Below are 72089 nucleotides of genomic sequence, written 5' to 3'. Positions count from 1 at the left end.
TAGATGATAAGATACCCAAGGTTCCTAATCATCAGGGAAATGAAATCAAAACCACAATGAAGCATCATTTAACACTTGTTAGAATGACCATTATCAAAACAAAACAAAAAGATAAAATAACAAGTGTTGGTGAGCATGCAAAGAAAAGAAACCATTGTACACTGTTGGTGAAAATGTAAAATGGTGCAGAAGCCATACAGAACAGTAGGAGTTCTTCAAAGAATTACAAACAAAACTATCATATGATCCAGCAACCCCACTTCTGAGTATTTATCCAAAAGAATTAAAATCAGGATCTTGAAGAGATGTTAGCACTCCCATATCCATTGCAGCACTATTTACAATAGCTAAGAAATGGAAAAAAATTAAATGTCCATCGACAGATGAATGGATAGAGAAAATGTGATACACATATGCATGGAATATTATTCAATCTTAAAAAAGCAAATCCTGCAATATGCAACAATAAGAATGAACCTAGAGGTCATTATGCTACATGAAATAAGCCAGTCACAGAAGGACAAGTACTAAATGATTTCCTTATATGAGGTGTCTCAAATAGTCAGACTCACAGAAGCAGAGAATGGAGTAGTGGTTGCCAGGGATGGTAAAAGGGAGAAATGGGGAATTGCTAATCAAGGGATATAAAGTTTCAATTCTGGGGCCAGCCTGTGGTGCAGCAGTTAAGTTTGCATGTTCCACTTAGGCGGCCCGGGGTTGCCTGTTCGGATCCCGGATGCAGACATGGCACCACTTGGCAAGCCATGATGTGGCAGGCGTCCCACATATAAAGTGGAGGAAGATGGGCACAGATGTTAGCTCAAGGAAAGTCTTCCTCAGCAAAAAAGAGGAGAATTGGCAGCAGATGTTAGCTCAGTGTTAGTTTTCCTCAAAAAAATAAAAATTTTAAAAAAAGCTTCAATTCTGCAAGATGAATATATTTTTGAAATCTTCTGAACAATATTATCTGTACAATTAACAATACTACATTGCACACTTAAACATCTCTTAAGAGAGTAGATCTCATGTTAAGTGTTCTTGCCAAAATAAAATAAAAAGAAAGAAAGAAAATCTAGTGGGAATATCTTCACGATATTCTCTACAAATTTTGTTATTTAGCACTATTATCCTCAATCAACTTTAATAATTTGCTATTTTTTCAGAAAAATATTTGCATAACCAAGAAGAAATTTATCTTAATCCAGCAAATCTTTATTATTTCTAACACAGAGATCAAGACAGGAAGTTAACATAATCATCCAATGTAATCATCTTTAATAGATGAAACTAGGGGACATTTTTCTTTGGTATTCTTCTTCCCCATTTCACTCTTAGTTTTCTTCTGTTCATATCTAATGCTGACATAGCTGTTCTAATACTGTTTTTTTTCCAGAGAATGTAAAAGTATGATGGCAGTGTTGGATTTTTTTTTGTATAAACATAAATGTAACCAAAAGAATAGTTCTCTGAACAAGATTGTTCTTTTGTGCCTTCATGTATTGATAAAAATCTGTGGTGCTTGAATGCAATACATCGTCTCATTCTCCTCTCAGACTCTTGTTCCTACATTGACTCACAAAAAATGAGGCAGTAGAATAAAAGAAAAATATCTCTTTCTGTGAATGTTCCTTGACCCACATTTTTATCCCCCTATGCAGCTATTCTTCTTTGACTTTTTAAATTATTTTCCTATAGTATTTATTTCATTGTATTCCATGATATTTCAAAGTGAATACCATTTATTTCACTTACAAACATCCTCTTCCCTGTTCCAGTTCCCTGGGGACAGGAGCCATTTTTTATTTCCTCTTTGTAACTGAGAGCCTCTGCACAGGTGAGGTGCACAGGAATCATTTGTTGAATGGCCAGGGGAGTAATGGATGCACACATTTGTTCAGGACTTTTAATTTTACAAACCATATTCACATATTTGTCATATGAAAGAAGTCTCCCATGAAAGGCCCTTGCTTTATAGAAATACAAAATTCAAACTTTACTTGCATAACCAGGCAAACTAAAGAAAATCACTTCTGCAGAAAGTAACAGCAAATGCAGGGAGACGAACACTGGAATCCTGATGTAGGCACTGTTCTAGGGGCTTGTGAATTCCAGGTGGAAAATTTACCTGTGGATTTTCAAATTTTACTTGGTGGATGAGAAGAATATTGGTGGAGGCAGAATATTGCCTCCATATCTTTTTTGACCACCATGCCTCTGCCTACTGTCCTTGAAGTGAGGTGGAAAAACCTCTGGGGACTGTTGGAAGTTTCTTACCATCACACCTCTGCCCCAATCAATCAAAAACTACAAGAATTCATCCTCAACTCTTCTCTGGTAAGGGTTATTGGCTGGGCAGGTGGGGAGGGAGTATGTTCTGTGGCCAAAAGATCTTCCTAAAATCTGGGTTAGTCATTTTTCTCTTTTATAAACTGTGGACATTTGTAGCTCTTTCGTATTTATGTCTACTGTATGATCCACTAATAACTATTATGGTCTTGTTACTCTTTAGGAGGGTGCTGTAGAATGCAGATTTCCCAAATATATTTGACTAGAATTTAATTTATTTGCTAGTAATTTCTGAATTTTATTTGTGTGTGTGTATGTGTGTAATATCATTTGAGAAAGACTGTTGTATACAAAGAAAAATGTTATTTTGGTTCCCTTCAGAAGAATGCAAGCTATTTCTTACTATCATGCCTCTATCCTCTGACTTCAAAAATTTTTAATTTGCACATCTGCAAAATGAGAGACAGACTGTATGAGCTTTAAGATATTTTCTAGATTTAAAACCTAACGATTCTATAAAACTAAAGCAAGTATTTTATCCTGTGGATAAATCCTGAATAAATCAAATAGCTTTAATTAATAATTCAAATATTTTTCTGATTATTATTTTTTTTTTTTAAGTTCTGAGGTATTATACTATCTTTATTTTTTATTTTATTTTTTTTTTTATTAATGTTATGATAGATTACAACCTTGTGAGATTTCAGTTGTACATTTTTGTTAGTCATGTTGTGGGTACACCACTTCCCCCTCCGTACCCTCCCCCCACCCCCCCTTTTCCCTGGTAACCACCAATCAGATCTCCTTCTCAATATACTAATTTCCACCTATGAGTGGAGTCATATAGAGTTCGTCTTTCTCTGACTGACTTATTTCGCTTAACATAATACCCTCGAGGTCCATCCACATTGTTGTGAATGGGCCAATTTCGTCTTTTTTTATGGCTGAGTAGTATTCCATTGTGTATATATACCACATCTTCTTTATCCAATCATTAGTTTCTGGGCATGTAGGCTGGTTCCACGTCTTGGCTATTGTAAATAATGCTGCAATGAACATAGGGGTGCAACGGACTCTTGAGATATCTGATATCAGGTTCTTAGGATAGATACCCAGTAATGGGATGGCTGGGTCATAGGGTATTTCTATTTTTAACTTTTTGAGAAATCTCCATACTGTTTTCCATAGTGGCTGTACCAGTTTGCATTCCCACCAACAGTGTATGAGGGTTCCTCTTTCTCCACAACCTCTCCAACATTTGTCGTTCTTGGTTTTGGATGTTTTTGCCAATCTAACGGGGGTAAGGTGATATCTTAGTGTAGTTTTGATTTGCATTTCCCTGATGATTAGCGATGATGAACATCTTTTCATGTGTCTATTGGCCATATTCATATCTTCTTTTGAGAAATGTCTGTTCATGTCCTCTGCCCATTTTTTGATCGGGTTGTTTGTTTTTTTGTTGTTAAGCAGTGTGAGTTCTTTGTATATTATGGAGATTAACCCTTTGTCGGATAAGTGGCTTGTAAATATTTTTTCCCAATTAGTGAGCTGTTTTTTTGTTTCAATCCTGTTTTCCCTTGCCTTGAAGAAGCTCTTTAGTCTGATGAAGTCCCATTTGTTTATTCTTTCTATTGTTTCCCTCAACTGAGGAGTTACAGTGTCCGAAAAGATTCTTTTGAAACTGATGTCAAAGAGTGTACTGCCTATATTCTCTTCCAAAAGACTTATTGTCTCAGGCCTAATCTTTAGGTCTTTGATCCATTTTGAGTTTATTTTGGTGTGTGGTGAAAAAGAATGGTCAATTTTCAATCTTTTGCATGTGGCTGTCCAGTTTTCCCAGCACCATTTGTTGAAGAGACTTTCTTTTCTCCATTGTAGGCCCTCTGCTCCTTTGTCGAAGATTAGCTGTCCATAGATGTGTGGTTTTATCTCTGGGCTTTCAATTCTGTTCCATTGATCTGTGGACCTGTTTTTGTACCAGTACCATGCTGTTTTGATCACTGTAGCTTTGTAGTATGTTTTGAAATCGGGGATTGTGATTCCGCCGGCTTTGTTTTTCTTGCTCAGGATTGCTTTAGCAATTCGCGGTCTTTTGTTGCCCCATATGAATTTTAGGATTGTTTGTTCAATTTCTGTGAAGAATGTTCTTGGGATTCTGATTGGGATAGCATTGAATCTGTATATTGCTTTAGGTAGTATGGACATTTTAACTATGTTTATTCTTCCAATCCATGTGCAAGGGATGTCTTTCCATCTCTTTATGTCATCGCCTATTTCTTTCAAGAGAGTCTTGTAGTTTTCATTGTATAGATCCTTCACTTCCTTGGTTAAGTTTATCCCAAGGTATTTTATTCTTTTCGTTGCGATTGTGAATGGGATAGAGTGCTTGAGTTCTTTTTCTGTTAGTTTATTGTTAGTGTATAGAAATGCTACTGATTTATGCACGTTAATTTTATACCCTGCTACTTTGCTGTAGTTGTTGATTATTTCTAATAGTTTTTCTGTGGATTCTTTGGGGTTTTCTATGTATAAGATCATGTCGTCTGCAAACAACGAGAGTTTTACTTCTTCGTTACCTATTTGGATTCCTTTTATTTCTTTTTCCTGCCGAATTGCTCTGGCCAGCACCTCCAGAACTATGTTGAATAGGAGTGGTGAAAGTGGGCACCCTTGTCTTGTTCCTGTCCTCAGAGGGATGGCTTTCAGCTTTTGTCCATTGAGTATGATGTTGGCTGTGGGTCTATCATATATGGCCTTTATTATGTTGAGGTACTTTCCATCTATACCCATTTTACTGAGGGTTTTTATCATAAATGGGTGTTGGATCTTGTCGAATGCTTTCTCTGCATCTATTGAGATGATCATGTGGTTTTTGGTTTTCATTTTGTTAATGTAGTGTATCACGTTGATTGACTTGCGGATGTTGAACCATCCCTGTGTCCCTGGTATAAATCCCACTTGATCATGGTGTATAATCTTTTTGATGTATTGCTGTAATCGGTTTGCCAAAATTTTGTTGAGGATTTTTGCATCTATGTTCATCAGTGATATCGGCCTGTAGTTCTCCTTCTTTGTGTTGTCCTTGTCAGGTTTGGGGATCAGAGTGATGTTGGCTTCATAGAATGTGTTAGGGAGTTCTCCATCTTTCTCAATTTTCTGGAACAGTTTGAGGAGAATAGGTATTAAGTCTTCTTTGAATGTTTGGTAGAATTCTCCAGAGAAGCCGTCTGGTCCTGGACTCTTGTTTTTGGGGAGGTTTTTGATTACCGTTTCTATTTCCTTACTTGTGATTGGTCTATTCAGATTCTCCATTTCTTCCTGATTCAGTTTGGGGAGATTGTAGGAGTCTAGGAATTTGTCCATTTCTTCCAGGTTGTTCAATTTGTTGGCATATAGTTTTTCATAGTATTCTCTTATGATCTCTTGTATTTCATTGGTATCTGTTGTGATTTCTCCTCTGTCATTCCTGATTTTATTAATTTGCGATTTCTCTCTTCTTTTCTTGGTGAGTCTGGCTAGGGGTTTGTCAATTTTGTTAATTCTTTCGAAGAACCAACTCTTTGTTTCATTGATCCTTTCTATTGTCTTTTTTGTTTCAATATCGTTTATTTCTGCTCTTATTTTTATTATTTCCCTCCTTCTACTGACTCTGGGCCTTGTTTGTTCTTCTTTTTCTAGTTCTGTTAGGTGTCGTTTGAGGTTGCTTACGTGAGCTTTTTCTTGTTTAGTGAGGTGAGCCTGTATTGCGATGAATTTCCCTCTTAGGACTGCTTTTGCTGCATCCCAAATGATTTGGTATGTCGTGTTCTCATTTTCATTTGTCTCCAGATAATATTTGATTTCTTCTTTAATTTCTTCAATGATCCATTGTTTGTTGAGAAGCGTGTTGTTTAGTCTCCACATTTTTGCACCTTTCTCTGCTTTTTTCTTGTAGTTGATTTCTAGTTTAATAGCGTTATGATCAGAAAAGATGCTTGATATTATTTCAACTCTCTTGTATTTATTGATGTTTGCTTTGGTTCCCAAAATATGGTCAATCCTTGAGAATGTTCCATGTGCACTTGAGAAGAATGTGTAACCTGCTGTTTTTGGATGAAGTGTTCTATATATATCTATTAAGTCCATCTGGTCTAATTTTTCATTTAATTCTATTATTTCCTTGTTGATTTTCTGTCTGGATGTTCTGTCCATTGGTGTTAATGGTGTGTTGAGGTCCCCTACTATTATTGTATTGTTGTTGATGTCTTCTTTTAGTTCTATTAAGAGTTGCTTTACAAATTTTGGTGCTCCTGTGTTGGGTGCGTATATATTTATAAGTGTTATGTCTTCTTGGTGGAGAGTCCCTTTTATCATTATATACTGTCCCTCTTTGTCTTTCTTTACCTGTTTTGCTTTGAAATCTACCTTGTCTGATATTAGTATAGCGACACCTGCTTTCTTTTGTTCATTATTAGCTTGGAGTATTGTTCTCCATCCCTTCACTCTGAGTCTGTGTTTGTCTTTGGGGCTGAGGTGTGTTTCCTGGAGGCAGCATATTGTTGGATCTTGTTCTTTGATCCATCCTGCCACTCTGTGTCTTTTGATTGGGGAGTTCAATCCGTTTACATTTAGAGTGATTATTGAGACGTGGGGGCCTACCACTACCATTTTGTGTCTTGTTTTCCGGTTTTCTTCAGTTTCCTTTGTTTCTCGTCCCATGGTTTAATCTGTTCTGATGTAGAGCTGCTACTCTCTGTTGTTGTCCTTCTACTTATCTCCTCTGCTCTTGGTTTTGTAGCCCCTTTCCTTTTTTGGATTTTTCAGGAATGAGGGTTTTCCTGAGGATTTCCTGAAGAGGAGGTTTTGTGGCAATGAACTCCCTTAATTTTTGTTTATCTGGGAAAGTTTTTATTTCTCCATCGTATTTGAAGGATATTTTCGCTGGGTAGAGAATTCTCGGCTGTAGGTTTTTGTCCTTCAGATTTTTGAATATATCATTCCACTCTCTTCTAGCCTGTAAAGTTTCTGCTGAGAAATCTGCTGATAGCCTGATGGGGGTTCCTTTGTAGGTTAGTTTCTTTTGCCTGGCTGTCCTTAATATTTTCTCCTTGTCGTTGACTTTTGCTAGCTTCACTACTATATGCCGTGGAGTTGGTCTTCTTGCATTGATAAAGTTTGGAGATCTATTGGCTTCTGTCACCTGAAGATCCATCTCCCTCACCAGATTTGGGAAGTTCTCAGCCATTATTTCTTTGAATAGGTTTTCTGCCCCTTTCTCCTTCTCTTCTCCCTCTGGTATACCTATAATCCTTACGTTGCATCTCCTAATTGTGTCTGATAATTCTCGGAGAGTTTCTTCATTTCTTTTAAGTCTTGCTTCTCTCTCCTCCTCTGCCTGCAACAATTCTATATTGCCATCTTCCAAATTGCTAATTCTTTCCTCCATATTATCGGCCCTACTGTTCAGAGCATCTAGATTTTTCTTAATCTCCTCTATTGTGTTCTTCATTTCCAGTATTTCTGTTTGGTTCTTCTTTATCGTATCAAACTCTTTTGTGACATAGCTCCTGAACTCGTTGAGTTGTCGGTCAGAATTCTCTCTTAACTCAGTGAGTATTTTAATGATGGCTGTTTTGAAGTCATCATCATTTAGGTTATATATCTCATTTTCTTTGGGATTGTTTTCTGTGTATTTGTTACTTTCTTTCTGTTCTGGAGATTTAATGTATTTTTTCATATTGCTTGATGATGTTGATTTGTGCCTCCGCATGGAGATAGAGTTTAGTTGCTCCTTTCACTTGTTTCAGCTGCTGCGGTGGGGGGAGCAGCTGTTTATACTTCACCAACCAGGAACCCTGTCCGTAGTTGCTAACTGGGCCTGGGCCCCTCTTCGTAGCCACAGTGGCCCTTTGGATTCCCTCCTCTGCCGTGGGGGCCGTCACGGGGGGCTTCAGGCTGCAGGTGCCTACTGTTGTTGCCCACCTAGATGCGCTCTCTCCTTGGGGTCTGCAACGGTGTTATGGGCTTTTCCAGCGGCCAGGGGTGGGATCACTTTTATTTGTCGCTCGGTTGCTGTCGGCACCCACCAAATCTCACTTGTCCTCTATGGGTCGCAGGAGAGCTATTGGCATCTTCTACAGTCTGTGGTTAGTACACCTAGCTATGCTGCTTTTGCCCTGGGGTCTTCCAGCCTTGTGGCTGGCGGCTGGGTGCCTTCTACTGGTGCTGTGCAGAGGCTTTCCCTAAGGCTTCTGTGAGCCTGTAGGGTTTCCCCCTAGGCTACTAAGCTGGGTCTCTGGAACTCTCTCCAGCCCCAGTCCTCTCCGAGATCTCCGGCAATCCCTAGCCTCACCGGGTGGGCAACGGCAGCTGGGGGTCGCCCCGCCCTCTGGGCTTCTCTCCGGGCCTCTGCCGGGAGCTCTGAATGCTCAGCGTGGCCCCTCTGCTACCGGCAGACAGAGAGTTTTGTCTGCTGCCTGGCGGAGCTCCGGCGCTTCCCCTCCAGGTCGCCGGACCCGCCTTTGAAAGTTCCCCCGCCCTGGTCCTCTCCGAGATCTCCGGCAATCCCTAGTCCCACGGGGCGGGCAACGGCAGCTGGGGGACGCCCCGCCCTCTGGGCTTCTGTCCGAGCCTCTGCCGGGAGCCCTGAATGCTGGGCGTGGCCCCTCTGCTAATGGCAGACAGAGAGTTTTGTCTGCTGCCCGGGCGGAGCTCCGGCGCTTCTCCACCGGGTCGCCGGACCCGCCTTTGAAAGTTCCCCCGCCCCGGTCCTCTCCGAGATCTCCGGCAATCCCTAGTCCCACGGGGCGGGCAACGGCAGCTGGGGGTCGCCCCGCCCTCTGGGCTTCTCTCCGGGCCTCTGCCGGGAGCCCTGAGTGCTCAGCGTGGCCCCTCTGCTACCGGCAGACAGAGAGTTTTGTCTGCTGCCTGGGGGAGCTCCGGCACTTCCCCTCCGGGTCGCCGATCCGGCCTTTGAAAGTTCCCCCGCCCCGGTCCTCTCCGAGATCTCCGGCAATCCCTAGTCCCACAGGGCGGGCAACGGCAGCTGGGGGTCGCCCCGCCCTCTGGGCTTCTGTCCGGGCCTCTGCCGGGAGCCCTGAGTGCTCAGCGTGGCCCCTCTGCTACCGGCAGACAGAGAGTTTTGTCTGCTGCCTGGCGGAGCTCCGGCGCTTCCCCTCCGGGTCGCCGATCCGGCCTTTGAAAGTTCCCCCGCCCCGGTCCTCTCCGAGATCTCCGGCAATCCCTAGACCCACGGGGCGGGCAATGGCAGCTGGGAGACCTCCGTGCCCTCCGTGTCTCTCTCTGGGACCCTCCGGGCGCCCCGAGCACCAGGCCGGGTCTCCCCGCCAATGGCGGGGAGAGACTCTCCCCGCGGGCTCAGGTGTGCAACTCCAAAGTTTCCCTCTGCGTTTAGGAGTAATTGCGGGGGGTTTAAGTAGGGTTCTGGTCACCTGTTTCCACCGTCGCTCCTCTGTTGTGTTCTCGCTCCTGCCCTAGATGTGTGTGGATCCTCTGGGGGCGTCCGTTGGAAGAAAGGCGCTTGCGGGTACTAGGCTGCCCGTCGGGGTCGGAGAGTTTTCACCTATTTCCACATCCTCCCGGAGGAAAGTCCGTCCGCCTTCCGATGTATAGTCGCGTGGGTGTCTCAGACGTCCTGAGATGCTGTCTGGATATCCTTTGTCAAGCGATAAGTGTCCAAATAATTGTAGACTCGAAGGGCGAGAGACAAAGAGGACTACTCACGGCGCCATCTTGGAATTCCTCCCCTTTCTGATTATTTTTAAACGTAAACATGCACTGACCTTAGAAGAAACGGAGACTATTTATTGCTAAGATTTATATACATATTTCAAAATATTTAATTGGATTTATGCCAATTTGAATTGCAATTTGATGGAATGATTTTACTACATGAACTTGTAGTTTTTAGATTTAGCTCTCATGACTGAAACTTCTTTCAGTTGTCATATGTACATAATCTCCTGAATCAAATAAAATGCTCAAATGTTCCTGCTGTAGCGTATGGCACACGTTTCTTTACTTGGACATGGATGAAGTATGTTTTTTTTGTGCGCATTTGTATTGTTATGTTCTACTGTATAGAGATTCTATTTTATCACTGGCTTCACATTCTGAATTTTTAGAAGTGTTTTAATTGGCAGGGTCTATATATTTTGAAGTTCTTAATTTTCTATATGAGATATATCATATATGATAGTAAAAAATGTCATAATATAAAAATAAATATTTAATTTTAAATTTAACTTTAAGTATGGCCAAACCAACACAAGATGAATAAATTCTATCACATTAATAACAAAAACTATTTTTAAAAGTTTTATTCTATGTAGGACAGCTATAATTTTATCAACATGTTAAATGTGCTTAAAAAACATTTATATTAAGATTTAAGTGCACATTAAAATTTACAGCTTAATGGGGGCTGGCCTGGTGGCATAGTCGTTATGTTTGTGTGCTCTGCTTTGGCAGCCTGGGGTTCACACGTTCAGATCCTGGGCATGGACCTACACATTGCTCATCAAGCCATGCTGTGGCAGTGTCTCACATGCAAAATAGAGGAAGATTGGCACAGACGTTAGCTCAGCAAAAGTCTTCCTTGAGCAAAAGGAGGGAGATTGCAACAGATGTTAGCTCAGAGCCAATCTTTCTCACCAAAAAAAGGAAAAATTTACAGCTTAATGCAATATCATAAGCTGAACCCCTGTCAAAGACAATAAGTAAAATATTACCAAAACCCTAGACTATTTCTAGCATTCCTGAAGCCCCTCTCACACCCTAAGGGAATCACTACTTTTCCCTCTTCTCAAAGGCACTACTATCTTGTTTTTTAAAGTTTGATTTTGATATTTATATTTATATAAACAGAGCCATATAGGTTGCATTCTTTTCCATCTAGTTTCTTTAATTCAAAATATGCGCTAGTACTATATATTCTTGAGTGTTGCTATTTGTTCATTTCAATTGTTGTATATAATTCCAAGTTCATTATTTATCTATTTAACAATGATGGACATTTAGGCTGTTTTCATTATGGGGTTATACAAATAAGGCAGCTGTGACCATTGTGATGTGCGTTTTCCATTGCATAGGTGCATGTATTTCTCTTGGGTAAATATCCAGGAATGAAAGTGTTGGTTCAAAGACATGCATATGTTCAATTGGAGCAGACAGTTCCAAAATTGTGACTGAATCAATACAATGTGAGCTGTGGGATCAGACTTATTTTTGTTTCTCTAAATGAAAATCCAAATTACCCAGCAATATTTATTGAAAAGACTGTTTCCAGTATCACATTCATCACAAATTAAGTGCCCATATATGTCTGTGTATCTGTTTCTGTATTTTATTCTGTTACAGGTTTTTAAAATAACAATGCATTTAAAAGACAAATGGATTTTATTGAATTGCAAACAATTGAGGGGCCAGCCCAGTGTTATAGTAGTTAGGTTTGTGTGCTCCACTTCAGCAGCCTGGGGTTCAGGGGTTCAGATGTAGGGTGCCGACCTACACACAGCTCATCAAACCATGCTGTGGAGGTGTCCCACATGCAAAATAGGGGAAGATTGGCATGGATGTTAACTCAGGGGCAATTCTCCTCACCAAAAAGAAAAAGAAAGACTAATTTGCACTATGATTTCCATATAGATTAACAAAAAACAATTGATATAATCCCAATTATTTTGAAAAGACATTCAGCAACAAATAAAGCAAAAATCATCCTTCATAGAGAGATTTGTGCAGATTTCCAGGAGGTCTTCAAGAAACTGTATGGCATTAACTGACACCCACTGATATACAGGAATCCACAAAGACCTAACGTTCTTGGAATGTAAGCCATCAATTGTGACTTCAGATCACAAATTCTGCCAGAAAGATTACTGAACCAGTAACCAGTTCTGGATTATATATAAAAGATGTATGAAAACAGGAATATTTGAGGACAAACTGTTCAAACTGCAGCTAAAAGTTCTCTGTATCTCTTACAAAGTAGAGCTGGCCCTTTTCAATGAGCTCACCACCTTCAGCAACTAGGAACACAGCCCTGTGTGTGTGTATGTATGTGTGTGTGTCTAAGCATGTGCAGATGTCTGCTTACCTCTGTGGTGAGAATGTTTTAAATTGAAGTTCTAAGGCCACTGGTGATTTGTCTTAAGTGTCTGTCCCTACTGCATTTCATAACAAAATGTGTCAGTTAGTACACGACATACAACATTAGATTTGAGATTGTTATCAAGAATCACAACAGTTAGATCATTTTTGTCTATCAGATTTAAAGCAGGTACTTGAAAAATTGAGGTATATATTATAACTGACAAATGTGAGACAATTTTAAACCCTTCCTGAGTTGACAGCTGTTACACCAGTTGAGATTTTGATGATCCAGAGTAGATATGGAATAAATAGTTCAAATGCTTCAGGTATTATTCATTTGAGGGTTCAAATATTAAAGTAATACATTTAAGTGACTTTTTACAAATATGGAAATGTTTTCACATTTTAAAACTAATTCTAACTCAATGAAGGATTCTTTTAACATCATCTTAGTTTTAAATTGTTTTTTAAACTAATTTTTAATATACTTGATCAATTATCATTGTCCAATTTACACTAGCTCAGTTTATTTGCAAACATGGTTATCTCCATAAGTGGATCTTAATATATTTCTCCCGAAAGTGTGTAAAAATGCCAAATTTTCAATAATATGCATATGTACAACCTAATTACATATCATATCTCAAATAGAAATCAAATAAACAATATATTATTTCTATTTGGTTAATTTGGAATGAAATTTTTCCATGACTTTAATTTTCCTTTGTCAATTGTAAGCTAAGTTATGTTATGGGGCCACTAGAAGTTGCATTCAACTTTGAAAAACCAAACAGGGAACAAGATTAATTCCTGACTGTGAAATTAATTACACTGTTTCTTACACATGTATTTGTAATCAATCTATTTGCCAGCTAACAGTAAAATGTGCCTTAAAGGCATATACAAATTAACATTTGTTAATTTGAATTCTGTTACATTTCATTTTTCGAATTAAACATATTTGAATTGTTTTAAAGTTCTGTTTCTCAAATGTTTTCAGAAAATTAACATTATATAAATGTACAAAATTTAGATATTATAATACTGGAAACTTTTATTATTATGTTTTATATAAATAGACTTTTGAGATTTGCGATGTGGAACACCAAATAAATTGAGTCCTTAGAAAATATAAATATACATTAAATCAAATCTTAATGACTCAAATACTTTTTAAATTTTAATGAGAACTCACTTCAAAGGAGCCCTATAGCAAATTATTTTGATCACAATAAAATGATTTAGTTAAGCCAGTCTTAGTACTAGTATTTTGTTTTTGAAGTCAGGTTTTATATAATTTTCTTTAGCCTGTTTTATGGCTTGAATTGTGTCTCCCTAAAAAATACATTCTAATCCTAACCGCCACCACTTGTGAATGTGACCTAGTTCGGAAATCAGGTCTTTGCAGATGTAATCATGTTAAGATGAGGTCCTATGTGATTAGGGTGGGCCCTAAATTAACAACTAACATCTTATAATAAGAGGGAGATTTGGATACAGACATGCACCGAGGGAAGAATGTGAAGATGCAGAAAGGAGAAGGCTATGTAATGACGGAGATAGAGATGGGAGTGATGTGGCTGTAAGACGAGGAACACAGGATTGCTGACAAGCACTGGAAGCTAGAAAGAGCCAAGGAGGGGTCCTTCCCTAGAATCTTCAGAGAGAGCGTGGCCCTGCTGACCCCTTGATTTGGGACTTCTAGACTAAACAACTGTGAGAGATTACGTTTCCGTCATTTTAAGCCACGGAGTTTGTTGTACTTTGTTATGGCAGCCCTAGATAGCCAATACAACATGCTAGGAACTTGTTCAAGAATTTACACATTATGAGAAGTATTTTCTGCTACATTCCAGGGCCTATGCTAAATGCCTGTTTATTTGAATCTTTTACATTCTGACTATAACTAATACAGTGAGGAGAACATTAGTATCCTCAATTTATAGCTAAAGAAACCAAATCATGGAGAAGTCATATACCAGGCATAGCAAACATGAGGTTCTATGTAGCTCCAAATCTACCTCAGCTAAGGATCCGCCATACCTAGAGGGATTCAAGTTGTTAATTTCTTTCATTTTTCATCTTCAATTGTGAAAAGATAGTAGTGATGTATCTTTTGTTGTATATGTTGATATTTTGATGTGAATTCCCAGAATCCATAAGGATTCTATCTTACAGACAATCTTTCTGCCAGTTATGCAGATTATTATCGTATGTGAATTTTCAGCATTTATCTCTTCTCCTCAATCCTGTATCAGTGTTTTTAACAGCTTTATTGAGATATAAATTACATACCATAAAATTTTCCCATTTAGTACAATGATTTTTAGTAAATTTAGAGTTGGGCACTCATCATTACAATCTAAGTTTATAACATTTTCATCACCTTGAGATGATTCCTTGTGCCCATTTTCAGTCAATACCCTTTCCCATTCATGGCCCAGGAAACTCTAACCTACTTTGTGTTTCAACAGATTTGCCTTTTCTGGACATTTCACATAAATGAAATCATATGGTATGCGGTTCTTTTCCATCGGGCCTCTTTCACTTAATGTTTTTGAGGTTCATCCATCCGTGTTGTAGCATATAAGTATTTTGCTCTTTTATTGCTGAATAGTCATCCATTGTATGTATATACTACATTATGTTTATCCATTCTCCAGTTGATGGGTATTTAGGTTATTTCCACTTTTTGATTATCATGGCTAAAGCTGCTATGAACATTCACATGTACATGCTTGTGTGGACATATGTTTTTGTTTCTTTTGTTGGATGTGTGGAAGTGGAATTGCTGAGTCACAGGGTAAATGCATGTTTAACATTCTTAGAAACTGCCAAGCTATGTTCCAAAACAGCTGACCCATTTTGTATTCCACTTAGCAATGCATGAAGGTTCCTTATCAATACATTATCTTTATTTGTGCTTTTTATTAAGCCATTCTAGTAAGTGTGAGATGTTATTTCATTATGGTTTTAAAGTACATTTCTCTAATGACAAATGAATTTGAACATCTTTTTATGTGCTTATTGACCATTTCTATATCTTTGGTGAATTGTCTGTTCTAGTCTTTCGCCCACGTTTTAATTGGATTGTTTGTCTTCTTGAGTAGTAATGCTTGGCTCTACATTCGGGATGGAAGCTCGAGCTCATTATCAGATATGATTTACAAATATTTTTTCCCATTCTGTGGCTTGCCTTTTCAGATTCTTTTTTTGGCAAAGAAGATTGAGCTGAGCTAACATATGTGCTAATCTTCCTCTATTTCGTATGTGGGATGCCACCACAGCATGGCCTTATGAGTGATGTGTAGGTCTACTCCCGGAATCCAACCCCTTGAGTAATGGGCCACTGAAGCAGATTACATGATCTTAACCATTATGCCACCAGGCTGGCTCTTCATATTCTTTTTTTTTTTTTATTGAGTTAATGATAGGTTACAATCTTGTGACATTTCAGTTGTACATTAATGTTTGTCATTCGTGTTGTAGGTGCACCGTTTCACCCTTTGTACCCACCCTCCACCCCACCTTTCCCCTGGTAGCCACTAATCTGTTCTCTTTGTCCACATTTTTAAATTCCTCATATGAGTGGAGGCATACAGAGATTATCCTTCTGTAACTGGCTTATTTCACTTAACATAATTCCCTCAAGGTCCATCCATGTTGTTGCAAATGGGATGATTTTGTTCTGTTTTGCAGCTGAGTAGCATTCCATTGTATATATGTACCACAACTTCTTTATCCATTCATCTGTTGATGGGCACTTAGGTTGCTTTCATGTCTTGGCTATTGTAAATAATGCTGCAATAAACATTGGGGTGCACAGGACTTTTGGAATTGCTGACTTCAAGCTCTTTGGATAAATACCCAGTAGTGGAATGGCTGGATCGTATGGTAGTTCTATTTTTAATTTTTTGAGGAATCTCCATACTGTTTTCCATATTGGCTGCACTAGTTTGCATTGCCACCAGCAGTGTATGAGGGTTCCATTCTCTCCACAACCTCTCCAACATTTGTTACTATTAGATTTAGATATTTTTTTCATTCTAACGTGTGTACGGTGATATCTTAGTGTAGTTTTGATTTGCATTCCCTGATGATCAGTGATGATGAGCATCTTTTCATGTGCCTATTGGCCATCCGTATATCTTCTTTGGAGAAATGTCTGTTCACGTCTCCAGCCCATTTTTTGATCGGGTTGTTTGATGTTTTGTTGTTGAGTTGTGAGCGTTCTTTATATATTATGGATATTAAGCCTTTGTCAGATATATGACTTGCAAATAGTTTTTCCCAGTTAGTGGGTAGGTTTTTGTTTCAATCCTGTTTTCATTTGCCTTGAAGAAACTCTTTAGTCTGATGAAGTCCCATTTGTTTATTCTTTCTATTGTTTCCCTTCTCTGAGAAGACATGGTGTCCAAAAAGGTCCTTTTAATACTGATGTCAAAGAGTGTGTTGCCTACATTTCCTTCTAGAAGCCTTACGGTTTCAGATCTCACCTTTAGGTCTTTGATCCATTTTAAGTTTATTTTGGTGAATGGTGAAAAAGAATGGTCAATTTTCATTCTTTTACATATGGCTTTCCAGTTTTCCCAGCACCATTTGTTGAAAAGACTTTCTTTTCTCCATTGTAGGCTCTCAGCTCCTTTGTCGAAGATAAGCTGTCCATAGATGTGTGGTTTTATTTCTGGGCTTTCAATTCTGTTCCATTGATCTGTGCACCTGTTTTTGTACCAGTACCATGCTGTTTTGATTACTGTAGCTTTGCAGTAAGTTTTGAAGTCAGGGATGGTGATGCCTCTCGTTTTGTTCTTTTGTCTCAGGATTGCTTTAGCAATTCGGGGTCTTTTGTTGCCCCATAAAAATTTTAGGATTCTTTGTTCTAATTCTGTAAAGAATGTCAATGGGATTCTGATTGGACTAGTGTTGAATCTGTAGATTGCTTTAGGTAGAACGGACATTTTAACTATGTTTATTCTTCCAATCCATGTACATGGAATGTCTTTCCATCTCCTTATCTCATCATCCAATTCTCTCAGAAAGGCCTTGTAATTTTCATTGTATAGGTCCTTCACTTCCTTAGTTAAATTTACCCCGAGGTATTTTATTCTTTTTGTTGCGATTGTGAATGGTATTGTGTTCTTGAGTTTTTTTCTTTTAGTTCGTTATTAGAGTATAGAAATGCTACTGATTTATGCAAATTGCTTTTATACCATGCAACTTTGCTGTAGTTGTTGATTACTTCTAACAGTTTTCCAATGGATTCTTTGGGGTTTTCTATATATAAGATCATGTCGTCTGCAAACAGTGAGAGTTTCACTTCTTCCCTCCCTATTTGGATTCCTTTTATTCCTTTTTCTGGCCTGATTGCTCTGGCCAGGACCTCCAGTACTATGTTAAATAAGAGTGGTGATAGAGGGCATCCTTGTCTCGTTCCTGTTTTCAGGGGGATGACACTCAGTTTTTGCCCACTGAGTATGATGTTGCTGTGGGCTTGTCATATATGGCCTTTATTATGTTGAGGTAGTTCCCTTCTATCCCCATTTTGTTCAGAGTTTTTATCATAAATGGCTGTTGGATCTTGTCAAATGCTTTCTCTGCATCTATTGAGATGATCATGTGGTTTTTATTCCTCAGTTTGTTGATGTGGTGTATCACGTTGATTGATTTGCGGATGTTGAACCCTCCCTGTGTCCCTGGTATGAATCGCACCTGATCATGATGTATGATCCTTTTGCTGAATTGCTGAATTCTGGTGGCCAAAATTTTGTTTAGAATTTTTGCATCTATGTTCATCAGTGATATTAGCCTGTAGTTCTCTTTTTTCATTGTGTCCTTGTTCAGGCTCTGGTATCAGCATGATGTTGGCCTCATAGAATGTGTCAGGAAGTGTTCCATCCTCCCTAATTTTTTGGAATAGCTTGTAAAGGATAGGTATTAAATCCTCTCTGAAAGTTTGGTAGAATTCCCCAGGAAAGCCGTCTGGTCCGGGGGGTTTATTCTTTGGGATATTTTTGATTGCTGTTTCAATGTCTTTCCTTGTCATTGGTCTGTTCAAACTGTCTGCCTCTTCTTGAGTGAGGTTTGGGAGATTGTAGGAGTCCAAGAATTTATCCATTTCCTCTAGGTTATCCATTCTGTTGGCATATCATTTTTCGTAGTAGTCTCTTATAATCCATTGTATTTCTGCAGAGTCTGTTGTTATTTATCCTCTTTCATTTCTGATTTTGTTTATTTGAGCTTTCTCCCTTTTTTTCTTCGTAAGTCTGGCTAGGGGTTTCTCCATTTTATTTATCTTCTCAAAGAACCAGCTCTTTGTTTCATTGATCCTTTCTACCACCTTTTTCATTTCAATAGTATTTATTTCTGCTCTGATTTTTATTTTTTCTCTCCTTCTGCTGACTTTGGGCTTTATTTGTTCTGCTTTCTCTAGTTCAGTTAGGTGTAGTTTAAGATTGCTTATTTGGGATTTTTCTTGTTTGTTAAGATGTGCCTGTATTGCGATGAATTTTCCTCTTAATAAAGCTTTTGCTGTATCCCATATGAGCTGGTATCGCATGCTATCATTTTCATTTGTTTCCTAGTATTTTTTGATTTCTTCTTTAATTTCTTCAATGATCCATTGCTTGTTCAGTAGTGTATTGTTTAGTCTCCACATCTTTGTGCCTTTCTCAGCTTTTTTCTTATAATTAATTTCTAGCCTTATAGCATTATGATCAGAGAAGATGCTTATTATTATTTCAATTTTTTTAAATTTGTAGAGGCTTGCCTTGTTTCCAAACATATGGTCTATCCTTGAGAATGTTCCATGTGCACTTGAGAAGAATGTGTATTCAGCTCTTTCAGGGTGAAGTGATCTATATATGTCTATTAAGTCCAATTGTTTTAGTTTTTCATTTAGCTCCACTATTTCTTTGTTGATTTTCTGTCTGGATGATCTGTCCATTGATGTGAGTGGGGTGTTGATGTCTCCTACTATTATTGTGTTGTTTTTAACATCTTTCTTTAGGTCTGTTAATAGTTGCTTTATGAACCTTGGTGCTCCTATGTTGGGTGCATAGATATTTATAAGCATTATTTCTTATTGATGAAGTGTCCCTTTGATCATTATATATTGTCCCTCTGTGTCTCTCTTTACCTGTCTTATTTTGAAATCCACTTTGTCTGATATAAGAATTGCAACACCTGCCTTTTTTTGCTTGCTATTAGCTTGAAGTATTGTCCTCCATCCCTTCACTCTGAGCCTGTGTTTGTCCTTGGGGCTGAAGTGTGCCTCCTGGAGGCAACAAATTGTTGGATCTTGTTCTTTAATCCATTTTGCCACTCTGTGTCTTTTTATTGGAGAGTTCAATCCGTGTACATTGAGAGTGATTATTGATGCATGTGGACTTAAAGCTGTCAATCTGTTGCTCATTATCTGGCTTTCCCGCTTTTCTCTTCCTGTGTGCTTTATCCTACTCATTTGATAGTGCAATTTCTTATGCTGGGTTTCTTAGATTTTTGCTTATTTATGTTTTGTGTCTCTGTTCTGTTGTTTAGTTTGGTGTCTACCCTGAAGTTTGTATTTAGAACCTCTTGTATAATATAGTCTGTTCTCTGGTGGTCTCTTACTTACTTGGCCTAGACTAATTTAGTCCCTTTGCTCTTCCCCTCCTAAATTATTATTTTCACTCCTTCTTCCAACTTGTGTTATGAGTTTGTAGTTAGAGTGATAAGATTGCCCTTGCTTTGGTAGTTTCCTTACCTTTATCCTAATGCTATAGTTGAATATTTGCTATCCTATTCTGGTTCTATGTATCTGTCTCCCTACTCTGTGGTTTGTGAACCCTTTCTCCCTTTTTTCTTTTTAAGGTATGAGAGCCTTCTTGTGGATTTCTTGTAGTGGAGGATTTTGGGTTACAAATTCCCTTAACTTTTGTTTGTCTGGGAAAGATTTAATTTCTCCCTCATATCTGAAGGATATTCTCGCTGGATAGAGTATTCTTGGCTGAAGATTTTTATCTTCTATAGCTTTGAATATGTCACTCCATTCTCTCCTAGCTTGTAGGGTTGCTGCAGAGAAATCTGCTGAAAGTCTGATAGGAGTTCCTTTGTAGGTAATTCTCTTTTGTCTTGCAGCCCTGAGTATTCTTTCTTTGTCATTCCTTCTTGCCATTTGTACTACTATATGCCTTGCAGTAGGTCTTTTTACATTGACAAATCTAGGAGATCTGAAAACTTCCTCTACACACATTTCTCCCTCAATCCCTAGATTTGGGAAGTTCTCTTCTATAATTTCATTAAGCACACTTCCTGCTTCATTTTCCTTTTCCACCTTCTGGGGAAGACCTATGATCCTTAAATTCTTTCTCCTCAATGAATCTGCTATCTCTCTAATACTTTCCTCATTCCTTTTAATCCTTAGTTCTCTTTCTTCCTCTATCTGGAGCCATTCAGCCTATCTTCGATTATGCTAATTTGCTCTTCTATGGAGTCTACCCGGGCATTCAGGGAATCCGTATCTGTTTTATCTGGTCCATTGCGTTTTTCATCTCTAGTAATTCTATTTGATTCTTCTTTATAATTTCAATCTCTTTTGTGAAGTAACTCCAGACCTCGGCTTGTTTCTCTATCTTTCTCTCTACCTCATTGAGTTTTTTTATTATAGCTGCTCTGAACTCATTTTCATTTAGTTTACCTAATTGCAAGTCCTCAGGACTTAATTCTATGTTTTTATTGTTTTCCTTCTGGTCTGGGGCTTTTATAAATTGCTGGATGGTAGAGGAGTGGTTTTTTTGCATGGTGGTAGAATTCAGTTGCAGTTACAGCCTGTCGCCACTAGATGGGGGCAGAGTGCCACACGTTCTGAGCTCTCCACCTTCCGGCAAGATGGCGGTGCCCAGTGCGCTTTGCCGGGGCGGGGGCGGTTTCTCTTGCACACCGATCTGGATTACATCAGCTCTGTTCTCTGGTCTCCTGGGGCCCTGTGTTTATGGGGTCCCCACGCATGGAAGCTTTCGCCCGTCAGCGGGTTTCCACTGTACCAGTGGTGGGAGTCCTAGACAATCCCCTGGTCATGTGGCCCCTCCCCCGCTCCTTCCCAGACCCACGCAGCAATCCTGGTTTCTAGGGAATGGAGTGATGTTCTCTCCGACCCTCTTCCAGCTCCTCCGAGGTGGGCAGCAGGGGCTCTGTCCTGTGTCTTTTGATACTGTAGGTCTCTGAGTCCTGGCATTAGGTTCATTAGCTGAAATTCAGGTTTTGTTCAGTCCTTTGTTGTACTTTGGAGGGGAGAGAGTCCTGGGTCAGCTCACCCTGCCCTTTTGCTCCGCCTCCTTTAGCTCTTCATATTCTTTTTGGAGTCATTTCGAGCACAAAATTTTTAATTTTGGTGAAGTCCAATAGTCAATATGGGAAAATTCTTTCTGTGGAGTCTATTCCAAAGGTCTTCTTTGTGGTATATTTATAGTGCCAGATTAACTTAAATTCTCACATTAAAAGCCTAATTACCTCAGTTCCTATGCCCCAATTTCCCAAATATGTTCAATTTTCAAAAAAATTGCAAGTATGACAAAAGGCAACTAAAAACACCATCTGAGGAAACAAAATCATCTATACCAGGCTAATAAATGACACAAATATTAGAATTATCAGATAGAAATTTAAAAGGATAATTAATATGTTAAAGACTCTAATGGAAAAAGTAGACAACATGAAAGAACATAAAGATAATATAAATATAGAGATGGAAACTAAGAAATGATCAAAAAGAAACACAATATAAATATAAGACACAACAATACAAAAGAAGAGTACTTTTCATGGGCTCATCCGTCAGTAGACTCAACATAGCCAAGAGAGAATCAGTGAACTTGAAGATAAATTAATCGAAAGTTCTCACATTGCAATGCATCTGAAAACTGAATGAAAAACAGAGCAAAGTATTGAAGAACTATGTGACAGTATCAAAAGGTTTAACATAAAAATAATGAGAACACTGATAGAAAGAAAGAGGAAAACAGATTACAATAAATTTTTGAATTAATAATGACTGAGAATTTTCCAGTACTAACGACAGACACCAAACCACAGATCAAGGAAGCTTAGACAATACCAAATAGTATAAATATGAGCATAAACACACACACACACACAGGTGCACATACATGCATTTGAACACACACACACATTTGCACACACACACCAAGGCGTAAAACATTCAAGCTGCAGAAAATCAGAGAAAGTTTTAAAAGAAGCCAAAGGAAAAAACTCCCTACTTATAGAGGAACAAGCATTAAAATTGATATTATCATAATAGTACAAGTAATAAAAAAGTAGAGTGAAATATTTAAAGTGTTAAAAGAAATAAAACACTAGAATTCTATAGTCAGTGAAATTATTCTACAAAAGTGAAAGAGAAACAGTCTTTTTCAGACAAAAAATGGGGGATTTTATTGCCAGCAGATCTTCTTTGCAATAAATGTTAAAAGAAGTTCTTCAGAGAAATAGAAAATGATACAGCATATACACTTGGACATGAAGAAAAGAAAAGCATTGGAGAACAAATAAGTGAAGGCAAAATAGATATTTTATTTTATTATTCTTATCTAAAAGATAACTATTTAAGTCAATAATAGTAACAATGTATTGGGTGAATAGAGCATATAGAAGGAATTGAGTGACAGCAATGTCATAAGGGACAGTAAGACTACTCCCGCTAAAAGGTACTCAAACTACATGTGAAGTGGTATAATGTTATGTGAAAGTTGACTTAGACTAGTTAAAAATGTATGCTGTAAACTTTAGGGCAACAGTTAAAATTTTTGAAAAATACATAACTGATACTTTAAGGGTGAAATAAAATGACATAATATAAAATGCTTAACTAAACTCAGACAAGGGAGAAAAAGAAGAGAAAAACAGCAAAAGCAATGAACAGAAATTAGTTACAAACGTGGTAGATATTAATCTAAAAAAATCAATAATCCCTTTAACTGTGAATGTCTAAAAAACACCAATTAAAAGAAATTGTCAGAGTGGATTAAAAAACTCAAGAACCAACTATATGCTGTTTACCAAAAATTCACTTTAAATACAAAGACACAAATAGGGTGAAGGTAAAAGGATGGAGAATATATGCAATGATAATACTAACCAAAAGAAAGCTGAAGAAGCTATACTGATTTCAGACAAATCAGACATGAAAACAAGGAAGATTACCACGGATAAAGTGGGACTATTATACAATGCAAAATGTGACAATTCTTCAAGAAGACAAAATAATTCTACATATCTGTTCATTTAACAAAAGACATGAAAATCCAAGACAAAGAGATGAAAATACATGAGACAAAAACTGACAGAACTGCAAGGAGAAATAGACAAATCCACTGTTTTAGTTGAAGACATAAACACCCCTCTGTGTGTAATTGATGGATAAGCAGACAGGAAATTAATGAAGATATAGATCAACCAAATAGCACTGTCATTCAACTTGATCTAATTTACACATATAGAAAACTCCATCCAACAAAAGAAGAATAAACATTCTTCTCAAGCTCACATAAAACATTCACCAAGACAGCCTACATCCTGAGTCATAAAACACACCTTAAGAAATTTAAAATAATAGAAATCCTACAGAGTACGCTTTCAAACTACAAAGGAATCAAACAAGAAATCAATAGCAGAAAGATAGCTGGAAAATCTCCAAACTATTTAAAAATTATGCAACACACTTCTCAACAACCCATGAGTCAAAGACAATTTCTCAAGATAAAGTAAATGAAAATACAACTTATCAAAATTTGTGGAGTGCATCAAAAGAAGCATTGAGAAGGAAATTTATAGCATTAAATGCATATATTAGAAAAGAAGAATGACCTAAAATAAATAGCCTAAGCTTCCATCCTAGGAATCTAGAGGAACAAGAGAAAATTAAGCCTAAAGTAAGCAAAAAAAGAAAAATAAATATTAAAACACAAATCAATGAAATTAAAAATAGAAAAGCAATAGAGAAAAATAAAACAATCAAAAGCTGGTTCATTGAAAAGAAAACCTCTATCTCAATAAAACTTCTAAGCAGGCTAACCAAAAGAAAAGAGAGTAGACATGAATTACTAATATCACAAATGAAAGTGGGGACATTGTTACTGATGCTATGGAAATTGAAAGGACAGTAAGAGTATTCTAAGAACAATTCTGTGCCGACATATTTGATAACTTAAATGAAATGAACCAATTCCTTGAAAGACACAAACTGTCAAAACTCACAAAAGGAGAAATGGATAACCTAAATTTACCTATATCTACTAATTAAATTGAATCAATAACTAAAAACTTCCCAAAAAGAAAAGCTTCAGGGCCAGATGGTCTCCCTGGTAAATTATACCAAATATTTAAGGATAAATCTCTACAATCACATCCCAAAAATAGAAGCAGAAGGAACATTTCCTCATTCCCTTTATGAGGCCAGCATTATCCTAGTATCAAAACAAATAAAGACATTACAAGAAAAAAAAAGTACAGACCAAAATATTATATGAACATAAAAGCAATAATCCTTAATAAAATATTACCAAAAGGAATCCAACAATATATAAAAGGATAGTACTTCATGACTAAGTGAGGTTCATTCCAGGAATGCAAGACTGGTTTAACTCTCATATATTAATCAATATGTATCATCATGTTAGCAGACTGAATAAGAAAAATCATGATCACATCAACAGAATGCAAAGAGACTTGTAAATAAGCATTATACTTGAGTTGATAAGGTTGTTTCCCATAATGCACAGGTCAACAGCCATGAAAACACTATACAAGTATACAATAATTGAACAATAAAGTCAATTGATGGGAGACGGTGGGAGCCAGGTTTCTTACCATTGTAGTAGAAGTGTAGAGACAAGCAAGAAAAGACTAGAATGATCCATGTTGGAATGGATCAGAGTTGGAGACATCAACAGGAACTCATGTTTAGCTTAATATAGACTCAGATATATACAGAAACATTTATAGACAAGTGTATATATACAGTTAGTATACACACATACACTTCCTTGATTGTCATTGAGAGGGCCTAGAAGCAACAACACCCCAGCAGCAATAAGCATGCATAGTACTAAAATCTTGGTTTCTAATACTGTTCTCCTGTAAAAGAAACCAGGGCTTCTGTTGAAATGGTTGGTTCTAGGGTTGGGACAAGTAGTATATAAGATGATCTTGGAGCATCTCGTAGTGCTAGACAGTAAGGAAGTGCTAAAAAGAAAAATACAAAATTAAAGGCATATGTCAAGAGGAATATAGGAGCCAAATGAAAGAGCTCCCAATGTCTGAAGCTCAAAGAATATGAGCAACAAAATAAAGTAGTAGTGGATAATAACTCAAAGAATAAAATGAATATAAATGATATAAAAAGATAAATGATTCACTACATAGATAAACGGGAGACTAGATAAATCTCTTATGCAGAAGAATTCCAAGTAACTTATGTAGACATTTCTCCCTTTTAAGAAGTAGAACACGTTTTTCCACTTCTTATGTATGGGCTTTGTATGAGTACACTATGGAAAGGAAGAAAAAAAGAGTAAAGTTTTAGTGAATAAAATTGACAAACACTATCTCAACCCAGATGATCAAGGTCAACGTCGACAGTGATAAGTCATATGGATTAGTAGGTACCCTTGATATGACGTGAGTATTTACCTCTCGACTCTTCCTCCTCAAAACACATTATCCCAATCTAACCACGAGAAAAACATCAGACAAACACCAATCGAGGGACATTCTACAAAATATCTGGCCAGTACTTCTCAAAACTATCAAGGTCATCAAAAACAAGAGAAGTCTGAGAAGCTGTGAAAGCCAAAGGAATCATAACAACTAAATGCAATGTGGTATCCTGATTTGGATACTGAAAGAGAAAAGGCATATTAGGAGAAAACTGAGGAAATCTGAATTAACTATGGACTTTAGTGAATAATACATCAATATTGGTTCATTAATTATGCCAAATGTACCATACCAGTATAGGATGTTTATGCTTTTGATCCTTCTCCTGGGGATATTTATTTATATTCCAATATGTAAGAACACTGGATCCTTCCCTTTCTCTTTCCAAGGAGAATCACTTTACACTAGGGAGCAAAGCTTTCTCTGTCTTAGAAGGAAGTGGGGATAGCTGTCCTATTCCTATATAAACTTGCAGACTCAAATTTTGGGAAGCCTCTCTGTTGTGTAAATGCCTGATATTAGGCTTTTTTATTATAATGTAAGTGTCTGGCATTAAGCTTTTGATTGCTGAAACCTGCTTTGCAAAGACATCCATCTTTAATAAACACATCCGCAGCTGTATGACACAGCGAACAGTAATACAACTAGATGAGGAATCAGGCTGCCCCACACACGAAATTCCCTTTTAGAAAGCTCTAGGTAACCTGGATAACTCACCACTTGAGCATCCCTGCTTCTTCCTTCCTGTGCCCTAATTTTCTCTCTTATGCTTTAAATTTGCCAATGAGGAGTGAACCTGGGAAACCCTAGGTACCCCTTCTGGGACTCTAGTAAAGGCAGAGCCCCAGATCCTAGCTCCCTCCCTCTCTCTCATGACCTTGCTTGTAGCCCTGGGCATGCCATGAACTCTCCAGGACCTGTGGGTAATCTTATTCTTTAACCTTCTCTGATGGTTTTGCTGAGGTGCATCCTACAGTCATCACAAGAACCACAAGGGCTGGTCCAGCCACAACATTGGTTCTACTGGGAGATTAGGAATCTCTGTGGGGCTCCCTACGAGTAAATATAGGTCCAGGTAAGTGTCTGAAGCATTCCTGCCTAGAATATCACTATTAATAGGCTGAGACCCATACAACACTCTCCTGGAGTACAATCCCACTGTATGTGTAGACTTGTCTACCTGGCTCTCATTCTGCTGCCTGTGATGTGTTTGATGTGAGGGACCAGTGCTAGAAGATTGTTCTTCTCCAATTTTGCTGTGAGTAAATAAAGCTTTGCTCTCTGACCCAGAGGCCCGGTGTTTCTGCTAGTATATATATATATGTGTATGTATGTATGTTTGTTTGTATCTTTATCTCTTTCTCTATCACTGTCTATCTATATACCTGTACACAATGAGAAAATCTAAGCTCCTTTACAGTTTCTGATTTAACAATTTCAACACATGAGAATATGATTTTGATTTTATTCTAAGAAATGTTTTTCCTGTAGAAATTATAAACAAGAAAACAGAAATTATTCATAAACCCAAACGGCCACAGTGAATATTTTTTCTCTATGGGCATGTCTCTATATACACACACACATATATACATATGATCACTTTCCATATTACTATCACATTTGGCTCATTTACTTAGCATCTTATGAGTGTTCCAAATTTAACCATTCTTAACAAGTATATTTTTTAACATACTGGTATACTATTTAATAATTTTCTTTCAGTTTTCTTGAATATGACTCATTTTGTTTTTGTTGTTCCCTACCCTTATTTTAAACAATAACATCCTTGAAAAAACTGGATATTATGATCTGTTGATTACAATTTTTCTATTTCACACCACATTAAAATAAATATAAAACATTAAATCTTTTAAAGGCCTTTCCAGTTTTTATGCCTCTAATCGTTTTCCTTTTTTTCTGCTGGTGAAAATTAGAGCTGATAGTTTTAAACTAAGAACCAAAATTAGGGAAATATTCAGCTCCACAAACAAAAACAAACACCTTGATGGATATAGAGTATTTGGTCCAGGATTGAAGGAGTGTGTGATTAACCGGAAGTAGGAGGAGGAACCAGAGCAGTCCCAGGGCTTTCAGCAGCAGGAAACCGTGGGTCTTCTATTTATGGCTCTAACATCAGTCCGTGCTTCTTCAGTAAATATTCTGTGTGGCTGATCACCATTTACATCCCAGGTGAGAGACTGAAAGTAGCCCAATCTAGCCTAAACATAGATTTTTTTAGTTTAGGGTCCTGTACTTTGCTCAAAACTCACACAAATTGGAGGAAAGGAAGCTCCCTAATGGAAGAGAATTTAAAAAAAAAAAGGAAACAATAAAAAGAAGTGATTTCTGTATTTCACCCCATGGCCAGTGTGCATTCAAACTTTGTTTTTATACAAAGAAATCCAGAAAATCTTCCCATTTAGGATGCAACTTTTCTTCAGACAAAAATACGGATTCATTCTCTTCCCAGTGAGAGAAAATGCAAGGTCGCACCTTGTTACTGAGTCTTGACAAATAATATCATGAAGGCTTTTCTCTCAAAGTCCAGAACCACTAGGTGACGGCGCTGCTCATTTTCCTTTTGGTTCTCACTGCTAACAAACTACGTAATACCACAGTGGAAAGGAAGATAATATGGTTCTTCTTACGTAAAAGCAACTTAACAAGAACTTTGGTGGCCCTGCCTGTGTTAGGCAGCAGTTGCCGTCTAATAATCTTTGCCTCTAGGCATAGGAATGATATGAAGTACTTCAAATGTGTCATAGGTATAAATTTCATTTAGATCTTCATTAGATAAACCAGCCTTCTTTCTTCTCCATAGTCATAGTCAATTGCTATATATATATATATATATTTTATCCTGTTTCCAAGAATCCAGTGAGGAGCACTGACTGCATTGAGGCAGTATCAGATTTTAATTTAGGGAAAATCTAACTGCCTTGGTGGAATCATTCCATCCTTGTTACTAAGACCTGTAGACCAGAAGAGCCCAGAATCCCAGCAGCAAACTATAAACCTATTCAGAATAAACTACTAGTATAATCATGAGAGGCATCTCTCTCAGGAGAAAACATTAATGCAATTACCTTTGATTTTCTTTCATCATTTCATAAAATTTTATCTCCCCATATAGAGAATATTCTTTTCAACAATTGAAGCACCGACTTTAAATAAACATCAACAAATCCACATTAGCCTATGTTAATGATAGATGATTTGCATTATGATAATACTGTGTGAAATCTGCATTTCATGTTTTTAGATCATTTGACATTTTAAATACCATTCTTTTAATTGCAAAGTTAATCAGAGTATAATACTCTTCTCATTAATGATGAAAATTAACATGCCATGTAATATAGATTGTTTTCAAATGTGAAAATTATCAGTGTTTACTGAAAGCTCAAGTAATTTTCAACTAAAATATGCATAATTGCATCCATTTGTGGGAAAATTCGGGGGGGGGAAATTATGGTTAGACTTCTTTTTCATTCTTTGAATGTGCTTCATAGATTTTTTTGAGGAAGAATTGAAAACTTGATTAAGGCACATTATAAATTTAGGAAAAGAGTCTTTTACCAGCATTAATCTTCCTCTAAGGTTACAAAGTTAAAGGACTGAAGTGTTTCATTTCTTTACTTGTAAATTTTGAGCAAATAAATTCCTTTATCAGCAATTTTCTTTTCTTAAAAAGCCAGCAGCTACATCCACAGAAGATTTATGGGTTCCTAGTTATAAATGTCAGCTAACTCCTTAGGGTATCGGGAGAAGAAAGATAGAATAAGTCAGTCTAGTCTTCAGAATCATGCAAAGTGCTAAATGTACAAAGTCTTCAGAATTGTAATACATATTCGTTTTCAGGAATACCTCTCCATATCTGGCCTCATCCTTACAACCTTCAGCATAAAACATATATTAAGGCAAGAAACCAATTTCAAATTTAATATCAATTTATGGCCAATTTTTATGGATTATTTTATTTATTAACTCAGCTACCATTGAGTGAAAGAATATACTTATCAGAATTCTCTATAAGGTAGTAGGCTGATGCCCTAGTTGCCTGGTTATCTCACTTCTAGAAACATTACAAATCAATACATTGTGGTTACCAATCTATTTGGTAATTACTTCTATCTTGCCTTTTACCATTGAGCACCACCTCTTAGTCTCTGGTTTTTGAGAATATTAACAATTCTACCAATACAAAGTAAACTAATTTCGTGGCAAAACCCTGGTAGCTGGAATATCAAGGTAAACCTGTTTCTATTGTCAACTCTGTCCGACTGAGCTTCTTAAATATCCTCATTCTTTCTCACCAGTGCGTTTCTTATTACTTTGACGAAAAGGTTTCTTTTGAGGCTTTCCTGGCAACACAATAAAGTTATTATTATTCCCAAATTGGTCTTTGCAGCAACCTAAGCCTATTTATTGCTTTTAAGATAAAATGAAGATAAGCCTGAAAATTGAGGTGTTGTGGTAGACATACAGGATCTTTGTCGCAATTGCCTCAAGGGAGGTCTCTGCATGGTTTCCAGCTGAGAGAAGACTTGTTTATAGCAAAAAGGAGGGAGTTGTTTTCCTTGACTGGGAATATTAGAGGTATTTTGTAGTTCAAGATTCTCAGTTATGTTGACACATTTCTCTGTCCTATATACCAGCATCCTACTCTTTCTGTATCAGGGTCCTGACTTTAGCATAGATCTCAGAAGATACTCATTTGGTGTCCTTTCAAGCTCTGCCACCACCACAAATAAATATCAGCCTGGTTTTTCAGAAGTCTACCTTACAAGTACAGGTGACAAAAGTCTCTAGAAATGCTCCCATGAAGTTGTTTTAGCATTCATGGTGTGCCTTGCATTGACAGTTTGCTAATTTGAGCCAATCGTTTTCTTCTTTCAGGGTTTCTAAAATCAATTGCAAACCAATAACAAGTCCAGTCGTTATAATATCCATTGTCCCCAAAATGTTCAAGTGTAATCCCTACATGATAAGCCAAAGTTTCACACTCCAACTTGTAGCATGCTGAAAGTTTGCCCTAAAAAATCCATGTCTATGTTGCAATCCCCTGAACCTACGAATATTGTCGCATATGGCATCTGTTATGGCATATGTGGCACAAAAAAGATGTGATTAAGTTAAAAATCTTGAGAGGAGGAATTTATCATAGATTATCTGGGTGAGCCCTAAAGACAATCACATGTATCCTTATAAGAAGATGTGGTTTTAAGACAGATTCACAGAAGAGAAGCCATGCAGAAAGGAGAAGGCCAAGTGAAGGAGAAAGTAGAAATTGCAGTAGTGTGGTCACAAGTCAAGGAACACCAAGGAATGGTGGCAGCCCCTAGAAGCTAGGAGAGAAGCATGCAACAGATTCTCCCTTAGAGCTGAGGAAGCACTGCCTTGCCAGCTTCTTGGTTTTGGACTCCTGGTCGCTAAACTGTGAGAAAATAAATTTGTTTCTGCAAGCCACACAGTTTTTGGTAATTTGTTATAACAGCCAGAGGAAACTAATGCACACCTCGTCAAAATGTCCTGCCAGTGAAATTCTTAGCAATGGTAATACTTCTGCATGCCAGGGGTTATCATTACCGTTACCATCAACATCAATGTAGTCCTTATTGCTATCTGACCTGTGGATGATCTCTTTCCAGAACCTCATAATGAGGATCAACTTTCTAAGGCCACTATGATGTCAATTATTTCATGATACCAATTGTCTCCCCATCTCCCAAAGGAGAACTTACGACAAGGGTTGGCATGCAGGTTTATGTGAGGATGCTCTCCTAGGGCCAAGGACCAGGGTGTCAGGGAAGAGTAAAACGGTAAAGTCAAACCAAGGATATGTTATTAAGCTGGTTTCTTTTCTGGACAAGTAGGTCTCAAAACCCGCAATGGGCTTTTCGATGTGTCAACTTGGCCAGGCTATAGTCCTAAGTTATTTAATTGTACATTTATGTAGGTTTTGCTGTGAGGGTAGTTTGTAGATGTGACAAAAGTCCATAATCTGTTGACTTTAAGTAGGGGAGATTATTCTAGGTGATCTGGGTAGGCTGGATTCCATCACTTGAAAGGTCTTAAGAGCAGAACTGAGCCTTCCTTGAAGAAGAAATTCCACCTATGGGCTGCAATTCAGCTCCTGACAGACAGTTCCAGCCTGCCCTTCCTGATGGCCTGCCCTATGGATTTTGAAATTGCCAAGCCAGCCCCCTCAACTGCATAATCCAGTTCCTTGCAAGAAATATCTTTATCTATCTATCTATCTATCTATCTATCTATCTATCTAATCTATCTCCTACTGGTTCTACTTCTCTGGTTGAACCTTGACCGACATGAACTCCCAGAAACACTTCAGGTAGCTTACCAAATGCACTTCAGGATTTTTAACAGAAACACGAAAGTATTCATCCACAGACTTCCATTTCAAATTGATCAAGGATTCTTCCAGGAGCTATTAGCTACTTTACGTTTCCAAGTTTGTGCACGAAATAGAATGGTTGAGCAAGTCTTAGCAGTGGACAGTTTAGAGATGGCAGACAAATACTGGGGGAAAGTAAGCAAGTGATACAATCTGGACTAAGAAAAGTGACCAGTGGGCTACGCAAACTGCTAGTTCCTACAGCAATGCTCTGCCTCAAGAGATGGCTCAAGATGGCACAAAGATGTTGGGTACAGGAAGTACTATTTACCTAGCTATCTCTGTGTTGATACACAAAGACACAATCAAACTTTTCTAAGAGACTAAATTTTTAAAATATATTTCTTCTTTTTTTCCACAATGATGGTGGTAAAGAAAAAGATGGTTTGGTTTCTCATGTTTTGCTGGACTCAGTTTAGCAAAATATTTATATAAAAATTTGAAACGTTAAGTACATCTCCATTCACATTAATTAAGTAACATTTATTACTAGATAATATTTCTTCTTTACATAACCCCAATTTCATTAGTGTTAATTAGAAGTAATTATGACTGATTAATTGAACACTTCATTAAATGATTTGTCTATTAGTTTAGCTGTGATCCCTGATACTAAAATATCACATTTGTAAAGAGCACACTACTGTTTTGGAATTACACAAAAGTCTGTAAAAGACATAACAAATCAAGCATTTAAATTAAAAATAACATAGATGCATATGCTTGTATAATATATACATATATGTATATGTATAATACATGCATGTATGCAAACATATGCATGTATATAATGTGCCCATGAATGTATTCTCAGGTTGAGAGATAAATCAACACACACATACACACAATTATACACATACATGTGTGTGTGTCTGTGTGTATATATGTTCTTGTGTTTAGAGGAAAATCATATTTTTCTTAACACAAGCAGAACTTTTCCTCTGAACACAATAATAGAAAGTGTTGAAGCTTTTACATGTATATTTCTTTATATATTTCTACTTTTTAAAATACTCTGTAGTTTGTAAGACTTTAAAAATTTTATTTACTTATTTATTTTTTATTGACCCATATGATCCAGCAATTCCACTTCTGAGTATATATTCAAAGGAAATGAAAACAGGAGTTCAAAGAGGTATATGCATTCCTGTGTCCATTGCATTATTCACAGTAGCTGAGATATGGAAATGACCTAAGTGTCTGTCAACAGTTGAATGGATAAAGAAGTTGTGGTATATATATTTGTGTGTGTGTGTATATATCTATATATACACAGACATATATACATATGTATATATATATGTATACAAACACACAATGGAATATTTTTCAATCATAAGAAAGAAGGAAATCCTATCACTTGCAACAATATAGATGGAACTTGCAGGCACTATGCTAAGTGAGATAAGTCAGATAAAGACAAACACTGTAAGGTTTTTTTTTTTTTTTTTTTTTGAGGAAGATAAGCCCTGAGCTAACATCCACTGCCAATCCTCCTCTTTTTGCTGGGGAAGACTGTCCCTGAGCTAACATCTGTGCCCATCTTCCTCTACTTTATGTGGGACACCTACCACAGCATGGCTTGCCAAGCAGTGCCATGTCCGCACCCGGGATCTGAACTGGTGAATCTTGGGCTGCTGAAGCAGAATGTGCAAACGTGCAAACTTCACTGCTGCATCACCGGGCTGGCCCCTGTAAGATTATTTTTCAAAAGAGTGGGTTAATTTATGAAAATACAAACCAATTACTACATCATATTTATACCACAGCTATTATGATCTGTTTTCAGAATAATAGATCTTCTAATGCTTTTAATAAATAAAAGTCACTGATTTTCAAATCCCCCAGATTCCAGCCAATTGGCAGCAAATGTATATTACAGTTTAAATCATAGTGCTATCTTACTTTATCTTCCATTATAGATACTTCTAATGACTATTGCTGTACCCTTCCCCATGAATCTTCAATTAAATTATTTACTGTTGCTGATCTTTTGTCCATAGAAATCACATAGATAATAAGGAGATCATGAAGGAATTTTCCCAAATCCATTTCTGAAACCCAGAATGACTTGGATTAACTTAAATGTGTCTTTGTTTTACAGAAAGTGTATTATGGAATTAGCAATGATTTCAGAGGAACAAACACGAGCTGTGTGGAGTTTACCCATACAAAGTATGATTATAAATCTAAGAACAATCTTTAAAAATAAATAATGCAGTGGAAATAATACATACATAATTTAATTTTAATTTTCATGATGAGTCCAATTAATGTTCTTCTTAAGTGCATACATATGATAGAATGCTAAATTAATGCTAAAAGTTACCTATTCTTATTTGATAGAAGTTATGGATATAAGTTTTGGTAGGACTCTATGTAATTTGAACAGAAAAATGAAAACCACCTAAGTAAGATAATTTAAAATGTAAAATATAGTGCATTGGCTGATGTTTTTCCAATTATAATTCTGTATTTCTCTCTGTCTCCCCCTGCTGCCCTTTGTTTTTGGTTGAAGGTGATTAACAGCATCTTTGAGACATTGCTTTTATTAACTTCCAAGTAAGTGATAAACTCTTATTTTATCTTCAATTGACCTCTATGATGAGAGATAAGATAGGTAAGAAATACTACTAGTTGGTCTTGATGAATTGCCATTCCTGAGGAAGGACTTTCTCAACTTTTCTTGCTAAAAACAAAATTAATCAAATTAGCAAAACAATTTATGCACTCAAAATTGAATACTTATTCTGGACTATTATAGAAAGAACCACTGGTGTAGAATCCTTTGTTTTCTTGGAAAATTTAGAATAAAACAACCAAAAATAATTTAAACCTTTTTTTGTATCATTGGAATTTGAAATGCAGGTAGACTAGTAATTATGGTTACAATGGCAAATGAAAGTGTATTACTCAACCTCCATGAAAAGATCATCACTCAAAACTCCAGGATGAATTCTCCTGGGTACCTTTAACCGGTATCCTTTCTACCAACCTTTTACTTCCATTTTATTTCTCTCTTCTTGGACATGCCATTGCTTCTTAGTTTGCAGCCTTCCTGATTTCCATCCTCTGCTTTGTGCCTGATGACAGAGTCTACAGGGACTCTATTTGCTATCTACTTTTCTTCTCCAACTGAAATGGAACATTCTGAATTACTGACCATCACTCCTACAGGAAGTTCACTCGTTTGAAATGCCGGCGGTGATTAAGTCCAACTTACTATCCCACAAACTACTAAGCCTAAAGAATTGTTGAAGTTGTTTAAGTCTTTTGAAAACATTGTATCAAAATTTCACTCCTGTAGGATATCCAGCAGCTGGAAACTGAAATAAAGTCCATTTAAATACAAGAAAATAAGGTGGAAAAAAAATCACAAAAGAGCAACTGATTGCTCACAGCTTCATGTGGTCCTTGTCACCAACGTTCTACAAATTTTGTGAGATTGACAAAAGCTCACTCAAGGGAGAAAAACGTTACTGGTGACTGATTTGTTTCTGATTTGTTTGTTATTTGTCACTTGTCACCGAGGCATGGTAAAACCACATCATATTCCCTGAAGAACAGCATGTTTCCATTGTTGTTTTGCTGTGGTCGCCATGTTGTATTCAACACTACTATGTGGCATTGCAAGTAACTATGAAAATATATTTAACAATAAAATAAACTTTAAACTAACAAAAAAATTGCTCCTGAATATACCTGCAAGATTTCCAAGATTAAGGTAGCATATCTGCTTAGTTCTTATTAAAAGAATGAAGCTGAGGAAAGAAGTTAGGGGAGATGCATAGAGATTAAATACTTTCATATAGTCATGCGTTGCTTAAAGAGAATACATTTTGAGAAATGCATCCTTAGTGATTTTGTTGTTGTGCGAACATCATAGAGTGTACTTACACAGACCTAGATGGTATAGCCTACTATGTATCTAAGCTCTATGGTACTAATCTTATGGGACTGAAATGTCGTTATGTGGCACATGATTGCACGTCTTTGTTGCTTTAAGTACTACCTGGTAAAGATTTCATATTATTCATGCAAAATGTTTTCAAGGAACTTGTTAGACGTTCATTTCTTTGTCAGCTAGACTGGGTAATAATTTCCATTAAGTGGCACCTACATATAAATATTTGTGGCATAGTGGGTATGCCATATTGTTTATAAATTGAAGTTGCTTATCCCTCCTTTTATAGTCCAGAGTAGGGGGTATTAGTGAGGACTGGAGCAGCACAAAACTACACTGAAGAACTGTGGTAAATGTAAATTTTAATGCGTAAATGTAAATTTAAATCAATCTCAATTTCATTAAACATAAGCTTGTTTGGAATGTGAAGAGAATTTAATTAATTGCACCTGTAGATTCATGACAGAGAATAGTGATGTGTGCAGTGCTATTTCCTTATTTTCTCATTAGTTTTAATGCGAAATTAGTTTTAATGCTATTTCCCTTCCCCTTTCTCCACTTCCATACCTCTTTCTACATAGATGCTCACTCTGGTTTGTGTAATCTGTTTTTAAACCTTCACAATAGTTGCTTTGATACATGTGTATATTTGAATACCTTGTCTTTGTGTATTTAAATTCTTAAGTAGTATTAACTTATATACATATTAGTCTTTTGCTGTGTTTTTACCTAAACATTATGAGATTCATTCAAATTTTTAATTTAAACATATATTTATTTTTGCACACCTGCCATCCTCCCACTAACCTGATGCTATACACACATATCTGGTTATTTTTATGGCACCACCCCACTTTTTGTAATAATTTCTGTATTTGTTGGGATAATGCAAATTGGATTTTTAAAAATTTTGATATAACTTCAAACTTACAGAAATTTTCCCGGAATAATACAAAGAATTTCCATAGGTCCTTTTACCCAGATTTGTCAATTTTTAATATTTTGCTATATGCATTTTATCAATCTCTATAGCACATTATTTTATGAACAATTTGATAATTGCAAATATTATGCTTGTTTGCACTAAGTAAATCAGTATGTATTTCATCAGAAGAGGGGTCTCAGCCACAGTAAAATTACAAAAATAACAAAATTTAATGGCACAATAGTACTAAGATCATAAAAATTTCCCAGTAATGTACTTTGTGTATGTATTTCTCTGCCCAGGACCTAATCCAAGATCACACATTGCATTTAGTGGTCATGGCTCTTTAATTTCCTTTCATTTTGGGTCTGTTCCTCTGCCTTTGCCATTCTTGTCTTGATAATTTTTAAGAATGTAGAATGTAAGAATACTAAATAAGTGGTATAATGCCCCTTAATTTGTACTTCTGATGTTTCTTTCTGACCATATTTAGGTTATGCATTTTGGGTAGAATTACTATTTAAATAATACTATGTCCTACTCAGTACATCATTTCAGAAAGCACATAATTTCCCAATATTGGCAACGTTAATATTAATTTCTTAAAGTTGTGTCTGCCATGTTTCTCTCTAAAGTTACCATTTTTCTCTTTGTAATTAATAAGTAATCTCCAAGGAAAAACTATAAAAATATTTCAATATTCCCTTTCTTATCAAAGTTCCTCTGATAAGTTTGGCGTCATTGATGGTTTTCTAACTTCAACATTCCTACTACATTCGTTAGTTTCCATTCTACTGTAAGAAACAGCTTTTCTTTTTATGCCATTTATTATATCAATATGATTTCATGAATTCTTATTTCATTCAATGGATTATTATTGTTATTTGGTTATTTATTTTGATGCTTGAATTGTTCCAAATTTAGCCAGTGGAAGCCTTTTCAAACTAAAACTCTTGTGCCATTTTGAAATGTCCCTATAATTCTTTAATCACTTCCTTACTTTTCAGTGCAAAACTAAGTATCAAGTTCATCTACTTTACCAGCCACAACCCTGAAAGTGGCTACTTCTCTTGGTTTATTTTAGTGGAGAATTTTATTTAGAAACTAAGAACTAGATGCCAAGTGTGCTTATTGTCACTGTTGTAGCATTGCTTTTAGGCCTTTTGTGTAAACAGAGCTATATAGAGAAGTAAATGTACACACACACATATATCATGTATATATACATCATGAGTCTACACTGATAACTCCAATGGCAATGCAACAATACAGGTTTCATTCTAACCTTTCCACTTTCACATGTTTAATGTCTTTCACTACATTCAGAAATATAACTTTTATTATCCTCAATATATTTACCCATTTGCTCAAGCCTAGTATAACAAATAGTTGTTTTAAAATTTTTTACCCATACCAATGTGAAAAGCTAACCTAGCAATTAGAGTTAAATACTTGTTTCCATTTTCTTAGGTTAAATTTGTATATGGTGAAATGGACACATTTTAATGGTAAAATTCAATGAGATTTTAATAATGCATATGCCTGGCTCAACCACACCAGTATCAATAGAAAATTTTCATCACTAAAAAGTTCGGTCATGTCCCTTCTCAGTCAATATCCTAACCAGAGAGAACTACTGTTTTTTTTTTTTTTTTTTTTTTTTACCACAGACTAGTTCTAGAACGTCATATAAATGGAATCATGCAGTATGTACCATTGTGCTTTCATGTTCTCACATTCAGCATAATATCTGTTTGAATTATTCACGGTATTATTCTTATCAGTAATTTGTACCATTTTAATACTGTGCAAGTATTGAGAAGTGATCAAATTTTAGAACCTATTCTGAGTCAGAAGAAAAAAATATTGTCTATGAAATCAGTGATAGAAGAGATGGAAGAGAGAAATCAAGTTGGCTGCCAAAACATTTGTCATGAGTGACTGGAAGAAAAGAGTTAATCTTCACTGAAATGAAGATGACAAGGTCAGTAGGTGAGAGCTCAGATTTGTGTATGTGAAGTTTGAAATATATGTTAGAAGAACAAATTGAATGGCAGGCTTTGTTTGGTTCTTTGAAGTTGAGAGAAATAACAGCATGCTGAAGAAAAGGCTTCAGTATAGAACACCAAAGTTTACACTGATCTTTTTTATTATGCTGTTTTTTCCTAAGTTCTTATCATGAACACTTAACTCTTAGTTTTTATAATTTCATCTGCTCTGATATAAACATTGATATAAAGTGTAGCATTAGTTTCATCCCCTGTGTGTTTTGGGATCATTATAAGTATTTCCTAATTTTCATTTTTTATTTATTTAGAACCCTGAGTTATTAAAATGTGATGTTATTTAACCTGAAAACATGGTTTTTATCTCTTGTTATTGATTCTTAGTATCTCTCATTCTGATCAGAGAGGCTGGATTCTATATGTTCAACTCTCTAATATTTATTGAGACTTGCCTATGGCAAAGACTATGACTAATTTTTGGAAATAATCTATATCTGCTTGCAAGGAGTCTATATTACTCGAAATTCAGGATTCTAAATATATTTGTTATATCAAGTAGGCAGAGATCAGTAGTACTAGTAGAAAGAAAGTCAAGCTACATTCATTTAAGTTAAAAAAAATTAAAGAAGTAAAATGGGGAGAGAGGGAAAGCACTATTAAGGATATAACAGATCCCGTATTTGTCTTTCATTACTTATTTTTTTCTTCTGTTTTTACTAATAGAATTGTTGGAGTTTTAACAGGCACATAGCTTCTCAGCTACAGATTACATTTTCAACTTCCTTAGCAGCAGCGTATTGTCATGATAGTAATTCAGTCCAATGAGGTACGAGAAGATGTGAAATGTGAAACATCTTAAAGATAAGTTGCTTGCCCTACTTTTCCTCTCCATCAATTCTGTTATCTGGAAAAGTGTCAGTTAGAGTGGGTACCTTTGTTGCATAGGTAGAAGTCATATATTCAGGATGGAACAAACAACCTATTTAATTCAAAGTTCATAGTCTAGGTCTGGGTATTGGCTCCCGTCTAGGAACTGGGTAAGCCGAGAAGTTTTCTCACTTGACTTTAGCAAAATACTTATCCATCTGAAGTCTAGGGTCCCTATAATCAATTAGCCACTATCAAAGGTCTCTCTGTGCCAAAATATACTGATTACTGTCAGCCCTCCTGTCCATTATTATGACCATGCTCACCTAGTTTCTGAGGGTTAAGTGATATCTGCAGCCCTGAGATCCTTTCATGTCACTAAAGTCTGAGAACTCACTGCAAAGACAGGATCTTCAACTGTAATCTTTGGCTTGCAGATAGACAATAAAAAGCTTTTCCAATGATGTCGATGATTCCCACACAAATATATTGTTCAAGGCATTGGTGGAGGAAATGTTGTCTGCATAGTCCCAGGGGACATAGTTAAGGCATGGGGAGAATATTGTGCATAATAAATCCATGTTTACATTCTTATCTCCTTAAACCTTTAGATTTCTTCCTTTGGAGTATAACAAGGACAGCTGAAAATTCAGCTTCATTTAATGTAGGAAACGTTTAAGCCCAGGTTTCCTTCAAGCAAATGAGCAAAGTGTTAGAATCACTTTCATGTGCTTAATATAACAAAATTCAAAATTCAATATTATTAATGCCCAGAACTTATTGTTCAGGATCTTTTTGATCAGTATACCCATATCAATAAATTTCGCCAGATCCAACAAAATATTCTTTTCACCCCTCACATAACTTAAAAATTATTTTCACCCATATTCATCAGGTTTGTGCCAACGTAGCTTACAAAATTTTGCAATTCTTTGTTGTGTTGGACGCATCCTGCCAGGTTAGACTTTGCAGTCATCCTTTGTGATCTGCTGGGATTTGCTTTAGTTATGAGTCTAAAAGTAGGAGAAAGTAATGGAAAAAGTAGGAACTGAGAATTGGACCCTAAAAAAAAGCCACTGTCTTAGGTGAGATCTTTATGGGGATGTCAGACAAGACTTAGCTAATCCCTTGAGTGGGGAGGATTCTGCTGCTTCTGCTGGCAAGAGAAGCTCAGAGGCAGGTTCAAGGTCTTCATATTCATCTGAATCCACCCAAATGTCCACATGGTCATTCAAAGCCCCAGTCTTTCTTGATCAACATCATAACTTAAACCTAAAAGGGCTACTGAGGCTGTGAATTAAACTTACGTATTAAAATTTAGTCTAATTTAGGATCAAACTTGTTTGGTTATCAGAAACTTTGGCCTTGTGGCTTCAAGAAATTAGGGATTCTCTCAGAATAATCAGAAAAACTATTCAAATTTTCTGTCCATGCTTTAAGTTTGGAATTTAAACCCTAAGCTTGTTATTTTCTTCTCTCAAATTCTTCAGGGGTTTAAGTGGTACCAACCCCAAACTCATAGTTCTTGTATTCCTATAGTCTTTATTTTCCCTAATGTTCTAATGTAAGAGCTAAAAGGTCTTCCATACCCCTGCCTTCTACGGGTACTTCAATTTTATGGGCATTTTCATGCACAAATTCAAGAAAATATTTTTCAGTGAACGTCGTGAAATACCGGGGTCTCATTTTCCATTAGCCATGAATTTATTACTGCCTTCAAATCTAATCAGAGTGAGAACCCATTACAGATTCTAAAACTCGAGCTTCTATTTCCTGGAGACAATTCTGGTACAAAATGCTGTCTTGCTTAGAGTTTGGTTAGGAAAACAAATTTGAAGAATTTTAGCATAGAGATTTAGAAGCTTACAACCATTGAGTTAGTAAAGGTCAGTGAAGGTTGCAGTTGATTTTCAAGAACTCTCGCTGGAGGCACAACAAATCTTAAGAAACTCTGGGAAGTTCCCACAAATTGTCACAGTTTTTGGCATCTGGCGTGCAGCACAAATCAGTTTGTAGATTTTCAAGAGGCACACCTGGAATCTTCTTAGGACATTACATTCACACATCTGTCGGCAGTAGCCTCTGGGGAGCAATGATCTGTCTGTCTCTCTTCTACTTTGTGAGTCTCACATGAGTGTCTCTCATTGACTATACACTAAAGGAGCTTTGAGAGCAGGCAGTCCAGCAATAAGCTGACCAGCTGGGTCTCCAGATCAGAAGGTGGCGAAGAGCTTGTAAGTGCCATAATCGCCCACCTAATTTTGTAATCTTGTGTAAGAGAGACATAAATGTCTACCTTATTTTAACACTATGTTGCATGTCTTAATTATAACAGCTTAGCATGTACTTGAACGAATAAAAATAACATTATTTAATTGTGTTGTTATAGTTTTTTAAAAATTTACTTTTCTTTAACTACCTGATATTGTGTAAACTTGGCGTAACTTTTTTGGAGTATTCTTAGATCTAATTACCTCCCACTTGCTTTCCTGGAATCTTCAGACATGGATTTGGGAGAGAGAGGTAGAAATGTATACCACTTCATCATCTTATTCTTGCATTTACTATTTTAGTTTTCTCAGACAGCCTTAAGTCCTGCTGATAAGAATATAAATCAGTTAATTAATTCTGGAAATGAATTTAACAACATGAATCAAGAACCTTGGAAATACAGTATTTATAAATATTGAGACCTGTGTAAAAAGTATTATACAATGTATTTAATTCAGGGCTAATTATAATAATTAAAATTTAAAAATTATGTTCACTAGTAGGGTAATGGTTAGTAATATTATAGAGTATCTGCTTGATGTACCAATTTTTTATGAATTAAATTGTGTTGCCCCAAAATTCCCATGTGAAGCCCTAATCACTAATGTGGTTGCATTTAGAGACAGAGCCTTTAAGAAGGTAATTAAGTTTAAATGCGGTCTTAAGAGTGGGGCTTTACTCTGATAGAAGAGGAAGAGACACCAGACTTTGATCTCCCTCTTTCCATGCCTGCACATAGGGAAAGGTCATCTGAGGATAGCAAGAAGGCAGCCATCTGAAAACCAAGGAGAGAGACATCACCAGAAACCAATCCTGCTGTTACCTCAATCTAGGAATTCCAGTCTCCAGAACTGCGAGAAGATAGATGTCTGTTGTTTGAAGCACTCAATCTGTGGTATTTTTTAATGGCAGGTAGGACTGACTAATGTGCCATTAAAATCAGGTTTCAAGTAATATTTAATAAAACGTGAAAAGAGGAGAGTAAAAATAATATATGTGTCTGTATGCCACCATAAAATTGAATATAAAAATAAATACACATATACTTTATACATTGAAGACAGACTGAAAGGAACTACCATGAAATAAAAATGTGTTTAGTAAGAGTTCATGAAAATCACTTTGTTCCTGGGGAGCAAAGCGTTGTTTTCCAAAAGAGCTGCACATTGATGAATCATGAGAATTTAGCTCCATCCTTGCTGGTAGCATCTGTTCAGAACATCCAGGTTCATTTTGTGCAATCTGTGGATGCTGTGTGTAACTCTGCCTGTATGAAGCTAAGTTAGTTGAACCACTGGAGGGCGAAGGGAGGGTGGGATGATAACACAGTAAGAGATGACATTGTAAGTGATCATTGAGGAAGCAAAAATGTTACGTGACTCTAAATTCAGACTCTTTGAAAAGAGATAATAATAGAGTCCTTTATACTTAGAATGCTTCCAGTAGTAAACCTAAGATTTGCTTCTCAGAACATGTTCTATTGTTTCTAGTAATTTTAATTTAGAAATAAAAAAGGACCTTATCTGGCATCTTTGGCCATTTTGTCATCTGTTTAATTTTTATTGATGTTGTTGATTTAGTGCATGTTTGGAATTTTACTTTGGAAATCATTTTGATCTCATTCTTTTTAGTAACTCAGTTTTCAATTGTAAAATATATTTAATTTAGTTTGTAAAAAGGAATTTATTTTATGAAATTAATCAGAAGTACCTCAGGTGATGGAGGGCATTCTGAAATGGACCTACAGCACAAAGATGGTGTTGTAATGCCAACTAATACTACACTATCCTGTCTTGTACCCCTAGTTTCCAATGCTAGTTAGCTATCCATTGAAAACCAGTTTCTGACCTTTATAGAAGGGTCATGACTTTAAATGGGAGAGTGAAAAAAAAAAAGTTAAAGCAAGCTCACCATGCTTTTCTTTTTGGTTTTGTATGTGCTCTCAGAATTACCTATGATGAATTGGTTCACAAGTTAGAAATCAAATATAGTGTGTTTTTTTTTTTAGTTTTGCTATTGTTATTTTTTTGTTTTTAAACACAGAAAGGAGCTACTATTTCCTCCAGGAGCGGAAAGGGAAGGATTAGAATGTAGAGAACCATTAAATCACCTTTTTCTCCATACTTGTCTTTGCTTGATTTAGGAAACTCATGGATGCTCATAGAGCTAGTTGATTGTGCAATTTAAATAATACACTTGAATAAGTGTCCCTTTGAGGCTCTCATGTATACTTGTATCTTAAAATAAGTGCCTTAATATTTTCAAGGAGCTACCTTTGCAATTTCTTATTTCCAGGAAATTCTGAAAGAGATCTTTGAGTTTCTGTGTGTGTCTGTGTGAAAACATAATACGATAACTGAAAATCAGAACTGAATGAATGAAGAATTCAGACACGGTTTTGGAAAATTTGCTCTTTCCGTTATGTGATATATTATTTTATATGTTTTTCAGGTAGCAACCAGGTGGTATATCATATTAAGGATAAATAAAATACCTATTTATGAAAAGCGATGTATAGGAAACTTTGAGCCCAAAAACACCATGAAAATATTTTTCTAACTTAAATGCATCATACCTAATTGATGCAAATAATAGTTTAACCTAATGTTTATTGTTCAATCATAGAAAGAGGCACCAACCAATGAAAATACTAAAGGAGTGATATCACCAAGATGGAGACATACGTCATTACTGACGTTGCAACCCCACAGCAAGAAGAAGAACTAACAACCACTCATGGACAACAAACCACTGAGAAAATTCCAGGACACAGAGGTGAGGCTGAAGGACCCCTTAGCACCACAGAGACCAAGATAGACCACATTAGAAGGATAAGAGGAGCAGCTACAGGCTGACAAAATTGCCCCTTCCCCAGTTGGCATAGCACCACACTACTGGTCTCCCCTGAGCCTATAGTTACTCCAGTGGAAAAGAGAGCCCAGAGGCCATGCAGCTCCCCAAGCATTGTGGGTCATTTCTTGAGAATACCCAATCCACTCTCACCCCACAGGGATTGTGAGAGAATCTGCAAGACTGATCCTGGGAATTACATTGCAAAGAAGGAGGCAGGGGCTTACGACAACCAGCACTTAGATTTTGGCAGACTGAGTTCCCACCTGAAGTACCCTAGTAGTATTCCCAGCCATCTGCAGAGCTAAGACAGTGGAACAGTCTGACCAAGGAAACTGGTAAGGTTTAGGCCTGCCTTATTTGAGTCCTCAAAGAGCATTACTAGCCCCAGAGCCTGGTCTGCCCCTACCCAAGCAGACGAGCTAATTCATAGTGCCACTCACTACGGAGTGTAGCTCCTGGCCAGGCCTGATCAGAAAGCCTGGTCAGAACACCTGGAAGCTGCATAGCCCAGCAACACTCAAACAGAGAGTCTGACAGATAGAGATGGTCCTCCAGAGCAAAGCCAGTGGCCCTGTTCAGTCATTGAAACTGGGGAGTGTCAAGACAACAAACACAGAGTTGCCTGTCTTGGAGCCAGGTTTCCAGCTTGGCCCAGGCAGGGAAACTAATTTGTAGCCCTGTCCATTGCTGGATACAGCCTTCAGCTTGCCCAACCAGGGAACCAAACCAGAGCACATGGTAAGCTGTGTAACCCATCCAACAGCCCTGCACATTTGGGTACTTGAACAGAGAGCACAGTCCATGGCTTAACCCATCTGCAGAGCAAAACAGGTGGCTTTGTCTAGCCAGAAAATTCAATGCACAGTCTTGCCTGATTTTCGTCCCCAAACAATGAGCCATACAGGCCCTGAGGCCGATTCTTCTACCTTACTAGGATAGGTGAGTTAATTCATATCCCTGCCTACTGCTGAGTATAGTACCCAGTCCTAACCATCTAGAAAGCCTGACCACAGAACCCAGGCAACTATGGAGCCCATCCTACAGACTCACTTGGGCAGGGAACCAAGCCAGTAGTCCTATCTAACTGTTCTCAGCCAGTGGAACCCACGACCCCTGACCTCAGAGCTCAGGCTGTGGCCTTACCCAAAAATAGACCCTAATAACAAGTCCACCTGCCCAAGGATGTTATGGTAGACATGTCCAGAAACTCAAACTAAGTTGATTGATGAAGAACTGTCTCTGCCAAAGCAAATTTGTAAAGTCTGGAAAAGGAGACCACTTACTCAAATGTGAAGATATCAATGTAATAAACAAGATCACAAAAAATAAGGTAAACATAGCACCACCAAAGGAAATTAATAAAGATTCAATAACTGACCCTAAAGAAGTAGAAATCTGTGAACTGCAAAAAAAATTCATAATAATCCTCTCAATGAAGTTTAGTGAATTAAAAGAACACAGAAATGGATAACTAAATGAAATTAGGAAAATGATGCATAAAAATGCAAAATTCAACAAAGAAATAGAAAATCATAAAAAAAGAAATGCTGAAAAATGCATTAACTAAACTGGAGAGTTCAACAGAGATCTTAAAAAGTAGACTTGACCATGCAGAAGAAAGAATCAGTGACCTAGATGACAGGATGTTTGAAATTATCCAGTCAGAAGTGCAAAAAGAAAAAAGAGTAAAAAATAGTGAAGAAAGTCTTGGGAATTATAAGACACAATCAAAAGAAACAATATCCACTTTATGGGAATTCCAAAAGAAGAAGAGAAGGAAAAATAAACAGAAAGTATATTTAAAGCAATAATGGCTGAAAACTTCCCAAATCTGGGAAGAAAAACGGACCTCCAGAGGTGAATAGGTTAAATCCAAAAAGGGCCACATTAAGACACATTATAACTACGCTGTCAAAACTCAAAGACAAAATGCAAAGACAAAGAAACAATTTGGAAAGTAGCAAGAGAAAAGAGAGAAGTTACATACAAGGGAGACTGCATAAGACTTTTGGTAGATTTCTCAACAGAAACTTTTTGGGCCAGGAGAGACTAGAATGATGTATTCAAATTATTGAAAGAAACAAATGTCAACCAAGAAAAACTGTGAACCAAGGCAAAGCTTTCCTTTGGAAATGAAGGAGAGATAAGGACTTGCCTAGATAAAAAAAAAGTGAGGAAGTTCATCACCACTAGACCTGCCTTAAAAAAAATGCTAAAGGGAGTTATTTGAGTGGAAGTAAAAGTACGCTAATTAAGTCATAAAAACCTAAGAAAGTAGGGTAAAACTCACTGATTAATGTTAAATAAATAAATAGGTAAATAAAAGTTAAAAAACAAATTAGTAAAAATAACCATAGCTACAATAATCTGTTATTGGATAGACTATATAAGGAATATGGATATTGCAACATCAATAACCTAAAATGTCAGGGGGAGGAAAAGTAAATGTGCAAAGTTTTGAAAGCTGTCAAAGTTCAGTTGCTATTAGTTTAAAATAGGATTTTATAATTTTTAGATATTTTGGGTAAGCCTCATGGTAACCACCAGGGAAAAATCTGTACTAATTACACAAAAAATAATAATAATAAAGTCAAAGCATACCAATACAAAAATACTTCAAAACACAAAACAGACAGCAAGATAAGAAGCAAGGAAAAATGTATCTAAAAAACAGTCAGAAAAAAAATGAATAAAATAGCAATATTAAGTCCTTACCTATCAATATTTAAACATAAATGGATTAAATTCTTTAATCAAAAGACATAGGATGACTGAATAGATAAAAAATAAAAGCTCCAACAAAATGCTGGCTATAAGAGACTCACTTTAGCATTAATGTTACACATAGATTAAGAGTATAAGGGATGGGAAAAGATATTTTAAGAAAATGGTAACCAAAAAAAATCAGGGTTAGCTATACTTATACCAGACAAAATATACTTTAAACTAAAAATGGTGAATAGACACAAAGAAAGTCATTATATAATGATAAAGAGGGCAACCCATCAAGAAGATATAAAAATTTTAAGTATGTAAAGCATGTAACCTCAGAGCACCTAAATATATACAGCAAAACTAACAGAGCTAAAAGGAGAAATAAACAGCAATACAATAATTGTTGGGGATTTTAATGCCCCTTTCTCGACAATGAAGTGGACGGTCAGAAAGAGAATAAATAAGGAAACAGCAAATTTGAACACTGTAGACCAAATAGACCTAATAGACATATACAGAACATGCTAACCAACACCAGCAGAATACACATTCTTCTCAAGCTCACGTTGAACATTTTCCAGGATAGACCATATGTCAGGCCACAAAACAAGTCTTAATAAATTCAAGAAGATTGAAATAATACCAAATATCTTCTCTGCCCACAAAGGTATGAAACCATAAATTAATAATGGGAGGAAAACTGGAAAACTCATGAGTACGTGGAAATTAAGCAACATTCTTCTGAAAACCAGTGGATCAAAGAAGCAGTTAAAAGGGTAATAAAAAAGTATCTTAAGACAAACAAAAATGGAAACACAACACACCAAAACTTATGATATTCAGCAAAAGCAGTTCTAAGAGGGAAGTTCATAGGAATAAACACCTACATTGAGGAACAAGGAAGATCTCAAATAAACAATCTAACTCTACACCTCCAGGAACTTAGAAAAATAAGAACAAACTGAGGCCAAAGTTAGTAGAAAGAAGAAAATGATAAAGATAAGAGCAGAAAGAAATGATATAGAGAACAGGAAAAGAATAGAAACTGAGAGTCCATTCTTTGAAAAGTTAAACAAAACTGACAAACATTTAGCTGGACTAACCAAGGAAAAAAATGAGGACCCAAATCAACAAAATTATAAATGAAAAAGAAGACATTACAACTGATATCACAGAAATGGGAAGAATCATAAGAGGCTACTATGACCAACTGTACGCCACAACTAGATAACCTAGAAGATTTGGAGAAATTCTTAGAAACACATAACCTACCAAAACTGAAAGAAGTAGAAAATCTGAAAAGAATAATAAGAAGTAGGGAGATTGAATCAGTAATAAAAAGTCTTCCAAAGAAGAGCAATCCAAGGCCAGATAGCTTTACTGGTGAATTTTACCAACGATTTCAAGAAGAATAAAAGCCAACACTTCTTAAACTCTTCCAAAAACCAAAGAGGAAGGAACGATTCCAAATTCATTGTACTAGGTCAGCATTACCCTGATATCAAAGGAAGAAAAGTATGCTACAAGAAAAGAAAACTACAGGTCAATATCTCTAATGAACATAGACACAAAAATTCTCAATAAAATACTAGCAAACTGAATTCAGCAGCACATTAAAAGGATTATTCAGGGGCCAGCCTCGTGGCAGAGTTTTTAAGTTCACATGTTCTGATTTGGTGGCCCGGGGTTGGCAGTTTTGGATCCTGGACACAGATCTAGCACTGTTCATCAAGTGACACTGTGGTGGCATCCCCCATAAAATAGGAAAATTGTCACAGCAACAAGCTTCCTCAAGCAAAAAGAGGAAGATTGGCAACAGATGTTAGCTCAAGGCCAATTGTCCTCACACACACACACAAAAAGGGTCATTCACCATGATCAGTGGGATTTATCCATGAATATAAGGATGGTTCAACATAAATAGATCAAATTAATAGAATGAAAGAAAAAAACTCAAATGATCATCTTGATAGATGCAGAAAAAGCATGACATCATTCAACATCTGTTCACGATAAAATCTCTTACAAATTAGGTATAGATGGAAGGTACCTCAACATTATAAAGTACATATATGACAAGCCTACAGCGAACATCATACTCAATGGTGAAAAGTTTAAAGCTTTTCCACTAATATCAGAAACAAGACAAAAGCATCCACTCTCACCACTCTTATTCAACATTGTACTAGAAGTCCCAGCCAGAGCAATTAGGGAAGGAAAAGAAATAAATGGCTTCAGAATTGGAAAGGAAGAAGTAAAATTGTCTCTATTTGTGGATGATATGATTTTATATATAGAAAATCTTAAAGACTCCTCCAAAAAACTGTTAGGCGTAATCAATGAATTCAGTAAAGCTGCAGATAGAAAATAAACATACAAAAATCAGAAGCATTTCTATACACTAACAACAAATTATCTGAAAAAGAAATAGAGAAAGTATCCCACTTACAATAGCATCAAAAACAGTAAAATACGTAGGAATAGATTTAACTAAGGTAGTGAAAGATCTATACACTGAAAACTACAATAAGTTTATGAAAAAAATTGAAGGGGACATACATAAATGGAAAAGTAACTAGGTTCATGGAATAAAAGAATTAATATTGTTAAAATGTCCGTACTATCCAAAGTCATCTATGGATTCAACACAATCTCTACAAAATTCCAATGGCAGTTTTTACAGCAGTAGAAATAAACATCCTAAAATTTATAGGGAACCACAGAAGACCCTAAATAGCCAAAATATTCCTGAGAAAGAAGAATTGCACAAGAGGGATCACACTTCTGATTTCAAGCTACATTATAAAGCTATGGTAATTAAAACCATATGGTACTGGCATAAAAACAGACAGATGGAACATAATGAGAACCCAGAAATAAACCCATACACATACAACCAACTAATATTTGACAAGGGAGACAGGAATACTATTTGGAGAAAAGACAGTCTCTTCATTAAATGGTGCTGGGGAAACAGGATGTTCACACATAAAATAGTGAAACTAGACCCCTATCTTATACCACTCGCAAAAATAAGTCAAAATGAATTAAAGACTTAAATGTAAGACCAGAAACCATAAAACTCCTAGAAGAAAATATAAGGAAAAAGCTCCAAGATGTGAGTCTTGGCAATAATTTTTCTGGATAAGACACCTAAAGCACAAGAAACAAAGTAAAACATAAACAAGTGGGACTCATAAACTAAAAAGGTTCTGTATAGCAAAAGAAACTGTCAACAAAATGAAAAGGTAGTTTACAGAATGGGAAAACATATTTGCAAATCATATAGCTGATAAGGACTTATTCAAATATATGAGAATCATACAACTCAATAGCAAAATAATAAGCAAAAAAAGTGGAGAGGATTAGACATGCTTTCCAAAGCAGATATTCAAATCAGCAACAGGTGCATGAAAAGGTGCTCAGCATCATTGATCATAAGGGAAAGGAAATTTAAAACCACAATGAGATATCACTTCACACCTGTTAGAATGGATATCATCAAAAAGACAAGAGAACAAATGCCAGTGAGGATGTGGAGAAAATGGAACTCTGGTGCACTGTTGTTGAGACTGTAAATTGGAATAGCCACTATGGAAAACAGGAGGTACTTTTCTAAAAACAATAGAAATAGAACTAATTTATTATCTAGCAATTCCACGTCTGGGAATATATCCAAAGGAAATGAAAACGCTATGTCAAAGAGATATGTGTACCCCCCTGTTCATAGCAGCATTAGTTACAATAGCCAAAACATGCAAACAACCTAAGTGTCTATCATTGAATGAATGGATAAGGAAAATGTGTTACATATATATATGACAGAATTCTATTCAGCCACAAATAAGAAGGAAACTCTGCCCTTTGTGACAATATGGATGGACCATGAGGGTATTATGCTAAGTGAAATAAGTCAGACAGAAAAGAAGAAACACTACATGATCTCCCTTATATATCAGAAAAACCAAAAAAAAAAAAAAACCCAAAGTCATTGAAAAAGAGATCAGATTTATGTTTACCAGAGGCAGGAGATTGCAAGTGGGGGAATTAGATGAAGGTGATCAAAAGGTACAAACTTCCAACTATGAGATAAATACTATGGATGTAATGTATAACATGATGACCCTAGTTAACATGGCTACATGGTATATTTGAAAGTTGTTAAGACAGTAGATCCGGGGAGTTCTTATCACAGTGAAAAAATACCTGTCTTTTTCTTTTTATTTGCATCCATGCAAAATGATGGATGTTAGCTAAACTTATTGTGGGAACAATCTCACAATATATGTTGTCAAATAATTAACTTATTCACCTTAAACTCATACAGTGCTGTATGTCAATTAAATCTCAATAGAAATGGAAAAAAATGAAAATACTAATAAGCATATACTAATCAGGTGATAAAGAAAGTAAAATGGCTACTACATCATATTTACTTAAAATCTTGTATGCTGTTTTTCCTTACATGAGTTTGATGGTAAAGGACCTGAGAATTTAGTAGAATTGATCAACCTGATGTTCTCAAGTGTCATTGGAAAGTCCTCAGTCTTCATAACTGATTGCTATGGGGACTGAGATTCTGATTACAGGGAGCTAGTGAACTGGACAGCGACTATCTCCTCTCAGCCTTTAGACAACTGCTTTCATATCCAATAAAATCCTGCCTGGCTGCAACAAGAATCTGAAAATGCGCACTTACCACTGAGATGGCCATCATGAAGGGCTATTTTTGTGATTTCTTTTCTTGCTTCAGATGTGGCCAAAGCTATCATGTGAACAAATATGCCAATACTCCTAACTGAATAATATTTTATCAGACCATATAGGCACTTTTGAGAATACAAAGGAAGAGGCTATAAAATCATTTTGATTATTCTCCAAACGTTTGTAAAAGATAAGCTAAACTTTATAAAAGTATAACTATGTCAACTATTTGAAAATAGGTATGTTATGAACCATTCACCACAGAAATATCACTGCTGAGAGGAAGCGTATAAGGACCAGGGTTCAGGTGACTGACATTCTCCTCCTACCAGCACATTGGCTTCAGGCAAGTGCAAATTTGTTTCTTTTTGAAGCAGCACAAACACTCTAGGCTTTGGGAATTTAATTGAACTTTTGATTTAATTTTGGGAATTAATTGATTTTAGGCTCTTTCACTTGCTAACACTATGACTTTAGTTACTTAGTAACTTGAGTCTTAACTTCCTTATATTTTAAAAAGAAGTAGCATAAGGATATCTACCTCAAAAGTTTACTAAAGTTGAGGTATAAATAAATTAATATATGTAAAAATCCTGGAAAAGGATAGATCGTTAATCAGTGACGGTCGTTTTATCTGTTCTTTAACAGACGTTTTTTATGGAAATAAAGGGAGTTTAACTTTCAGAAGCATTTTACAAAGAGAAAAAAGCTGTAGAAATATAATGGGACTTCATTTCTAGTATCATCATCATCATCATCCATACATTGTGAAACAATACATGTGTTGGAGTCTGTGAAAAATATTTATGCCTTTCTTTTTTTCCCCAATTCTATTTTGGACAGTTGCAAAAGTAATACAAAAGCAAAATAGCAATCTATATACTCCCCAAAACATCCACTGACTGTTAACATTTCTCTCTCTCCCTCCCTCCTCTCTCTCCTGTATGCACATCATTTGGAAATTAATCATATTAATATTATTTGTAGTTATGATAGTGCTTTGCTCCTAAATACTTTAACATTTATCAGTATGAAAACACAAAATTTCTCCCACATAATAATACAATAATCACACACAAGAATTTAACATTAGTAGTATATTATTATTTGATGCACAGTCCCTACTTCCTAATAATCCCAATGTCTTTTACCAGAATTTATTTTCCACAATTCATTTAATTGTCATGTCTTATAAAATTATTTTAATTGGGCTTTTAAAAACATTTTTCATTGTTTATTAATACTGACTTTTAGATAAAACTTATCAGAGATAAGAAACAGTAGATGTTTTTAAATTATTAATCATGATTTCTATAGCAAACTGTCATATCTCATAGAGATTGTCTTTAAAAAAATCAGATACATTTCCAGACATTATACAATATGAAAGAATATTTATACAATGGAAATGACTGCCAAAAGATGACATCCGTGGCTAATTATGATGTATCATAAGATATAACACAGTAATTACAATGGACTGAATGTTTGTATGTTCTCCAAATTTTTATGTTGAAATCCTCACCCCCAATATTATGGTATTAGGAGGTGGGGCCTTTGGAGGTGATTAAATCATGAGGGTGAAGACCTCTTGAACGGGACTAGTGCCCTCATAAAATGTTGAGTTCACTCATCCCTTCTGCCATGTGAGGACATAGCGAAAAGACGACTGTTTATGAACCAGGAAGTAGACCTCACCAGACATGAAATCTGCCAGTGCCTTGATCTTGGACTTCCCAGCATCCAGACTTTGAGAAATCAATTTTTGTTGTTTAAAAGCCACCCAATCTGTGGTATTTTGTTACGGCAACCCAAACAGATTAAGACAAAAATAAAAATATGGAACCCAATACATACAATGAACTATTATTTAAAATACAGTGTTCGCTTATATAATAACCCCAAAGAATTTTTGTCCTTATTTATCATTTTGTTTTGAAATTCCTGGAATAATTATAAACTGAGTAGAAAATTTAACACTATTTAGTTACTTAGACCAAGAGAATACTTAAACTCTAAATAGTAGATGTAAACTATAAAAAGTCAAATCCTCTTTCATATACACAGAAGCAAAAATCTAAATTAGCATCCTTTCATTTAACTTTAGTACATTTTTTAAAAACAGGCACATAAGATATGCCACTTCATCTTGTTTTGTTATTTATCTCCATTCAACCAGTCAATGCCTTTTGATTGATGAGTTTAATCTATTTCTATTTAAAATGATTATCCAATAAAGAGGGCTTACCATTACCATTTTGTTAATTATTTTCTATCTGTTTTGCAATTTTGTTCCTCTCTTCCTCTCTTGCTATCTTCCTTTGTTACTTTTTTCAGTTTTATTGAGACATAATTGACATAAAACACTGAATAAGTTTAAGGTGTACAGAATAATTACTTGATTACATATATTGTGAAATGATTACCACAAGTTTAGTTAAGACCCATCATTTTATATAATTGCAAATTTTTTTTCCTTTTCATGAGAACTTGTAGGATTTACTCTCTTAAAAACTTTCAAATATACCATACAGTAGTGTTAACTATAGTCATCATGTTGTACATTACATCACCAGTACTTATTTATCTTAAATCTGGAAGTGTGTACCTTTGACTACATTTATCCAATTCCTCTCCCCCAACCCCTACATCTGATAACCACAAATCTAATCTCTTTTTCTATGTTTCATTGATTTAGAATCCACATATAAGTAAGATCAGACGGTATTTGTCTTTCTCTGTCTGCTGATTTCACTTAGCATAATGCCCTCAATGTCCATTTATGTTGCTGCAATTGCAGGAATTCCTCCTTTTTACTGCTGAATAGTATTCCATTGAATATATAGACCACATCGTCTTTATCCAATTATGTGTTGAAGATTTAGGTTGTTTCCATATTTTGGCTATTGTAAATAATGCTGTAATAACCATGGGAGTGCAGATATTTCCTTGATATAGTGACTTCATTTCCTTCAGATATATTCCCAGAAGTGGAACTGCTGGATTATAAGGTAGTTCTATTTTTGAGTTATCGAGGAACCTCTTTACTGTTTCCATAGTGGCTGAACTAGTTTACGTTCCTAGTTGTACACGGGGTTCCCTTTTCTCCACATCCTTGCTGGAATTTGTTATCTCTTGTTTTTTTGATGATAGCCATTCTAACAAGTGTGAGGTAATATCTCATTGTGCTTTTGATTTGCAACTCCCTGATAGTTAGTGATGTTGAGCATCTTTTCATTTATCTGTTGGTCGTTTGAATATCTTCTTTCGAAAAATGTCTAACAAGGTCCTTTGCCTATTTTTTAAGTTCAATTATTTGTTTTTTTGCTATTGAGTAACATGTGTTCTTTATACATTTTGTATATTAACCCCTTAATAGATAAATGATTTGCAAATATTTTCTCCCATTCTGTACATTGCCTATTCATTTTGTTGGTCACTTCTTTTGCTGTGAAGAAGCTTTATAATTTGATGTAGTCATACTTTTTAATTTTTTATTTTGTTTCTTGTTCTTTAGGTGTCATATCCAAAACAACACTGCCAAGACCCACATCAAAGTGCTTTTCCCTATTTTTCCTCTAGGAGTTTTATGGTTTCTGGTCTTACATTTAAGTCTTTAATCTATTTCAAGTTAATTTTTGTGAGTGGTATAAGATAGGGGTCTAGTTTCATTTTTTTTTACATGTGAATATCTAATTTCCCCAGCACCATTCACTGAAGTGATTTTCCTTTCTCCATCGAGTGTTCTTGGTTCCCTTGTCAAATATTAGTTGACTGTACATGCATGGGTTTACTTTGGGCCTCTCAATCTCCTCTATTGGTCTGTGTGTCTGTTTTTATGCCAGTACCATACTGTTTTGCTTACTTTATAGCTTTATAATATAGTTTGAAATCTTCCTTTGTTATTTGGTGATATTTTGTAGTGATTTGCTTTGACTCAGTTTTCTTTATCTTTTGTGTATCTATCAGCAGCTTTCTCTTTACGGTTAGCATGAGGCTTACATAAAATATCTTGTAGTTATAATCATCTCTTTTAAGTTGATAACAACTTAACTTCAACTGCATAAAAGCTCTGCACTTTCGCTCTCCTCACACACGCTTTTTGTTCTTGGAGTCAGAGTTCCTTTTCTTTTATATTGTGTATCCATTAACAAATTTTTACCTTTTTACTTTTGTATTAGGGTTAAAAGTAATTTATATACCACCATTATGGTATTACTTTGATCTGTATTTGTCTATATATTTACCTTTAGCATAAAGTGTATGATTTCACGTTGCTGTTTAGTGTGTTTTCATTTTAAAGTGAATAATTCCCTAAGGATTTTGTGTATAGCAGGTTTATTGGTGACTAACTGTATTCAGTTTGAGGTTTTTTGCCTGATAAAGTCTTTATCTCTCCTTCTTTTGTCTTTTAATTTTTGGGATTTTTTGGTGAGGAAGATTGTCCCTGAGCTAACATGTGTATCAATCTTCCTCTACTTTGTATATGGGATGCCACCACACCATGGCTTGATGAGCAGTGTGTAGGTCCACACCCGGGACCCAAACCCATGAAGGCTGGGCCACAGAAGTGGATTGTGTGAACTTAACCACTATGCCACTGCACCAGCCCCCTCTCCTTCATTTTTAAAAGGTAATCATTCTTGAGTGCCATTTTTTGTTTTTTCTTTCAGCGCTTGAACTTATCATCTCACTCTTTCCTAGGCTGTAAAGTTGATACTAAGTAATCTACTGATAGTCTTATGGGAGTTCCCTTATATGTTGAATTGCTTTTCTCTTACTGTTTTCAAAATTCTCTTTTGTCCTTGAGTTTTCACAATTTAATACTAATGTGTCTCAGTGTAGTCTTCTTTGGGTTGACCCTATCTAGGAATGTTCAAGCTTCATGAATCTAGATGTCCATTTCCCAGTCAGGATTTGGAAAGTTTTCAGTAGTGGCTCTGGCTGGCTATGGGGGAGCATAGCGGTATAGGCTCCAGGCCGCTCATTAGCTGAGATCAGGGTCAGCCAAGGTGTGCTTGTCCTCAACAGCCAACTATATGAGTGTCCATCACAATAGTAAGGACTGCTGTGTTCCTCAGTGATAATGGCTGCAGGAATCCTTCTACTCTCCTTTCCTTTTCCTCTGCAGGGGGGCATGTCATGGCCTAGGGGATCCATCTTGACATGAAGATCCAGGGTGTGAGCATGCACATAGTGGTAGTGCTGGTGCCCAGAGTACAGATGCAGGCAGATTGGCAGTGGTGCTAGTGTCTGGGGCACAAGTGCACATGAGATGGTGGCGACACCACTGTCTGGAGCTGGACATGCATGGAGGGGACCACAGAGCTTGAGTTTGGGTAATGGCAATTGCAAAGCAGTGGTAATGCCAAGGACCAGGGCATAGGTCCCTATGTTTCAGTGGTGTCACTGAGTCTGTTGGGTAGTGGTCACAGAGACAGGATCCAGGGTGTGGGTGTTTAAGGAGTGGCCACAGACCTGGAGTCTGGAATGCTGGCACACACAGAGCAGCAATGGTATTGGAGACCCAGCTGCAGAGACAGGGTCTGAGGGGCTTTTGTGCATGGAGAGATGGCAGCACCAAGGTCTGGGGCATGGGCACATGCGGAGAATCATGGATCTGCATTGGAGCGTATAGATGGTAGTGCCGGGATTGAGTAGGGGCAGAAAGCAGCAGTTTCTTCTCTGGGGATGTGCAGCAGCATAGATTCCAGGCAGCTCTGTCAGCTGTGGTCTATATAGTGAAAACTGTGGAGGTCTTTGGTGTCAAAACTGGCAAGTTTCTACCAGTAGCACAGGCTGCTGGGTCCTCTCATTTTTCTTTTCTCCTGTAGGGGGACGTCATGGCTGAAGAAACCCTTCTTGGACCTGAGCTCTGCTGGATGGGGGCATGGAGTGACTCAGGTAAAATTGTTCCCACTCTTTTCTATTGAATTTTTATGCTTCAATGGGTGCTGCAGCTTTTCTTCTTTGTACTCCAGAGCTCTCTCAGAGCTATTTTTATCAGTAGGTACTTGTTGAATCATTGTTTTTGGTGGGGGTATGAGTATTGGCATCTCCTAGGACATCATCTTGATGATGTTAGTTTGCTTAATTCCTTTCATTTAGAAATATAACTAATATATTTTACACAGCCATATAATGTTTATTTAATTTTGACTATCAGCAAAAGATATGTTATTACATAATAATAGGTGGGTTAAGTATATATGGATGAATGAGAAACAAGTGATGAACAAGGAATTGTATTATTTGAAAAACAATGTTTGCCAGCTTAAATATGTAACGGTGCCTTGAGGTCACTAGATGATTGTGAGCCTAGGTGTAATCATAAATCATGAGAATAATTATCAATCAAAAGGGTGATGTTGAATTAATTTATCTCTAAAACTACTTGCAACTGTTTACATGCTCATGAGTTTTAGTCCTCTGGAGCCACTGATCCCTTGACTCATTAAGGATACAGTTCAATTAAATGTTTTGCTTAAAATAACTTTATTCTTCAATATGAACCTTACGATAATCATTCTCATGTCTATATTACAGTTAAGTAAGATCGTGCAGGTTACTGGACTTCAACATTTACATCATCCAGCCTTTCATGGAGTTTGCCGTGAATGACTGTCACAAGAAGGGAGGCGGCCATCTAGTAAAATAAAAAAGAGCAATAAGACGCAGACTTCAGGGCTTACAATTTTACTTATTACTGAACCTGTTTGATATTTAAGAGAAGATTTTTATTAATATTAGAAAAATATTGTATAAATATGGCAAATTAAACAGAAAAACATAATATTTACTGATTTTGTGCAAAATTATATGACTCGTGTCTTGAAATTAATAAACTACCTTGTATAAAAATGGTTGATTCACTATGGTTTCCCGACATTAATTACCTCCCTTTCAAAATCTGTTTTGTCTATGAGAATATATTTTACAAAACTGTAATAATAGTATAGGCACAATTTTGATCTATCAAAAGTATTCAACTGGATTGCTACCTAAACTTCATAATGATAATATTAAGAAAGTACATTATGATAATGATTTGACTAACCATAATTTTATACCTCTTCTCATATTTCATTTAGATAGTGTATACCTGAAGCATTATTTAAAATGTGATATTAATAGAATATTTAATAATCATTGAGTGGATAGTGTTTTCCAAGATTATAATAATAGTAATTATTTTTACTTCATCTGAAGTTAAACAACTTGTCTTCACATAAGCACAATCAATCTTAATATTTTATCCATGGATGATTTTGAATGGCTGCTTATATTGATCTTTGTTATCAACTGTCATTCTTGCTTCACTCTCCTATATATAAAATTAATTTACTTTTATAGTTTCAATCATGTTGAACCAAAAATTTTGATTTTTCTCCGCATTTCTAGTTATGTGAAACATTAATGTCAATAAAATCTAAATAAAAGTGGGCTCTATTTTCAGTGATGCAAAACTCAAAAGAAAGCCAGTTACATTTTGTAACCCCCCAATAAACTTATAAGAGGAGAAGTGTTCTTGATTTAAAAAGTGAGTTTTAGTAAAAATAGAATTTTGACAAGAAATAGAAGTATATCCATAAAACATATACAAATACATCTATCCCCTGTCTCATTTTACCCTCAGCAATCTAACATATGGCGTAATTACTGCTCTTTTGACATGCAGTGAGGAAAATAGCAGTAGGGAGAGATCTGCTGATGGATGGGTACCAATTCAAAATTTTACTTTTCAAAAGTCTATTCCTCAACTAGAGATTTCAGTTTTTAACTTTTAAAAGTCAATAGAAGGGGGCCAGCCCTGTGTCGTGGTCATTAAGTTTGCGTGCTCTGCTTTGGAGGCCCAGGGTTCGATCCTGGGCGCAGACCTACACACTGCTCATCAAGCCATGCTGTGGCAGTGTCCCAAATACAAAATAGAAGAAGATTGGCACAAATGTTCGCTCAGGGCCAATCTTCCTTAAAAAAAAGAAAAAGTCAATAGAAGTTTAAAGGATTTTTTAAATGTATAATCTCCTAATGAAAAGAGAATAATAGCCTTAACAGGTTTTATTTGAATTGGAAGGCAGGCCATTTTGGATGGAGGATTTAGATCTTTTCTCTGCATTGCAACAGGTTCTTCCTATACATCTCTGAAAATTATCTCTTAGATCCCTGAGAGGGCATGGCAAGGCATGCTCATGCTTTTTCTAAATCATATACAAGCTGGTGGGCTGCTTAAATACTATATTCATTCTTAACACTAGTAGATGAGAGGTGTGAGCCCACGTTGCATTATTAAAGTTCAAAATCATTTATAAAATGTCATCCTCCAGAGCATTTACTTGTTCTTAATACCAAAAAGCCATTAACATTCACAGCTCAAACATCAAAGGATAAACTATCTTTACTCCCACTAGAAGAGAGCGCTGCTAGAGGTGCACATTCCTCCAAAGACATTTCATGGATCTGTGACTATCAGACACACTTCGCACATTCAAATCCTCTTAAAATCTTAGTCACACTTTCCCTTCAAGATTCAACATTTGTGTTTTCTGCTGTAATAACTCCTCAATCTCCCTAAGCATTAATTTTTAATAAATAGTAATGGTGTGGATTATGATTTTTTTTATCAAATAAACACAATTCTAGTTGTTTTACCATTATATTTGGTGTAATCGTTTCTTAGTAAAATTACAATTGCTATTAAGATGTCTTTTTGTTCTGATAGCACCATTGAAGAGAAATGAGTAAGAACTAATTTTGTAGATATTATCTCAAAAAAACAGGTTAAGACATGGTTTAAAACATGTCTATTTAGATTTACTGGAGAAAAGACAAGAGAGTAGCTAAGTAGAGACCTAGGTAGAATAGAAAGCTGCAGATCCTAATCGCTTTGTTTGGTTTCTAATTATGCTCAAGCCTCAGGGGAAGCTCAGCTTCAGGGAGAGTGTGAATAAGATGCTTTTTTCCTAATCACAGGTATCCAGAGCCTCATTTCCTGCTTTTCTTTCTTCTTTCTCTCCCCTTTTTATCCTAGCTTTCCATAGAACAGACCCCTTCCACTAAATGTCTTCCAAATATCCCCTCTTCCACCCCTACATCTGTAGGGCAATTCTCCCCTTACCATCTCTCAGGGACCTGCTTTCTCTAAAATAGGATCAAATCAATTTAGTGACCTAAACTGTCTCTATTATTAAGTGTTCTTGCCTTCTGTGTTCTTTGAGGGTAGAGCTGGGGTGAAGGAATGAGGCCCTGCCATCACTGGGCCAGAATTCTTATCCGCTCCAAGTAACAGAGAGACAATTACTTATATTATCAATGCAGGATTTGGCATTTCTAGCTACAATAAATCGTTACTAAATATAAATTCAGAAAATGACATTTCAGTCCTAATTAAGGTAAAGGATAAAAGAGAAATATTATCAATCAAGCAATATTATTTAGTACATAGATACCATCTAAAGTCTGATTCTTATTGTTATCCTACTGGAAAGAAAAACACAGTCTATGCATAGCGATGCTTGAAGTGCTTTAAAAAAACAATTTCTATCACCAATTACCTTACTAATATCGAGCAAAATACAATAGTTACTTTTAAATGTCAGGAAAAGAGTGCATTCTTGATTGTAATTATAGGAATGTATTGTGATTTTCATTTTAAAATTGTTATATATCTTACTACAGACTAATAAAAATATTGTAAAAACAATTCAATTTCATCAAATAAGACATTTAATATACTATTATAAAAGTAGTCAGATAGATGCTTTTATATGTATTTTGCCTCTGGAAATTATATTTCATAAACATTTGCAAAAGTAGAGAGAATAGAATATTTTCCCGCAAATTTGAAAAAATATATTCTGAAAAGAAGATAACTTCAGAAGAGTTATTTCAACCCAGGATATGCCACCCCTGCCAAAGAAAGATTCATCTCAAGCCAAATTCACTTTGTTTGCCCATGAATACATATGGGGTTATTCTTTGAAACATCCAGAAGAGCAGTGACAATTCTACTGACATTCAGGATACAATATAAAAAACAGTTGGGAGGAAAATCAAGGCAAAATATACTTAATATTTAACTTGAAGTTTTGCAAATTGAATGTATACTTTTAGAGTATTCATATTTACAGGGCATTGACTCTGCAGGAATCTACACAAGTACCTAAGAGTGTGAAAACTCTAAAATAAGAACTGACAGACTATCTAGTAGGTGCAATGACAACAACAGCAAGGCATTTGTTAGATCCCAAAGTGTATATTAAAAATATTAAACCACATATGGTGAAGCTAGAGCAGCAACAATATTACGTTTCTTATACTTGTTTCTTATAATTAAATTTCTTAGTTAAAATTTTCAGCTCATTTTTTTCCTATGAATTACTATCTTCCTTGATGAGAATTGTCTTTATCAAGGCATAACTGTATAGGTCTGATACCAAAGCAAGTTGCAATTTTATCAGCATCCATGCCTAGGAATTAAAATTTATTAAGAAAAATCATACATTTGGCTGACCATACACAAATGACAACAGAAATAACAGTAATGTGATCTACAACTCTAATTAGCAAGCATTACAAACCAGTATATATTTTCCTCATTAACGGCAAAATTTTCCTAATAAGAAGGAAAGTTGAAGCTAGCACAGAGTACAGTTGTATAAAGGGAATTTGAGCCAGCAACCTGAAGTCACACTGGATTTAGCGTGCTGCAAAATTAGTTCTCGAGTTTTGACATATGATATAAATTTGTCTCATAGTGAGACTGGGGGGATTCGGTATTGCTTGCTGCATGCTATTGTAAGAAGCTTTTAGGACTATTTCGGCCTTCTGAAATTTGTTCTTACCTTCCCACTGGGTTTGAGAGAAATAGCTGGAGTGATCCTGATTGAAGGCAATGCTCCCCACGTTTGCCAGGTTCATTTTGAAGTTTTAAAGTTTTCTGTGATAAAGTGAGATGCTTCCTGGTATTTGTCAATTACACTTTGAAAAGCTTTTGGTTCTGACCTGTAGGTTGTAAATTCACTATCGATGGGCCAGAAGAGGAATGTTTTAAAACTCGGAAGTGTTTAAAGATTTAGCTGGGGCTGAAAGGAGACTTAAAACACTCACATTGCCAGCAAAAGGGGTCAAAGAAACTATAGCAGTAGGTACATGGATTGAAAAGATAATTTCTCCAGTAGAGTAATTACCGAACCCTGGTGCCATCTGTTCCATGAAGCATTTCCCAGCTCCCCATGTCAGAGTGAATTGCCTCCCCGACTCTGCTTCAACAGCACTTCAGGCTTTCTCATATACCTCTTTTATTTGTTTTATACTTAGCTGCATACACTTCTGTTTCCTTCAACAGATTGTGAGTTTCTTGAGAGCGAGTAACTTTTTACTCATCTCTGCAACTCTTGCATCTAGATCAGTGCCTAATACTTAAGAGGTACTCAATGACCATCGTCTGACCTACAATGAATTTCAGAAAGCATTGTGAGAAGGAAAAAGTAAGGAACAGAAGGACTGAAGAAGTTAAAATCTAACAAAACATAAGAAAATCACACACCATGAGAGTTAAATAATATCAAATATGAGAGAATCGGTATCTCCACAGAAGTAGAGATAATAGAACAGTTTTCTAAAATTATAAAATAAGTATATTTGCAATTTTTTAAATGATTAGTGAAGTAATAGAAACCACAATCGAGATGCTCTTCAAAAAAGATCCAGGAAAAAAAAAAACCAGAAACAAAACGGCATATTTAGGTAAATTAAATCAAGCACTAATGGATATGATAAACAGCAAATTAAACACAGAGGAAAAAAGAAAAATCAGAATCTCATCGTCAGGTAATGATGGACTAGCGAATTTACATAAAGTCTGCTATTGAGAATAATTAGGAAAAAACTATGCATTTTTTTTTAAAACTCTGCTTGCAGGTATTGCATAGGCCAAGTCAGGGAGACAACAAGATGAAAAAAGCTTCTTCAAGCTTCACCTTGAATTTGAGGAATGCTTTTTCCCTTGAACTGTCTGATGACTCCAGCTGAGAGTCAGCTGAGAGTATGAGAAAATTAGGGCAGTTTTATCAGCCTTTCGCTTTAGTGGGTTAACAAATGGCGTACAACAAGATGCAGAGAAGAAGGCAGATTGGTTGCAGTAAAAAACACTGGTTTTAGGTAGACAGTTTAAGATGAAGAAAAATGTGAATTGGAAATCGATCCTTGCCATTTCAGGAACTCAAGTCCATCTTTAAATTATCACAACCCTGAAACTGGGTGTAGATGATCTGGAATTACTAACGCTTCCAGTCTTTCTCTGCCCACCTAAGAGCAAGCGTATATTGTCTCTGGAGAAAGTAGACATTATTTTAGTCATCAATTAATACATAAAAGGATTCATAAAAAACTCTAGGACACAATAAAAATAATCAAGTCTCAAGGATACAAGAAAATTAGCTACAAACTCCAAAAAATGAGTAACTATTATAAATATGACTCATCTAAATGTTCCATTCACAAGTGCAAAGACTCAGGCAGGGTTAAGTTTCAACAACACAGCTTATAAGAACTGTATCTTAAGTATAAGGATGTGGTAAACTTAAAAGGACAGGAAAAAAAACATTTTCTATGCAAACAACTCATCAAGAAAAGCTAGTAGCTTTATCAACATCAATTAAAGTCAGCTTTAAGGCAACAAGCATTACTAAAAATAATCACCACTAGATACTAAAATGTTAAATTTATCAAAAAGATAAAAATTCTAAATGTGTGTGCAAATAATGGCATGGCCTCAAAATATATGAAGCAGAAATTGACAAAAACAAATAGACAAATAGACGAATATACAATCATAGGTGGATATTTTAACATACCTGTTTAAAAACTAATAGAAGAGCAAACAAATTAATAATAGGTATATTGAAGATTTGAACAAGGTGATTAAAAATCTGAGCATAATTGATACTACATTGGCCAAATTGCAAAATACATATTCATGTCAAGATCACACTCATCAGGGGCTGGCCCTGTGGCCGAGTGGTTAGGTTCGCGTGCTCCACTGCAAGTGGCCCAGTGTTTCGTTGGTTCAAATCCTGGGTGCGGACATGGCACTGCTTATCAAACCATGCTGAGGCTGCATCCCACATGCCACATCTAGAAGGACCCACAACGAAGAATACATAACTATGTACTGGGGGGCTTTGGGGAGAAAAAGGAAAAAAATAAAATCTTTAAAAAAAAAAGATCACACTCATCATTTAAAAAATTTTAGGTTTGTCAGGGTGTAAATCAAGATGAAATAAATGTCAGTAGACTGAATTTATACAGGATGTGCTCTCTGTCAAAAACGGAAAAAAGCTAGGAATTGGTAACAGAAAGGTAACTTGAAAATACCCATAGGTTTGGAAATAAACTTCTAAACTTATATGTTACAGAAAAATATCATAGAGGAAATTAGAAAATATTTTAACAGAACGACATTGGAAATACTATTTTCAATAATCACTATATAGCTACAGTAATTATACTAGGTAGTGTTGCAAGAATAGACAAAATAGGATAGATAATTCACAACAGCACAGGTATATAAGGGCACTTGGATTTTGAAAAAAGTGCCATTTCAAAGTGGTAGGGAAAGGGCCACCTTTTCAGGAACTGGCAAATTGGACATCCATATGGAACTAATGAAACTTCCCGCCCACCTCATGCCTGCACACAAGGGGCAGTTTGAAATAGAATTTAGATCTAAGTATAAAGGAAAAAACTAAGACTTTTTGAAAATAACATAGGATGATATTTTTTAAAACTTGATGTAGGGAAAGAAGTTTTTAAATATAGAAATCATTAAACATAAATAAAAATTTGGAGAAGTTGGAATATGTTAAAGTTAAAAAATCTCTGTTCATCAATAACACTCAATGTGAGTGTAAAAGACAAAACACAGATTGGGAGGAATTGTTTACAACATGTAACTCTCAAAGGGCTATTATTCATAAATACATAAATTACATAAATAACCTAGAAGTCAATACAAATAAGACAGTTAACTCATTAAAAATGGGCACCAATTTTGAATTGGTAATTCAACACGTGGTATTAGCTACTAAAATTGAACATAATGTGTATGCTAATCCTAGGACTACATCTGAATCATTCCAGGTTTGATCAGAGAATTGAAACCACATCAGCAATATGGACTAAGGATTTATTACTGGGAATAGACCTTCCTCAGTTGTGGGAACTGGTTAAATAGTGTTTGGAAGGCTTTGGTCTCTCTGTCTAGTGTTGGTCCTGATGTCAGAGGGCTGGCAGTCCAGAAAAGATGGAGGTGAATTGAGGGAGAGCTATGGAAACTGCAAAGGAAAATGAGAAGCTGTGAGAACAAAAAAACTCATGAGAACAAACAGAAGCAACGAGTGACAAATTGGAACCCTATTCTGCCACTAACCAATGTAATCTCAATGATGGTGTTGACATGCAGGACAAGCTGGTGCCCTTCGCTCCAGAACTGCACATGCCCCTTGCCTAGAATTCAGAAGAGCTACAGCTGCAGATGAACAGCAACAGTGCCCGGCACTATACTGGAATACCTACTGCTTACCTTCTTCCTTCCAATTTTACGCAAACTTAATTGCATTCTATTCATTCTGCTGGTGAGGGAAGGATTCCTGCCATAGGGATGGAGAGATGACCAAATACATGACACTCAATACTGGACAGATGAGGCTGACAGTAGTTCAATTAGTCTTGTATGCTCACAGTCTAGGGAAGGAGGACACTGCGCCATGCCGGGCCACACAGGGTTGCATGTGGGAACAGAGGGAACAACCAGGGAGTGTGGAGGCAGGTTTTGGAGTGTCAAAGGGTGAGTGCCCCCTTGTTCCCACAGGATGATGTGAATCACTTGTTTGAATAATTCCACAGGTTGACAGGGAACTGAAACCCACTACTTGGGGATAAGCAGAACCCGTACCTTGTCTCCCTGAATAAGAGAGTTGTTTGGCCAGGAGACCTTATCTGAGTGAGCAGAGAGGGGAGGGGACCTTGCAGTCAGGCCATGGTACACCTAGGACCCTCCAGTTAAAATACTAACATGGCCCGATGCAAATTAAAACAGGACCTTCAAGGATTGAAATTTATTATATGACTTAATGAGTGAAGTGGTGATTACTTTTACTGCTTTTCCATTTAATAGCCCAATTCAGTGTGTTCTTAAACATGGAAAGACTGAATAGTAAATTACCACAACCTTAATGTGTGATCCCATTCAGCAACACATCCATTACCAAATACCCAATATTATTAAAATTACTGACTCTATCCAATCAGAAAATACTTTGCTATTATAAATTTGGCTAATATGTTTTATTCAGTTCCTACTTCAGCAATCTATTAGCCTTAATTTGCCTTCACCTCTGAAGGGACACAATACCCCTTTACCAGGCTACCTCAGCAGCCTGCTCATTGCACACAATCTTTGCAGTCAAGATCTGAACTGCATCCGCCTGTCTCCAGCATCACAGGGATGACATTACATATACTAAAGCCATGATACAAAACCTCACCAGGACACTCCTAATTCTCTTTGGGGTTCCTGGCCTTGCTGACAGTGACCAAGATGCTCATTTCACTTCTCAGAATGTGCAATGCTGGGCTCCGGAAGAAGGCGTTTAAGGGAACTGTCACCTTTCTTATTGGCCCCAGGAGGCTACTTAATTGAGAGACCTACTGTGCTCCTCAGAGAACTCCTATTTAAGTCACAAAGTGGCATACAGATCACCTACTGGGCCTCAAGATTGCCACAGGCATTGGTTAGTCTAAATTCCTTCCCCCTGGGCACATGCACAGTCTACACCAATGCCTCAGGGTCACTCGATTACCCTTATTGGCCATACAGGCCCTCTAAAATTCATTTTGATGACAATATCATCATGTGCCACTCACCATTCTGCTCTAGTGCCTAGTTTGCTTCCTAAGGAGGTACTTCTCCAGCTCCCTAAAGGTTTCAGTCATGGTCACCACCAGTTTAAGCTGAAGTCAAGGCATCAAGCAGTCAATCGTGGTAGAAGGCCTAAAATTAAAGGTCAATATTAGGTGGTATCTTGACATATGGTGGGATGGAAGGGCCTTAAATGGCCTAGACCAAAATTCTGCTCTCTACTCTGCTCCCACGGTAAGGTCCCTTAGCCTTACAATCCTCCTTATAAAGAGGAATAGAGACAGTTCTTGGTGATTCCAGAGTAGGGGTTTCAGAATTAAACCATGGAATTATTTAAACAAGTCAATCACATCCACATCCTGTCATGGGAACAAAGGGACACCTCACATTCTTGATACTAAAAATTCATGCCTCCCACAAATTCTGATTTTTCACTCTGTTCCCCAAATGCAACCCTGTGTGGCCCTGCATGGAGCAGTATCCTTCTCTCCCAGTCTGTGAATATGTGACTAATGAATCGCCCTATTGTTTTCTGTCCAGTGTCAGTGGCCTGTGTTTGTCCATCCCTCTAACTCTAGGGTGTGAATCCCTCCCTCACCAACGGGTAGAAGACAGGATGAAAACAGAGGAAAAGAAGGGAAGGAGGGAGGGAGGAAATGAATTAAGATCATAAACATAGGATCTAGAATTTAAAAGAAATGTGACTTTTTTACCCCCCAACAATGAATTAAGAACATATATTACTTGTATTTGTTCTTAGGTCATTGATCCTAGGGCGAGTTTTTATTTTTTTTGTTGTCCGAAAAATAAGTATTGTCTTCTAAATATTTCCTGGTTGACTGATTGCTTTATTGATTTTTCAGATATGTTACTGTATCTTTTCTACAATGTATTTCTATTCCTTTGGGAAAGTGGGGAAACCATACGATTTTTTTGAATGGTATTTACAGTATAGTAAATGCATTCCAAGAAGAAAATATACTCAGCACCGCTAGCTGTAAAATAAAAGCCAAAGCTCCTTCATAAACATTAACACCATCCTTGTGGTGTCTGTCATCAGCATTTTACTGGGGATGTCAACACTGTCCTATTACTAAAGACAGAAGAAATGTAGAAAATTTGGTTCCATTATGGAACTCTCGAAAATGCTTAATATTAAAAGTCTACTTTCTAACTTAAGAAATTATATTTAGAATTTGTATATAAATATAAATAAATATATAAACATATATGTATATATGTATGTACATATTGCATTCTCTACAGGCACATAGCAAAAAAATACAGTTCAAAATATTGTTTGTATTTTTTTCCTGCTCGCTTTCATTTGCGATCTCACTTAGAAAGAAGGGAACAGACTTTCTAATATGCCCTAGATAAATCGTTTCTAAAGAGGAAGAGAGGTAGATGCATTATAATTGAGACAAAACCCTAGTCCTAGGAGTTCTTTAATAAATCATCCCTTGCTGTGTCAAAAGCATAAATAAGAACAGATATCCCTTTTCCTTTTGGCTTCTCTAAGCGCTCCAAATTCCTTCAAGTCAACTACCTTCTGAAGTAAAATGGTAGTTATGATTCTCTATGTCTATAGATGGCAAAGAGACATAAATAAATGAACAAATGAATGAATAACTAATTGCTGAAAACAGCAAATAATGTTGTTTGCTTGTTTGCTTTTTATTGTTGCTGTTTTTTAAAAATCATTACCATCTCTGAACTTGTACAGCATAGGAATTTGGTTATAATAAAGAGTATGACGAGGCACATCCCTGTTCATTTTTGTTCTCTAATCTAAATCTTGTCTTTGAGGTTTGAGTAGACATCTTATTACATGATAGCAATTAAAAGTTCAAAAGCATCAAATGGTAACGATGTTGCAATAAAACTTCCAAAGAAAAACCTTGAGCACTAAATCATAAATTCTAAATAATATGACACATCCTTCAAATAGGCTGTCTTTAAAACATATTGTCATCATTCTTGATCAGTGAGAACAAACAATTTTCGGGGGAAATGATCACATTAATCTCATGCTATTGTGTAATATAAGAGCTCTATTATATTGTAAAAATTGGTTTACTAAACAAGAGGAAAGTATAATGATGGGCCCATGAACATACCTAAAATTAAGTAGATGTACTTGTTACTTTAACTTTAGATAGATGAAACATGTACTTGATTTTATCCATCTAGACTAGGAGTGCGCTAACTATGGCCTATGGGCCAAATCTGACCCACCATTGATTTTCATTAGTAAAGATATATTGAAGCACTGTCTGTCCAATTCTGTGGCTTATTGTCTAAGGCTGCCTTTGCTCTATAAAGCAGAGTTGAGAGGTGAAAAACAGAGCATATCAAAATAAGTTTAGGGGGCTGCCCCGTTGCCGAGGGGTTAAGTTCGCACACTCTGCTTGGGCGGCTCAGGGTTTCACTGGTTCGGATCCTGGGTGCGGCCATGGCACCACTCATCAGGCCAAGCTGAGGTGGCATCCCACGTGCCACAGCTAGAAGGACCTACAACTATAATACACAGTTGTGTGCTGTGGGGCTTTGGGGAGAAGAAGAAGGAAAAAAAAAAAGAAGATTGGCAACGGATATTAGCTCAGGTGCTAATCTTTAAAAAAATTTAAAAAAATGAAAAAACAAGTTTGGAATGGGAGTTGCAAAAACTCCAGGAACTGGAACTTACATTACTGTGGTGTGGATAAAGGAACTGAGGTGGCAAAGTCAGAGGATCTTGGTAGATTCGATAGTGTTTTCTGGGGCAAAATCAAGTTTGAGACTATGTGTGTCCTGAAAACATGTCAGAGGAACTTGCTGGACTATGTCTGACATATGTATGAGTAAGCCCTCAGTTAAGTTGGGTTACAAATGGTAATAAGGCATCATTCTGATTTACATCTGTTTTTATTTAAGCTTTGCTAATAAGGGAAGGAAACATTTTTAATTGTCAAGTTGTGTGCAACTTGCATATTGTCATTCACTTTAATTCCTGAGAGATGATAGGTACTATATGTTTGAAAATCAATTCCTATTATTTTATTATTATAATTAATCCTACAGCCTGAAAGGTAATGGAGTGCATTGTTCTAGGAAGAGAATATATTGTAAGAGAGTAGGAGTATTTAAGTAACTAATAAATATTTAAAGTGTAATTTTTTTTTTGTGAGGAAGATTGGCCCTGAGCTAACATCTGTTGCCAACCTTCCTCTTTTTGCTTGAGGGATTTTGTTGCTGAGCTAATATCTGTGTCAATTTTCCTCTATGTTGTATGTGGGACACCACCACAGCATGGCTTGATGAGCAGTGTGTATGTCCGTGCCCGGGATCTGAACCAGCAAACCCCCGGCCACTCAAGTGTACCTCGTGAACTTAACCACTACGCCACTGGCCCAGCCCCTGAAATGCGTTTTTAAAGA

Source organism: Equus caballus, chromosome 19, assembly GCF_041296265.1.
Source record: "Equus caballus isolate H_3958 breed thoroughbred chromosome 19, TB-T2T, whole genome shotgun sequence".
NCBI lineage: Eukaryota > Metazoa > Chordata > Mammalia > Perissodactyla > Equidae > Equus > Equus caballus.
The sequence above is the reverse complement of the archived record's forward strand: the minus strand, read 5'-3'. Positions refer to the sequence as shown.